General features: G+C 36.4%; 1 long non-coding RNA gene across 2 annotated transcripts; it reads left to right on the top strand.

Annotated features, from left to right (window-relative positions):
- Window positions 1-16,348: 16,348 nt before the first annotated feature.
- Window positions 16,349-62,016, top strand: LOC110358667 (uncharacterized). Of its 2 annotated transcripts, none has more exons than XR_002413303.2 (3): window positions 16,349-16,479; window positions 54,103-54,176; window positions 54,319-62,016. It is a non-coding gene; the product is annotated as an uncharacterized LOC110358667 (long non-coding RNA). The 2 variants fall into 2 exon arrangements; XR_010472924.1 differs by lacking the exon at window positions 16,349-16,479 and adding an exon at window positions 26,130-33,172.
- Window positions 62,017-72,089: the final 10,073 nt, after the last annotated feature.

The raw sequence follows: 72,089 nt of genomic DNA, 5'->3' as shown, positions 1-72,089 counted from the left end.
ACATCCCAAAGTCTTTGCTTTCTGGCCAGTCTGTAATCACTTCTAAGATCCCTGGGCGACTGGGATTTCTAATTCGAGCTCGTTGCGTGATCAATGCAATCCATTTACTCCATGTAACTTTGGTTGCATGATGTGGAGAGGGAACTGTCCCTTTGAACATCCAGCTCAGCACAGGCAGTCGAGGTGCCAGGTGGAGCTGTGCTTCAGTACCGACCACTTCTGAAGCAGCTCGAACTCCTTCATATGCTGCTAGTATCTCTTTTTCAGTTGGAGTATAGTTGGCCTCAGATCCTTTGTATCCTCGACTCCAAAAACCTAAGGGTCGACCTCAGGTTTCTCCTGGTGCTTTCTGCCAGGGGCTCCAGGTAAGTCCATTATCTCCGGCTGCGGTGTAGAGCACATTTTTAACATCTAGTCCAGTCCGAACTGGTCCAAGGGCCACCGCATGAGTTATCTCATGCTTAATTTGTTCAAAGGCTTGTCGTTGTTCAGGGCCCCACTCAAAATGGTTTTTTTTATGAGTCACTCGATAGAGAGGGCTCACAATCTGGCTGTAGTCAGGAATATGCGTTCTCCAAAAACCCACAACGCCCAAGAAAGTCTGTCTCCTTTTTATTAGTAGGTGGAGACATTGCTGCAATTTTGTTGATCACATCCATTGGGATCTAATGACGGCCAGCTTGCCATTTTATTCCTAAAAACTTGATCTCTCGTGCAGGTCCCTTGACCTTGCTTTGTTTTATGGCAAAACCAGCATCCAAAAGAATCTGAATTATTGTCTCACCTTTCTCAAAGACTTCTTTCGCTGTGTCGCCCCATACGATGATGTCACCAATATATTGCAAGTGTTCTGGAGCTTTACCTTGCTCCAGCGTGGTCTGGATCAGTCCATGGCAGATGGTAGAACTGTGTTTCCACCCCTGGGGCAAGCAATTCCACGTGTACTGGATGCCTTTCCAGGTGAAAGCAAACTGCGGCCTGCACTCTGCTGCTACAGGAATAGAGAAAAATGCATTAGCAATGTCAATTGTAGCATACCACTTAGCTGTCTTTGACTCCAGTTCAAATTGCAGTTCTAGCATGTCAGGCACAGCAGCACTCAGTGGTGGCGTAACTTCATTCAGGCCACGAGAGTCCACAGTTAGTCTCCACTCGCCACTAGACTTACGCACTGGCCAGATTGGGCTGTTAAAAGGTGAGCGAGTTTTACTGATCACACCCTGGCTTTCCAATTGACGGATCAACTTCTGGATAGGAATCAAAGAGTCTCGGTTGGTGCGATATTGCCAGCGATGCACTGTCGTGGTAGCAATTGGCACCTGCTGATCGTCAGCCATCAGAAGTCCTACAACAGAAGGGTCATCTGAAAGACCAGGCAAATCAGACAGATGTTCAATTTTCTCAGTGTCCACAGCTGCTATACCAAATGCCCACCTACACCCTTTTGGGTCCTTAAAATACACCCTCTTGAGGTAGTCTATGCCAAGGATGCATGGAGCATCTGGACCAGTCACAATGGGATGCTTTTGCATGTTTTTTCCAGTTAGGCTCATTTCAGCCTCTACAACAGTCAGTTCCTGGGATCCCGCAGTCACTCCAACAATATTGATGGATTGTGTTCCTTTATAATTAGAAGGAATTATTGTGCACTGAGCACCAGTGTCCACTAAAGCTTTGTACTCCTGGGGGTGTGTTGTACCAGGCCATCGTATTTGTACAGTCCAATAAACTCTGGTATCCCTTTCCTCCACCTGGTTGGAGGCAGGGCACCTCTAATTTCTGTTTTGCACAGTCTCTGGGTGTGAATTAGAGGTTCCTTCAAGAGCATCAGAATCTCTTCTGCTCCTTTTGTAAACTGGAGCAGCCACTTTCCTAGGAGTTTTTCCTTTTATCTCACGTACTCGTTCTTGAAGTTCTGAGGTAGGCCTTCCAGGCCACTTATTCATGTTTTCTCCCTGCTCATGTAGGAAGAACCACAGTGAACCTCTTTTTGTGGGCTGCCTCTGTCCTCTCTCTCGAGATTGGAAACGTCTTTTCCTAATAGCTGAAACATAGGTTTGTGCAGGTTGTGAATGGTATGTGTCTTCTCTGAGGTCTTTGATTTCTTGCAACAGCTTTTCAAACCGGTCATCAGATTTTTCACACAATTTCTCCACAGCAGAGACACAAGCCCGTAGAGAACCAGCAAGGCTGTCCCCAAAGTTCCGGAGTTGCTCAATCACTTCAGTAATATCTTGTACACATCTAGCTGACCAGACCATTCCTGCCAATGACTTAGCATATGCAGGGGGTGCACTTTGTACAAATCTGCGCCACAGAGGTCGTGTACAATTGATTCTATCTGGGTCTGCCCCCTCTTGGTTGTCTGATCCAAAATAGATGATCTCTCGCACAGCTAATTCTCTCAGGAACTGAATACCTCTCTCCATACTATTCCATTTCCCTAACTTGGATATACAATCTTCCTTGTAGGGAAATCTTACTTTCATAGCTGCCAGGAGTTGGGTCCAGAGAGTAGTGGCATTAGACTCTCTTGAAATTGCCCTATCAATGGTGGAATTTCTTGACAGAGATCCCAGCTGCCTGGCTTCACCACCTTCCAGTTCAATTGTTTCTGCCCCATTGTCCCAGCATCGGAGCAGCCGGGTTAAAATATTCTCGCCTTCACGACGACTAAAGTCTTTTCTCATATCTCTCAGCTCACCTGGAGAAAAGGACCGAGTGGTGGTCACTTCATCTCCTCCCTGTCCTGATGATGCACCTTTGATGTTGGCCCTGTGCCATCACCTGCTGCACGGGTAGTCTTTCTAGTGACTTTCTTACAACCGGGAACTGATGCTGATATGGGTTCACCATCATTTGGTTTATTTCCAGAGTCTGAATTACTGTCACAGTGGTTACAGCAGCAACAGTGCCCAGTGTGTGAGGAAGGGGGGGCTGCCTTGTTAGCCTTTGAGGCTGGAGAAGTAATGTTATCTGCAGCGACCTTGGCAGAGGAACTCTGCGGAGGAGCTGTAGCTTCATCCTGCAAAACCGCCGTTGGGGGGGCAGTGGCTGCAGTGGCAGCTTTTGCTGTTTTGCTCTTTCTCAAGAGGCTCGGAGTGCTTTTTTAACAAAACCAGGACAGGCAGCTTTTCCTGAAATGATGCAATACAGTTTTATAATACAAGGAAGGTAATGCATGCAGGTACTGAAAACATATGTATCAAGTTTCAGCTCAACTGTAAGTTAAGTTCACTCTAATGGGTAGGAAAGGAAATATTTCCATTGCAAAATGTAACAACAGCTGTTCATTTTTCCTTTGTATCAGGCCAAATTCACAGGCAAATCTTGACCCATATTAAAATAGTTGTTTTGTTAGGTATGCCAGGGGAGAAATAAGCACAATCTTTTTAACCCTACAAAGTATCCTGTGTTGAAATTTGTGGAAACCATGTCATATGAGGGCAAATTTTAAAATCAGTATGAGTGAAATGTAGAATTATCAATGATTATATCCACATAAATTATCCTTCAAAGATAGATAGGTAACTCTCCTAGCTTTATTGTGGATATTTCAGAAATCAGGGAGGGAAGCAGATAAAAAGCAATATGCAAGACAGGGACAAAGAGATTTTGTAAAATTATCATCCTATTATCATTAGGAATATACATATTCATCTATTTTTACACAAAGAGAAATTATCATATTCTGTTTTCACCTTGAAATTTAGTGCTAATTTTTCAGATAATTTATCTAAAATTTTGTCTGCTTTTCCTAACTATATCACCTGCTCTATTAAAGATAAGGCCTCTATTTAGGAATGTCACATATCTTTGAATACAAAATGTGCATTTTCTTTGTATTAAAAAAAAAAAAAAAGAAAATAAATGAAAAAAAAAGTTACAAGAAGTAGTACTTGTGTGGTTTAGTTTTAGGAAAAAGCAAAGGGCAGGAAAAAGCATGAGTCTGAGTGACATTTGAATTTACTTAGCATTTTCAGGATGTCTGCCATGAGTAAAAGAGAGGAGAAGCAATATCAAGCCAACAGATACACTTTTTTTTGACATAAAAATCCATCTTCACTGTGTTGTCTATTTCTTTTACTAGGGAATATTTGTTTTCGTATTCTTTGATCATGTACATAAAAATGTGGTCAGAATATTTAACTTTATAATCTCCTTTATAGTCTCTAAAAAAGTCAAAAGAATCTTTTAACCAAGAAAAAAAAAATCCGCTTTGATCTGCTTGGAATCTGTCCTGCTCTGTTCTGCTTCTATTCCTCAGTGTTGTGACAACCATCTCATTTGTTTTTAATTTAAATAAAAACCTCATTTATTCCTATTCAAATTAAATCCCATTATATTTAATTTAAATGGTGACCGAGATGGATTGACAGGACAAGAACTTACATAGCAGCTGACTGTTGACCGTTCTATTGTCCTTCTACTTCTATCATGTTTCCTAATACTTATCCACAGCCTGTCTCCACTGACATACACATAGAAAAACAAACAGACAAACAAAAAACTCAAACAAACAAACAACAACCAAAACAACCAACCAAACAAAAAAAAAAAAAAAAACAGAAAACAAAACAAACAAAAAAACAAACCTGCAAGCACAGAGAACAATGCTTCTGCTTAGAAAACTCAAATTATTAAGCCTACCAGTGAATGTTGCTATATAAAAGTTAATGGAATCACAATAATCTGTAGATCACACACCACAGACAAAATTAGTTATTTTACTTGTACTTTGGATTAAAAAAAATCAGTCATTCATTTATTACCTATGTGTATATTTATCTCCCTATCCATATATATATCTATCTGTCTTTGTGTTAATATATCTCCATATCAAATTCTCTAGGAGGCTGACAGGTAGATGAACAAGCTTTATGGCTAAGGATCCTGTACAGATGTCTGATAGTCTACATATTCCTGGAGACTGATCCCCTATCCATAAAAAAGATATAACAATACTTGCAAATTCACAAGGAAAAATATATTTCACAGACTTATTTACTATGTGTATGACAAGAGCTAAATGTATGTATACATCTTATTAGTATTGGTATCCTTTTGAGTCCTTCAACTGTAATTTAAAATTTAAAAATTTTGCACCTGAATGCAACTCAGTGCTTTAGTCATGATAGATATGGTTTGTAGAATGAGACTTAGGTGGCTTAAAAGTTCTCATAAAGGTCAGGAACAAATAAGTTTGTAAAAGAATTTTTTTAAAATTCCATTTTTCAATATTAATTAATAAAACATCTTAATTTTAAGTATCATAAATGCCTACTGAACTACACTTTTGAACATCATAACCATTGATTATTTTTAAAGAAAATATTTACATATTGTGTGTTCCCACTAGTAACTCTTCTAGTTTACTGATAAAAAAAATTGTGAAGAAGTTTGAATGCCAAACATATCCAGGAAATATTTCTGGCATTTTGCTTCCTTCAAGCATTCCTTTTTCACTAGAGAAAAAAAAATGAGTAAGGAAAGAATATGGTAGAGTTTTATAGAGTAGTAAGTGGCATAGAGACACTGAATGTGGATTTACTGTTTGTTATGTCCTCTCAGTATGAGGACATGAGGAAATGCATGAAATTAAAGTTGAAAGGGCAGTTCCAAAACAGTGAATCACTGCATAAGAATAAAGAAGCTGTAGAACACCTTACTGCAGTTTGTTGTAGTAACAACTCCATAGATTCAGGACAAATTTGTGAAAGAAGAATATTTCTATGACTGCTACGTACACATGCCTTAGTTCTGATCTTATCTCCTTCATGGTGTCAATTTGTTCGTTACGTATTCTAAAATGTAACATGGTGACAAACATTGAGAATAGATAATGGGTTTAGTAGCCAAACCATTTAAAATCTTGGAAGAATATACATTACAGATATCTAGTATTTTAATTACTGCGTATTTCCTAATATATTTCAAGAATTGTCCAGCTTGATATTTTCCTTGAATTCTAACTACTAACACACAAAAAAATGGCAAATGCCAAAATCGTTCAGTATTCTAACAAGAACAATGTTACAGTAAAAACATGCCAGGCAAGATGCTGCTGTATTTAATGAAAAAACACTGAACAGTCCACAACAGAAGAAGACTACAAACTAGTTCACTCATACAGCCAGAAGAAAATTTACTTTCTCTAATCAAAACCTGTGGTATACAGTCTCAGTTTTCAATTTCTCTATGAAAACTTCAGCATAATTATATCTAATCATCCTTGTACTTCATGCTCACTGCAGTTTGGTCTAAAAGTATTTCTCAAAGAATATTTCAAACAAAAGTTACCTTAAAATCACACACTAAATAACCACAGAATCCATGAAGGAGAAAAAGACAGATTAGCAGTCAAATCTACAATTTTTAGATTTATTGCATAATTTCTTATAATACAGAACAAATACAAGAAAAACAACATACCAATTACACTTTTAATTGCCTAGACACACTATTATGGATTGGGCCATTAAAGATTGTGGTTTTACTAAACAAAAATAGGAAGAAAACAGGACGATATTACTAGATAGAATCCAATAATCATTCCTATAAAAGCTCTTTTCCTTGCTGATGACAGAAACATTGTAAACGTGTAACACAAATTACATGCAGCGTCAGGAAGCCTCATAGCTAGAATTTTCAAATAATGATATTTCTAAAAGTACAATTAATTCTGAGAAGTACAAATTTTTAGTTTCAAAATTGGTATAGACTGTACATGTTAGAGTAAAAACTCTATTATTCACACTATAAAAGAATGTTTATTATTTGTCAACAACATTAAAGTGAAAAGTTATTTTTCTTGGTAGTTGTTTTTTTTCTTTTTTCTTTTTTGTGTTTTATGTGGGCTGAGACTATGTGATTATCCTCTATTCATCTTGTGTTAAGTGCTAACAGAACCTCTTTTATATGACTTTCATGAATGCTGGTTGCATTTCATTGATTCTGGGATCCTAGCAACAGTCCACTTTGCAATGTGAAATATATTTTTTAAAGGAAAACCTTTAATTGTGGAAAAGCATCTTAAAATGCATGTTGTTGTTGATTATAAATCAAATGTTTACTGACCCAGATAAATGTGGGGGTTTTTTTCCTTGGCAGTAATTTGATACTCTCTTCTGAACTTCTTTATTCATAGTGCCTACCTAGAGTGCGGGTTCAATTTGTCCCTCTACTCATTTTTTGGAGAGGTGAATATTTCAAACCAATATGCAAACAACTTTTCAGTCTAAATTATTAGAATTTTTTTATATTGAAGTAGTCAATACCACACAGCTAGAACACTCAGTAGTTGCTGGAGAATTTACTTCAACATCAAAATAGCAGATTGTACAAAACTGTCTTAAATTCAAGGAGTTAACTTTAGTGGGACACACTAGTTAGGCAACTGACCAAAGAATAAAAGTTTCATTCTGTCTTGACATGAATTTTTTAGATGTATGTTGGGCATAACCTTCAGTAAAGATGAAAAAAAAAGGTTTTTTCTTTTTAAAAAATAAGTGAAATCTTGTTTTGCTTTTACTGATATTTAGGAGATACTTTTTACATTTTTCATGCATCTCATGCATGAATAATGGGATTCTTTATATGCTTAGATGTTAGTTTTTTATTTAATTACATTATAGTCCATCTAATTTAAGAACGTCTTAGAAGATCAATCTTCTGCTTATGTGACAAGACCACAAGTATTAGCAACAGTATATTTACTACCTCCACATGTATTAACTCAGATTTTTGAATGCACTTTTATTTTTTCACTTCTATCTTGTTTAAAATACTATAGAGGTTTTTAAATGTTATGTTTGGAGAAATGCACTTTTACATCTACCTGCGTCCTTCATAAAATATTTCGTAAGACTCTTTATTTTGAAACCTTGGACTGTAAATCAAGAGAGAATGGTCTAAAGGGAAACAAACGAAGAAAGCAGGACCAAAGAAGATCTCATTTACTCCTTAGAAAACAATCATGCCTTAAAAAAAAACAACCAACCAAACAAACAAAAAAAAACAACCAAAACACCTTAAAACCTTAATTGCTTGTCTTATGCACATCTAAGAAAAGGCATTGTTACATGTTTTGTTAAGCGTCAATGAAATGATTTCCTAACATATTTCATTTCACATGTATATGTACACATACACATTTATACATATATATCTATATATGCATACATAGAACTATGCAACTCATATCCCTGACCCATAAGAAAAGCTAACAATAACGATGAAAAGTGTAGGCAACTCGAGATAATATCCTTTATTAGAATCTGGCAGACGAATGCAAGGACATCACACAGTGCAGAAACAGCTCCGCTGAGAGAAAGAATACTAAAAGTAGGTAATGTCTGGAAAAATAAAAGACTTCAGTATATAATGATAAAATTTCCTGCAGAAATTCAAAGAAGAGGGGGAGGGACACCTTTTGAATTGAATTAAGAAAAATTTGTGTGCTTCTCAGATCTGATAAATAAATAATGAATGAGAAATAAATAATTACTAAGAAATAATGTATTTGATCAACAGCTGCCAAATATTCAAGCAGTCCAGAAAGCCATGTAAATTATCCCCACAATGAAAGCTATGACAAAGTGATTATGTGGTGAGGAAAATAGGAAACACTAACTGGAAATGCTTCCTTGTAGTGAAGAAAGCCAAATAAAAAATAGCCAGCTAAAAATTCAGTGAGAAGAATGTATTGTCTTAGACATGGGTGGATAAGTGTTTGCATGCAGAAGAACAACAGAAAGGCAGAGATCACAGCCACAGTCAATCCATTGCAGATTCCATACTGAAAAAAAACACAGAGGTATCAGAGAAGAATTACTGGTCACCTCTCCTCCGCCCCACAAAATAAAACCCCTTTCAAACAGTAAACATTCAAAGAGTCTGTGGTTGTTAGAAAGTTTACTTCTCTGTAATAGTCCTTTATAATCAACACTGCTAAAAAACATCTTGCTAGTCAGTTAATGAATCAAATATTCATGATGTTACAGTCTCACGTTGACTTGAGCACAAGTACTGGCTTATCCAGTTCACTGGGGGTCAGGCGCTTTGTGAACATTTCCTTAACAGGAAAGCAAAGGTTTGGTAGAAAAGGGGACATATGTGATCCAGAAGAATTTTCATGCATTCTTTTCAAAATTTATATTTCTAAGTAATCTATAGGAAAAGAGATGGAAGATAGAGAGAATAGACTCCAGAACAATAAAGAAACAACCAAAAGAAAAACAAACAAACGAACAAACAAACAAAAAAACCACAACTTTCTCTATTGTTGTCTGGTGAATACTTCAGACAGTTCCTGTCTGACAAATGAATTGGCAGTCATCAAGAAATAAAGTGTCCACTCTTCAAAATAAACACAGGAAAACCCTTCTGCACAGTGGGAACACCTGTGGGTGAAGATGGGATATTTTAAGATGGTGTATATATAATTGTCTTCAAACTGTAATTAGTTGATTCAGTATAAGCCCAACTTATATATACTTATACATATTTATGCATGCTTATATACATTCTCACATATATACACATATAAAGTAGTAGAAGTAGTTACTTTTTGTGGCAGTTGCATTTCCCCCCCTGAGAACTGGTGTGGCATTTGCACATCCCCCTCTGAGAACTGAAGCCTTCAATGGGGCATTACTCTTTTGTGGGACCCGGAGCCAGTTGACAGGGTTGTTAGCAGAGGAGGGGCCCAGAGAAGCTGAGAAGCTTCTGGAATGCCCACAGCCAGATCTGATAAGACTATAAACAGGGTTCCTGCCAAAGATTCCCTTTGTGTGATCTTCTCGGAGCAGCAGGTCTGCTGAGCTGGAGTCCTCCCCTTAGACTGGAATGTCGTCTAAGGAAACTTCCCGGGACTGAAAGTGCCTCACCTCCTCATTTGGGTGAGTGATAATGTACTGAATATACCCTTGCCTAACTCAGGCAAGTGTGAGTCCTTGCCTAACCCAGACGAGTGATAGTTAACCCTGGAGTCAGAAGGCTCTAGTGTGTTTCTTGTGAGTGTGTGCATGCACACTGTGGATCCTCATTATTCTCATTTGCTGCACCCCAATAATCTCCTCAAATGACATCCGAACCTTTATCTTATGTTATTGGAGTGCTAATGAATTGTATAAGCACTGTTTTGGTCAGTTCATTGGCTGTACTTTTCTGGACAGAATAAAGTCTGTTTTGGATCTTGTTGTCCACCTAAAACTGAGTTTGGGGTCCCTTCGTGACGCTTTTATACAGTCCTAAAATTACATTTGGCCCTTTGGAGGTAACCACAAGCCTGATGTGGCCCCCAGTGAAAATGCTGTAATTCTAAATCTATTACATCTAGGGGTTTACAAAAAAAAAAAAAAAAAAAAAGTAACTTTTGAGTAAACTCAAATGAAATGTTGAAAAATTATGCAATTAAAAAGAAGGTCATTTATTTGATATTTGAAGATAGAAATTGCATCTTAAAATGAAATAATATAGGTGATATATTTGCACAGTAAGGTATCCTTTCACTCATACCTTCATTATGAGTAATTTAATTTTGTTGGTATTTCATGGGGCAGGATTATAGCAAGTCACTTCTGACATGCTTTGACTTTTCCCTAAGGTGAAGCCTGGCAATCAATGTGAGTTGGTAAATGTTAACAAGATAGTCTTCTCTGTAAAAACTGCCACCATATCAAAAACTCTAGTGAGTGTATTGTCTTCCAGACTCATATGGCAGGCACGTCAAGTGAAGATCATTGAATAAAAATTGTTTAAGTTTTATAAGAGGTCAGGTCAGGTTAACGCTCAACACAAGTACAGTATGATTGTGAGTGAAAGACTCTGGAGGACTCCTAAAGTTCATTAGCTATTCAACATTTGTTGCACAATGTGAGAGGAATAAGCAATAATTGATTCTTATGGTTTATAAAACATTTGTCAGTGAAACCAGAGAGAGTACCCTGATGCTTCTTGAGTCTGGGCATGAGCTGAAGACACATCTTGACAGTTTGAAGATGAACATTTCAGTTCTGATCTATTAAAAATCTTAGAGTTTTAAACCATAAAAAAGCTCACAGTGCCTAGAAAAAAAAAATATATATATATATATATAGTGTTTGTGAAGTAATGTTCTCACAAAAGCTCACAATGTTTTGAATGTTGTTTAGCCATAATGTTTGTCTCATGTTGGTCAACAGAGCCAACAAAAATAAAAACAAAGCAGAGCAATAGATGAACTATAGATTTACATTCTAAATATGAAGAGTTAATTTTTGTATAATTCATATCATTAATATTGATTATTAAAGCTATTTCTAGAATGAAGCACTTCAAAGTCTGTTGGAAAATGAAGCTGATTTAAAACCAAGCTTGCAGTTCTCTTTCCCCTTAAGTTTCAGTCTGATTCAGCTGACTGCCTGAATGAGTCTTCCTTATTCCCTCTGAACAAATGACCTGTATCTAATAGCAATGTTATTAGCCACAGAGCCTACTTGATACAAAGAGTAATACGTGTTCCACTTTTCTAGTCTGAACCTTTGTAGTTTTTCTTCTCTGAAATGCTCCCTTGGTCAAGCAGAAAAAGTCAAGAGCAGAATGATATTTAGTGACTTTTTGCACATGCTTGAAACCAGGAAATGTGAATAACTTTCAGTCTGTCACAGAACTAATATACCCTGGAGTCAAAGTAGTTTATCCTACTTGGAGAACATGGCAGGAATAATTACTAAGGATGAACATTAAATGAAACAGAACTGAAGCACCTGCAAAAAATATCTGAGGTTACAGGTGAATGTGGACAGCAGGAATACCTCTATAACTCAGTATCTGAGAAGTAATCAGTACAGATGGTTTAAAGGAAAGGCCATTTTGAAGCCAGTGGTCCCTGACATTTCACCATTCTAATGGTGCTTTTTAAATGTCCTCTGTTCTATGGTGATATTTCCATTTCTCTTATTTGGTGCTTTTAAACACATTTGAATTATAGTTGTCTGTTGTGTTTAGGCAGCCTCCTAACCTAGGCATAGAAAACAGGCCACTTTCGGCTCATCATACTTGCTGCTGTATTAACACAACTTGATAAACAATGCCACATACCTAAACCACCACTGCATCATTTCTGCATGTGTCATTTGTGTGTCATCATTTCTGCTCTTTTCTTTTTACACTATAATTCATTTAGGCTACTTTTTGGAACAGGCTGAAAGGCCTTACAGGAAGTTTTCTTGATGTCCCTTAACTTGCAATTGGGCAAATTTCTGTTGTTTTCACCCAACACGTTACTGAGTATTCTAAACAAGAACTGAAAAAATTGATTTCACAAAATAATTAACAACAATTAACATATTTTGGGTTCTGCAAGCAAAAAAAAAATAATCTGTGATTTTAATATTTCTTTTTTAATATATATCTAACATTGCAAGAGTACAAGCCATGAATGGAAAGAAACAAGTCACAGATGCTATTTTTTCTCATGGGAAATCAAAATATCAAATAATTATCAAAACTAAAAGCAACTCTCCAATTTCTAAACTTGAATATCATTCTTTCCTGAAAATTGTGCCTAGTTTCATGTCTGTTGACATGCAATGTGCATATGCAAGTTTTCCCTCTTGTTATTTGCATGCACAGTTACTGAAATTTCATGCATAATTACAGCACATACAAGTATAAACCAGGCATTCTTTTTCATATTCAACTGTATATCAAAAGTTTGGTAATAACATTTATATCCAGGAGGATCTAATTTCTCTGTAACTTTTTTTAAACAAATACTAGTATTTGAAGCTACATTAGTAGACCAGGTCATGTGAAGAAGGGTTGAAATTTTTAAAAAAATTAATGTACTGTAGTTTTCACAATGTTCTATACATTTAGTATCAACCTGGGAATCCATATTAGTTGTGTAATTTGCTATCTTTGTTTTCCAGTAAAATTAATCTTTGAAGTGAATTATTGTTGAGATCATTATTTTTCTCTTCTCAAAGAAAAACAGAATTAGATTCTGAAGTGGTGTAATGTTTCATTTTATACAACTAATATTACAGGGAACTTAAGAGGAATCTGTCAGAAAACCATGAGAGTTAAGTTAGAACTTGAAAGTTGTCTCAATCTTCTAAATGAATCTCACTTCTGTTATTTACAAAGCATCAGATGTATTTTTCTTTCAGCCACGCACAAGCCAGATATGCCAGCAAAGTAATCTATTTTGTTGACATTAAAAGAGAGAAATCTTACTTTTCAAAATCTGAACACAGAGATATGACAGAATTTTTTGGTGAAGGAAACAAGTTTTGATTGCTTAGGAATGACTTCTGCAGTCAACCTCAAGCTGCACAGTCTGGTGAAAGTATCTGTGAGAGCTTGAATGCTCTTGTAAAATTCATAGTATCTGGTTCAAACAAGATTAGTCCATAGAAAAAGAGTGATGATACCTGAAGTATATTAAAGCTATAAACAAAGTGAGAACTTTCTTTAAATAGCCTAATCTCCAAATAGTCTTATGGTGATTCAGTTACAAATGCCAATAAAATAAAATATCTCCCCAAGAAGGCCTTCTTCAAGGTCTTCTCATACTTAATGAATCCAGAAGATTTTGAATCTGACAGTACCACAATGCTCTCTATAAGCAGGGGGATTTTATGAAATGTTGTTATTTAACAATATATCTTGAAAGATATTATTGTATTTTTTTTAATTGCAATACGCAAGTCTCTCCTTCATTTATGTAACTTACCTTCATAGTCTAAATGTCTTATGATACCTTGCAAATTATTTTCCTTGGAAGAAAAGGGAATCAACATGAATTTCAATGTATTTGAAGTTTACGTTTTGGGTAAGACATGCGAGGACATCCTAGCTGCCATATACAAATTTCCCATCACTCAACACAGAATACCTATGTTTAAGTTCATGATTTCAGAAGTTACTGGGGAAAACTGTTCTTTTACTGGGATTGGCTTAATTTCCCTTTTGCAACATCTACTTACATAATTCACATTCAGAAAGAGTTCATCACTTTTGAGCAGTCTATACTTCCCACTTCAGCTCAGTTCAGGGAAAGAGAAAGCTCTACGACTCTGCATAACCCTTAATCAGGTAAAACAATGTTAAAGTCTAGGGGAACTTTGCCTGAAAATATTTCAGGAACTGGCTTGATAGCATTGGAAGCTAAGACAGGACAAGTTAGTTGACTGCTGCTATTTTTATGTCCACATCCTCTGTGGATGGATATAGTTAAAAGAAAATAGAAAAGAATATACAAATGTTTAAATTTTAGAATTTTGATGTGTTCTTCTTTACGTTTCTATGTTTTGGGTTTTTTTTTTTTTAACAGGATATTTTACATTTTCTCTTGTCTGAGAATCTTTCCAAGAGCACATTTATAAAAAAGCACAGCAGTCATTAATCTAGATCTATGTAGCTGCAGAAACTTTAATCTATTTGTGTATTTGTGTGTCACCCCATCACCTTGCAAATGGCTGATCCATTGATGCAGGCCTTTAAGCTGACAAATGGTAAAAACGAGGCAGAAAGTGCAAATCAAATTTAGAACAGACACCAAGTACATATAGAAATGTTTCTTTTTCAAGCCTTCCATGTAAGGCTTTCTGGACTCAATGGATTTTACATTCATGAAATTTGTATCAAGCAAGTTTTACAAACAACTGATCTCCTGTAGCATTCACAAATCTGTTTGGAATCAGAATACAAAATACAGTCTGTAACAAAATAAAAACAGAAAAGGCTTTGAAGAGTTTTGAGTGTAGAAATTTTTCCCCCATAAAAATGCTCAGTCAGTTTCTAGGCAACATAGCTCTCCTAAATCCCTTTCATGCTCTTTATAGCATCCCATCAAGTGATCCTGTTAGTAGAGACTGGTTAGAGCAGCCATTGGCATTTTAATGATTTCTGCCTGCTAGGCTTGTTTGTTATTCAAGGTTTTTGCAGGATGTCTGCTGTATAACCTAACAAGCCCCCATAGGAGTCACTATCTAAGTTGATTCCCCTGGCAACCAATATCTTTGCTATGACTAAAGAAAGTGACTTGCTGGCAACTGGCTTGCTTTTCTTTCACATCCCTGCTTGCGTTTGCATGGACACACACAAACCCTGACAGAGACCAGACAGTCTGATGCACAAGATCTTCTATTTGAACCTCTTCCTTCAGTGTCTAATGTCAGTTTATTGTCTTCACCACAGGACTCAGCTGACAGTGGTGTCTGGCTATAGCTGTAGGATAGGATGCCTAATCTACAAAGATAAAGAAATAAATTGTGCGTTAATTCATTTCATATTACAATTCACCAGCCCTGCTGACACCTGGGAAATTGCTTTGGTCACTGTAATGCCTCTTCAGAAACAAGCACAATCTGTTGTACAGCTGAAAACTTGATTTATGGCATGCAACAATTCTACCTAATGGCCTTACATAGTATATTGTACATCCTTGAAAAACAGTTAAAGGTTTATGAAGACACTTGTTGCTTATAATTATAATCCTGCTAATTTCCTCATTCCCAAAAGCAACACTAGTATTTGCCAATGAACTACAGATTAATTTGCTTTGAATTAGTCTCTACCCACCCCCACTACCCCTCACGCATACTAGATGGCACTAATTTTGCTTTAGGGACCTTAAAAGGATTTGTTGTTATCAGAGTACATTCAAATGGCCTATGCTATTATTATTTAAGAATTTGCTTTACCTTAGTTCTAATTTGATTATTCTCTAATCTTCTGAATTTGAGCTGAGAGATAATGTGCTAGAAAACAAAAATAGGCAAATTATACCGATCAGTGCAAATAAATTGTATGGGTGATATGGTAAGAGTAGATCAAAGTGTTGCCATTTTCTCTGGGGCGTGAAGCTGGTAAACTGAAACATGATGGTCTAAGTTCGGTCCATAATGGTTTAATAACAATAGCATATAAGCACCAAACACAATATAGCACATTTTCTCACATAAGGCAAATTTTATACCTGCTGATTCCATGCACCCCTGCAATGTCATTTTAAAACAAACTAATGTTAACAACAGTGATCTTCCTTTTGCTTTGAGCATAAAAAAATCTGCTTATCTTTTTCATCTAAATCTGTGTAGTATTTGACCTGACTATATGTGACTAGGATTCACTATCTAGGTTGATACAAACAAGTCTCAGAATTCCTGGTTTAAAATAACAGATTCTCACTTCCAAAGTTTATATCAGCTGCCAACCTCACAATATAATCCTTGATTCACACTGCATGAAAGCTTTCATTCTCTGCCAGCAGCTGCTTGCTGAGCTATTCCTGCCCTCTCCTCCTTTCCTTGGCAGACGATGTGTTAAAAAACTACCAACTGGGATACGTACCAGCTGCGGGTGTACTAAATGGGACAAGCAAACACTCAGAGGAATGAGGCAGGAGAGAGTTCTTCCTCTTCTATGGAGTTACTTTTTAATACCATAATGAAGACAAGGTACATACTGCTTCAATAATAAAAGCACTAGGTATGTTTACACCACCTGTCCTGATTTGACACTGACTGTTTTTAAAATCAGTTTTTGGTTTTGGGTTGGTTTTTTTTTTGCTTTGGTTGCATTAATAAAGGAAAGGTAGAATTAAAAGTGTTTAAAAAAGTAATCCAAATACATCAGCTGTGAGCCTACTGTAATCCTGAGGGAGTTCATGTACATTCTACTAAGTGAAAATAATTAAATAAAAGCATTTGTCTCAGTGATTCCTAACTCTGATTCTTATGAGGTAAACCTCTTAAAATTCAAGTCACAGCATCACTGGGGCTTTTCCTTGGGTAATTATTGGGCAAGCACTTTGAGAATTTGCCCCACAAGGGCCAGATTTTCAAAGCAATTCAGCTCTCATGAGACAAATGAAGAGGCTGGATTTCAAGTGCTCGGTATGCAGTGGAATGATCAGTACTGAGTGCTACTGAATATGAAGCCAATATACAGAGACTCCAAAAGGTGTCTTGAGAATTAAGGGGGCAGAACACTGATTGTTAGTCTCTTTGTTATAAATCTGGCATCAGGTGTCAATTTTGATGGCTTAGTTATTTGTAAATCATAAAACTGAATGATTTTATGATATTCACATTAGTCAAGAGAAAAAAGGAAAATATCATTAAAGTTCTTAGTATTCAAATATTTTAAAACGGGAGAATGTGATGGCCATAACCTGTCATTTAGATTGTTTTGAAACTTGTATGAATCAAACCTGTGAGTGTGAAGTTAGCTCAGAATATCATAAGATTTAATGTATTGTTCTCTGAAATAGTTTCAATTAACTTTTGTGCTCTGCCTTTGAAATGATCCAGACTCTACTTGTCTATAATTTTTAATTGCAAATAAAATAATTTATTATATTCAGGTCTGAAATTATACTTATCATGACAGATTTAGATTCTCTAGATCCAAGCTTTGTATCTGAAATGATCTCTTACATGGAAATAAAAGATTGTCACACACAGAAGTTGTACTGTCACACATTTAGGTTCAAATGAAAATACCTATGCAATACTATTCATTTACAGTGATATATTTTTGAAGCAAAATCCATAGCAATCATTCTTATGAACTTTTTAGGTTTTTTTGAAATTCATATAAATTATCAGAAAAATTTTTAAAAAATCATTTTGGTCAATTAATTTGAGTCTTGAATAAGCAAAGATCCAGTTGAATGGAAAGCATAGTGTAACCCACAGGTAAAGTCAAAAGAAAAATCTGAATTAACACTTTTATATGTATTGGAGACAACAAAACGTACAAATAAATGTCTCCAGTATCAGCTCTTTTGTTTAGTTTCATAACTGAATATGACATGGGTGAGATGTATATTTTAACTTTCTGAAAATATGTAGTAAAAAAATTCATTTTCAAATTTCTGATGTGTATCATAGAACATCGAAGTGATGGAAAAAACAGTTCCTAAACTAATCACACAGATTTATCTAAATACATAGTCACTGTGATGGTGGATTTTTAATGAAATAAAGGAAAAACAAAATAAACAAAAAGTTGGATCTGTGTAGAAAACTCATATTTCTCCATAACGACTATAGGGATGCTACTGACATCTCAGAATAATGTGTGAGGCATCTTTTATGTAAGCTGATTTCTCTGTCTTTGCAGCACGTGCTTCTGATGGGGTTGTTTTATCCTCAGTGAGTTTATTTTAAGTAGCTTTGCCTGCAGGGAGCATAGCCATCTTCACTGTGCAGGAGGTGAAATTTTACTATGTGCCTGAAATTTGAAAGTGTTGAGTCATCACCCTTCACTGTTTTTTATATAATAATTGCTTAGTGACAAGTGTATAGAAAGAGTTCAAAGGACAGTGTGGAAGAGATACAATTTTTCTGGATTTTCTGGATTTGCACACAATAAAACAATGAAAAAGAATTTCAAGTTCATGCAGTTAGTTGAAGGGGAAAATTCAGAAGGAACTCCACTGGATAAGTCAGTCAATTCATAGAATTCTCAGTCCCTAACGGACGAGAAATATTTCATTTTTATTATACCAAATTCTTGTGAAACTTCACATTTCTTTCATGAGATTCATGGTATTAGACACTGCCTACGAAGCATGTTTTCAGGTCTCTGAATAATACCAAGTTTCTAACTGGTATTTACACTGGCACTAATTTACACTGGAAACCTAAGTACTAATTCAGCTTTCCCTTTTATAGATGTGAACAAAGACTGTTCTATCTATAGGTAAATATTCAACTGTTTTCCTTTTTCACCCATTTTAATGTAACAATTTGGATGAGTTTTGGACTGAGAATTACTGTATTTACTCTGAAAGAAAAAGAGTGTTCTGGATACACAAGCAACAATTGTACTGATTTCTGTGTATTTACCGCTACTAATTTTTTTGTTATTCCTTAGTTCATAGTTTATGGCTGTTTTTGTTCCAAATGTCTTGTTTGGAAATCACCTTAAGCATACTCTGTTTAAAGAAAACAAACCACAAATGAACAAAGGAATCAACAGGCTTTTTGCAGGTACTCTGTATTGCACTTTTAAAGAAGTAAAATCAGAAAAGATTTTCATCAATGCATAGTGGACAACAGTACCTTATATTAGTAGGTTCTTCAAATTCTATGCTGATTTACTAGCTGGGACTTACAAACATTATAGAGAGTGGCATGATCTTGCTCAAAAGAGGCAGAGCTTCTTTTATTCTGTTTAGGGACAACAAAAGGAAATTATACCCATGTGACACCGTCATAAGCATCTTTAAAAGGGCTTTCTAGAATTTCTGGCCATGGATTTCTCTTGGGAAGAACCAAGTTGGATGTCTTTACCACAACAATTAGACATGATGAAATGTAGTAATAACAAACTATACTTCAGATTCATGGGTTATAATTAGTAAATTGTGACTCATAGGACTAAAGTGTAGCTAGTAAATGTACCAAGTGACTCAGGCACTAAAGTACCTCAGTTTTAGTTATCTTAACACTTAACAGCATCTGCAGTCCCAAAGAAAATTTTCAGGTTTCTCCATACAATATACAGAAAAGTTACAGGAGCCAAAAATCTGAATGGAGAATTATCTAAGCTGGTCTTCAAGGACTCAGGCTTAAGTCCTCTTAGAAACTCAGAAGGTTCACTCTGCCTGGACTCGCTTTGTATGTGTGAAGGGTGTCCTTAAGTTCAGTCATCCATTTAGCACAGAACAATAGAAATGAACTTCCTAATGCTCTTCTTTACCCAATATCCAGGGATTAGGATAACATCTTGAAAGGTGAGACAACTTTCTGTTTGGAAAAGAGATTCTAACACAGGATTTCTACTCCCTAAATAAGTGCTTTAAGAGCTAAGCTCTATTTAATTTGTCCTCTGAGTTTGTGAGCACTTCATACAACATTGAGCATTTTTAAACAAAGGCAGCTGAGAATCTTGTCCTACAAAATACCATGTTATGCAATGTAATCAAGTTTCCAGCGTAAGACAGTAAAGCCAAATTCCTTCTTCAGATGAATAAGGGATATCAATGATTTCTTCAAGTAAATTTCCAATATTAAATGAATGAGTTGGAAGGCATCCTTCTTTCCATATAAACTTTCTGTACTTCGTGAGGCAGAGCACAACTTCAAAACACAAGGAAGATATACAAACAAAATGTTTGCTTGACATCCAAAGAAACTTCTTAGAACTAAAATGGTAATTCTCATTATGAGAAATGTTCAATATAGATGTCTGGAGATGTTTAACAGTAAGAAATATATGCATCACTAGGTTCCAGCTGCCAGACATGAGGCTCTGTTGACTTCACAGTGTCAGAGTCAGAAACCAAACTAGGAGATAAAACCAAATCCACAAGTCATCTCCAGGCTCTAAAAGAGGTGATTTAACAGAACTTAACACTTCTATTTTACACATAAAAATTTATTAAACTACACTGTCATCTTACCATTGAAAACAAGTTGTTAGATCTTTGCAGAAAAATAGGAGAAAATGTTAGGAAAGGAAATGTAATACACAGTCTTGTTTGTTTCTGTTCTTTTGCACATACTTATTCCTAATCTAACCAAGGTATGATCTCATGTCAACGATAATGTGTTTGTGTCAGTTCCCTCTGCAGATCTGTGCTTGTTCCTAGATTTTGAGTAGACATGATAATTTAAGACTTTTATTATGTATTTCTAAGTAAAATATGGATTTTGGAGTGACTAAATATTTTTTGTCTCTTGTCTTTGGTTTCTAAAACTGCCTGAAGATTAATTTAGAAAATATAAATTGTTTGAAAAATGCATAATAAATAATGGCAAAAAATCTGTCAAGTAATTAATTCTTTAATGAGAACCAGAAGATAGATTTAGGAATGAATATTTAGTCAGTTTTACAGATTCTTTAAAAATATTATTTAACAAAGAAGATTAGTTTCCAGGGGAGTGGTAAAAAAACCCCACAACTATAGGTTCAACAAATACTGTAGATGAAACTAATAACTAAGCAAAATTATGGCTCACAATGAGGCACATCATGTTTTCAGGATGGTATATGTGCAAATCTTGTCTTCCTAAAGCAGGATATATAGTAGTAGCAGTACAATTAAATTAAAAGATTTGAGAACATAGATATTTGGATTATCAAGCCATTTAATGAGTGATATTCATAAGACAGTATTCTAAGGCATAATTAAACCAGAACCTAGGTATTGTAGGGAAGCTACTGCTTTTTTTCAAGGGGTTGGCTTATTTTCATTTTTTTTGTAAGAAATTTTCATTGTTTTAATGTTTTACATTCAACGAATAATAGATTCAAGAGAGTTATAAATAATGGACAGTTACATTTGGAGAATAAAAAAATGTGATATTAACAAAATACAAGGTACTCATTCAAAAGAAAACTGTTAAAACATAAATGCCACAGTTCAATTAAGATTGCAGTCACAGTAATGACTAGCTTTCTGGAAGAACAGTTCTGATAAGCAATCTTTTTTTTCCTAGTAACTGTTGTTTTAGGCCTAATCTAAGGCCATAGGAGGCAAGACTATTCAGGTTGTAGATACCGTTTTCCCCCCTGTGGGATTGTATAACATTCCTTTCTATGTTTACAAACAATTATGTATTTTCTAAAAATTTTATGTGTTAGAATGTGTTCTCTGCCTCTGTCTGTTAAAATCCACATGTATTAAGGCCAGTCAAGAATCTTCTGAATAATTTTCTGTCACTGCTTTTGTAAAGAGGGAAATATTAAAATCTCTAGTTCCCAGGACAAATAAACCCATTTTAACCAGACTTTCATTGCCAGCTGAATCTTTGGCCAATCTTAATTTATTAATTAAAACCAAAGAAAGAAATCTTGCAAAATGTAAATAGCTAATAAGTAAGGAGAATTTTCTTTTTCTAGAAGAGAATGCAATTATCAATGTGTATAAAGTGTTCCAAACAAGAAACAGAGCATCACAGAACACAACTTTTGGTTAGGTCACTCAACTTCAATTGAGAAAATAGAAATAGAAAGCTTTAATCTAGATTTTTCTATGTCTAACTGAGTGAGCTTATTATCTATACTTTCAAAATAATTGATAATACTTTCAAAAATTGATAATACTTTCAAGATGTGGTAATATACATTTGTGAAATAGTTCATTCTATTTAGCAGTGGTAGTTCTCAGCTAGAATATTTTGGGATGCCACATTTGTGGAAGAATACATCACACTGAAGGAAGTGAAAGGAGAACAACAGAGGGGAAGACATTTTGGAAACATGAACACTAAGACAATAAAATGAAATTTTTAATAAGAAAAGGTTTGTAGTAACTAAAATTCTATGGTGGGCTTCAGTTGCTTAAACATTGATGTCTAGAGCCAGTTTAAACAGCCCACATGCCCTGCTTAGCTTCCAGCAGCTGTCTCAAAAGGACATGCATCTCCTGTAGGTTCAGTGTCATATCTGTCAAATTTGTAAGGAAATCTGAAATGACACAGTTGTCTGTAATTTGAACACCTGAATGTATCACAGTATCACAGTATGTTTGGGATGGGAAGGCACCTCAAAAGCTCATCTAGTCCAATCCCCCTGCTGGAGCAGGAAAAATGTCTCTCCAGTTGTTCAAAAAGTACATGAAGAATACAGAAAATATGAAGTAGCTTGCAACCACATAGACTGCAATGATAAAAAAGACAAAGCTATGGAACCAGCTTAGAGTCAGTGCTTCTGGAATTCTATTTAACAGAGGTTTGTTTGTATGTTGGGTTGCTTTTCAGTTTTGGTTTTGTGTGTGTTTAATGTTTTCCTTTTTTCTTTGTTTAAAGACACCTCTAAACAAATACCTTTTAGTAGTCCCAGTGCTCTTAGTTGTTTAAGTATCCTCAATCCTAGCCAGAACAGAAAAACAATTTCAGTGGTATGTTTCTGTTTTTTCTATTCATGTTAGTCTGTGATTTCCACTTGGAAATTAATCTCATGTAGCTGACTGATTAAAGTTTAATATTATTTTCATTGCCATCTCATGACAATGATTGTTGAGCTTCCAGCAGTTCTGGTTTTAAAGTTGGAGTGAACTATTTTCTCAAGAAATTTATTCTAAAATTAGGTAGGAAATAGTATGAAGTACAGATCTGACAAGCATCATACACAGAAATGTTACCCTGATGAGGAAAAAATAATTCACATTTTAAAATATATACTGATGACTGTTTAGCAAGAGTAGGGTTTAAATAGTAAGCTTTAAGCCTAAGCCTTCTTACATATATGTCCAATTATGTTGAGAATAGAAATGATCAGGTGTTCCATAAATAAATATACTTGAAGAGAGATGAATATGAAGGGGGCGGGGAGGGGAGCAAAACAAAATAAATGGAGCTTCCTGTGGTTTGAGGTAATCGTTCCTTTTCCAGTGTTTTTCATTATTCTTATCAGGGAATATAACTGTGAATCTTACTGCAACAGCTTTTGTTCAGATGATAATTTAGTATTCATTTCAAATTGATGGCACCTGGGTACAGTTGCTGTTCAGGTAAGTTTTACTGAAATGTCGTTTATAGTTGTTCCTTTAGCATTACTCAAAACAAAAATTGTGATATAGGGAGCATTGGCTTGTTCACATTTGTAAATTAAGACAAAGTTAAATTTTAATTTCAATAATTTCACAGAATATAAACTGCCCTAGCAGTGGAAAAATCTCAGCTAAACAAAATTAAGAGATCAGTGGAAAATATGATTGAAATGCCTCAACCTTTTGTTTAGTAGCAGTGTGTACAGCTGGCACTATTTATGGGTTAGGGAATGCTGGGATAAATCTGCCCATGGCCTTCCACTGCACTTAGCTAAATGTTGACTCAGCTGAACGCCTACTCTCTCCAGACGTCTTACGTGCAAATGAGTACAGTACTTATATGTGGAGAAAGTTTTGTGGGTTTTTTCTTACTGACTTTATCATAGACAGTTATCCCACAACACGTAGAAAAATGCTCTGTCATCGATGTGTATTGCATATCTAATAACTCTGTGAAATTGTCTTGTTAATATATAAAGTTATAAAGATGCCCTAAGGAAAAGACCTGTGTGTGCTCTGGGGAACATAGGAGTGATTCCCATCTCAACAGTTTAGATGAGAGTTTTACCCAGCAAGCAGATCTCAAAAAAAAAGCCTCAGTCATCTCACCTCTGTCATCTCAGTATTTGTTCTTCAGAGAAATCTAAATTTAAAAAAAAAAAAAGCAACCTTCAAAAGATTAGGCTGGAAAACAAAATAACATCTTCAGGTCTCCGAAGTCATAAATTCTAGAGATAATAGATAATAGTTTCATGGATCATGGTAATTCGTCTCATTTTTCTCTTTTAATAGAATTTTGGTATCAACTATTTTCTTTCAGACAGTCTGATTAACGTATCTTATTACATTCACAACATTTGTTCCAAAACTTGTACTTAGCTTTGAAGATTACTTCTTCGGTTTTTGATAGCAGAAGAGCCTATGGATCCAAAAAGATTGCCTCTTTTTTAAAGCTATACCAATTGATCTAAAAAAAGATACTGTATCTTCCTACAAGCTTTCCATTATTTATATCCTTACACTGTCACAGCTGCAATCAATATAATTGACTTAATGCCTAATTTATGGTAACATTAAGTGAATGATCACAATGTCTTTTTAATGCATTTAGTTAAATTTTAAACACTGTTTTTCTGAATATATCTGCCTACAGTAGTTCTAAGACAGCTATTCCTGTTATATTAGTCAATGTTTTTAATATAACAATTTTCCAAAAACCCTTTTCAGGTAAAAAAGTGTTGATTTTATGAGTCTAAATCAATGATACACAAAAAAAAGTCAGTGATTTGCTCAAGTTTACCTAAAAAGTCTCTATGAGAAAGGCACATTGTGAGGCTCCTAAGCCCTCAATAATTCTTCTAATCTGTAGAAATATCTTTTTGCTCTTTTAGAAATGTAGATAAAAAAGAAGAACAAAAAAACATTTTATGTTCAAGAAATATACTTTCTAGTATAGTAGGTATTCTGACTCAAAACTACAGCTCATTTTAAATTCTAAATTATATCCAGATCTCACTTTAGGTTAAAATAATGTGGCACAATTGAATTACACTGCAGTTACTCCTCAAGGATACGTGGTCATCAATCTTCTACAAAAAAATATCTAAATTAGATCAAGGATTCAGTTTTTCTCACAGAAATTCAATTACTTTGGCTGACTTCATGCCAAATTTGGGAAGCAAAGCATGTGCAAATGACCCAATTTTCTCTTGTATAGAAATGTGATGTTCTTTGAAGTCTCATATTTCTCAACCAGAATTGAAAATCTTTTGAAATCTAAAACTATACTAAAGAGGTTTCCTTTTTTCAATACAACTGACTATATGTTTACCTAGTAAGTAATCACAGTAAGGCCTAAAAATTCAGAAAACATGTTTATTTAGTTTAATAAAGAAAGTAAAAAGAAAAAAATGCACTGTCCAAATTGCAAATATGAGGTTGATATTTCAAGCAAAGTTTCTGCAAAGAATGTATATCAGAGATAGCAGCTACTCCAGAATGAATAATTCTTTGACAGGATTAGCAAGCTAGCTAGGCGGGTCTATTTTTTTTTTTAACCCCTGCATTCTAGGCTCCTTATTGGCTCATAAAGCTTGATGAGGCTTGTAAATGTTTTCATATTTTAATTAATGGTCAATACATTGACAGCAAAATTCTCCATCATGACCAGCAGATGACTATGCAACCATTCAGTGTAAGAATTATGCAAGAGGTTAAAAAATAAAAATAAGTATCTGTAGGATGTACCTCTGTAGAGCTTTGCATTTCAGAACAGTCCTATGAATGTATTTATTTTAAATAATAATTAGTAGAAAAATCCCGTTCACAGCTCTTAAGTAGATAAAAATTACAAATCTGATTTTTTTCAGTGATGGTGTAGTCAGCTAATGAAATAAAGCTCTGAAATTTATTTCTTAGGTCAAGACATAACATTTCCTGAACAATTTGACCAAATGAGAAGTAATAACGATCTGATTTGCCGATTGACTGTACAATACATTACCTAGCATTTTCTATTTTGGTGAGTATTGTAGTTCAGTGGCTGATACTTTACATTAAACTAATAAGGATATCATTAACAGTTTTAAAACAGTGGTGATTAAGTAATGCTGCTGAAAGACGCAAGTTTTAAAAATAATTTTTAAAAAATCATAAACAAAACCAATCTATTAGCCCTTCCTTCCCTTCTTCCTCAGAACTCATTGCTGCAAACCTCTGGGCAGCTCATCACCACTTCTCTAAACAGAAACAAACTCACCAAGTTAAATGGTGTATGTTTTTTCTGCTTCAACATTACTGAAATACTAAGTTATCCAAACACTAGTCAGAGAAATTATCCCTCTAATGAAACATAGCTTAAGGGCATAAAACGTTAGGTCTTAATAGTGGGGATTTTTGTCTGCAACTTGAAATTGTTTATCTTCCATTTTCAGTATCTAAATTCTTTATTCCAGACAGTAAGTTACAGAACTTCATTTACAATAACAGTTATGTTGCCATGTTAATTAAGCATAGGAAGATGGTCTTTATAAGGGCATTTTGTGCTGTTTTTCCCCCTGTCTTATAGTTTTGAACCCTATCTAGAGTGGTTTAAAAAAAAAAAAAAACGAGACAGTGAAACAGTTTCCATTGCAATCAGTGAGTTCTTGAACCAGGGCCACTTATGCAAATGAAACAAAACTGAGTGAGCCATTTGCAATGCATAATTTAGCTAAAAATGTTAACCTCTCCTTCTGTTCAAGGCTTATCCACAAGCGAATCACACATTCCTTGAATATATTTCTATTTAGACATCCTTTCTGGGGAGAAAAAAGAAAAAAACAAAACAAAACAAAAAACCAAAAACATTACTCTAGGGACCTTATCATCACAATTTTTCAGGAGTATTTGGTAACATTTATTTAAAGTTGTGACTGGTAGTGAGTACAGATTTATTTTTTATTTCTATTTATAATTCAAATCACACAGTTTAAAATATTTGTAGCTAAAATCCTGTAGCATTTTATTTAAAGAGAGAGTAGGACTTGTTTTTCTTATTCTTAACATTTTCGAAAGCACATTGCATGTTGCTCTGTCTAATACAATAAAGAACTTCCAGAAGGGAAATTTTTCAAACTGCCTGTACTTTAAGAATTCCTATTCTGAAAACAGTTGGAAAGTAAGATCTAATTCTGTTTAAAATGGTATATCAGGCTTCTCTTTGTGAGAGGTCAAAATGACAGAATTGTAATCACATGGATATTTATGGGACCTTTGTGCACGGAGGAAAACTCGCTGACCATGCACAGACCTCACTGGAAGCCCATGTTAGCACACTCTAAATTTTCATATCATAGACCCAAACTCTCACCTTCGATTTCTAACAGACTTGGCAGCAGATCACATCATAAAGAAAGTGTAACTCATCTGCAAAAAAGTGTGCTAGATATACTCACTAGAAGCCCAGCTTCTTATACAGGAAACAATGTTGTTTGGATAACAAGATTTGGGAGCAGCATTTTCTCAGTTTTTTTCCCATAGATGCAGGAAACAAGAAGGGCAACTCAGTAGACAGGACTTTGGCTTATTAGAAGAGTAACGTTTTCCCATCATGATAATAGCTGCAGAAGACTAAAGAGAAACAATTATTTTTAGTAAGTTTTAAACATATTCTGCCATAGAATGTTTGTAATTAGCTGATTTTGAATAAGCAGTGTCTTAAACTTATGAATATTTAACTGTAAGGGAGAAATGCAGATATCCTAATATGTTTATTGGCATGAAAATTGTAGTGCTAATAAAGCTAATGGTTTATAAAATAGATTAAAAAAAATAATTGAAACACCAATTATAGCAACATAATTATGTAGATTGTTCTGAAGATAATTAACTAAACAACACACAATAGTGATTGGCTTTTACCCATAAGGAATAATTAAAAAAAAAGAAAACATATAAAGTTTTAATAGAAAAAATGGAACTACGTTTTAAGTACTCATTTTAGATTTAGTTCCTGTAAGGGCAGAATATTTCTGCTTCAGCTTACTCAGCATCCAGTTCTCCAAAACGGTATTCATTTGGTTTCCCCTCCATATCACAGCAAAAGGATTAAATGAGTGAAGATGTGAAGAAACTAAAGTCAAAAATATTCCAAATGAAGCTTATTTTATACTTGTTATAGTAAGCCTTTTAGTATTACTATGTTCCATGAAAGTATTTTAATCTCAAGAAATTTTTTCTACATTCCTCCTAAATTTTTTTATCTTTTAGTAATTGACTAGTTTACCCACAGAGGCATGTTGTCCTACTTTCTATGGCAGGAATGGGAAGGTTTCTTAGTAAATATTACACACCCCTTATCATCAAAGGGAGTAAAAAATTTACCTTACCTTTGTTCCTGAACTGCAACACAGATTTTAATAGCATGTACCTTGGAATACCAGAGGCCTTAAAGATTTTAAACCTTGCTTACGATTTTATCATTTTTTTTATATTGTATCTGATACTTTCTGTAATATACAAATATGTGTATTTATTCAGTCTTCCTTGCTATAGGGAATAATCCCTATCCCTTGGGAATGAACTGAGAATGATGTCCTGCCTCTAGAAAGTTAAAGGAGTTCTACATGGTAAGCCACAGCAGGGCTTTCCCTTTAAATGGTTGATGATTCTCTCAGAGAATCTACTTTACTTCTGTAAGAAAACAGGTATGATCAGCCAACTCTTACAGATTCAAAATTGTAGAACAACAGAATTCAGACTGAATGGGAATAAAAATAAGCAGAGTGGAGTGTGGAAGTGTCCTATACACACATCATTTTGAGGAAAAAAAAAATCTCAATTTGTCCTGAGGACCGAATGTTAAATGAATTTGAACTTCTATATAAAGGCAAGTTTCAAAGATTATTTCTACTGATGATAAGAAACTGAACAATCTAATTCAGTTCCTGCATCCTGTATTAACTTAATGACTTGATTGTTGAAAGTTTTAACTCGATTGTCTGTGATTTAGTTCAATTCCACACCTGAGCTTGATTTTCTGATTACAATATCTAATTTCTTGGATTAATAATTGATAATGGTTTGGATTTATAGTGACTGGCTTGCTTTCTCTATTTGTTTGTTTTATAGTGTTTTCTAAAACGTGTAAAAATATGTAAAACCAGATTAAATAAGAAATTAGTAAATTATACTGCCAGTCTTAAAAAGTTACTTAAATATATTCTTTTGCTTAATAAAGCAATCGATTCTCTCCCTGAAAACCACAAACTGATTCCCAAGCAGAAAGACAGGAGTGAAAAGAATGTCATGGTTTCGCCAGGTTATCTGTGCCACTAGGCTGCATGTTTCTTTGTACTCGTTATGTGATGCCACTTCCACTTCCTGCATAGATTAGTGAATTTTGAGATAAGAATACTCTATGCACATATGAACTTGAGCAGGGTGGTCATAAAAGATGTGAAAACCAAGACCTTATAATTAAATTCCCATGAACAGAAAAAACACTATTTTAAAATAGTTGTAAGTTGTAAACACAGTAGCATCAGGAACACAGTAGAAATAATACTTAAATCAGAGTTAATATTTTAAAAATTATTTGCCAGTTGCAATTTGCATTCAAATAATGTAAAAAGTAGAAACAAAATTATTCATTTTTTCTGCTCTATTCTGTTAGAATACTTCACAGAATAACAGAATCACAGAATGTTAGGCATTGGAAGGGACCTCAAAAGATCATCTAGTCCAATCCTCCTGCCAGAGCAGGAACACCTAGATGAGGTTACACAGGAAGGTGTCCAGGTGGGATTTGAATGTCTCCAGAGAACGAGACTCCACAACCTCCCTGGGCAGCCTGTTCCAGTGTTCTGTCACCCTTACTGAGAAGAAGTTTCTTCTCAAATTTAAGTGGAACCTTTTGTGTTCCAGTTTGAACCCATTACCCCTTGTCCTATCATTGGTTGTCACCGAGAAGAGCCTGGCTCCATCCTCATGACACTCACCCTTTACATATTTGTAAACATTAATAAGGTCACCCCTCAGTCTCCTCTTCTTCAAGCTAAAGAGACCCAGCTCCCTCAGCCTTTCCTCATAAGGGAGATGCTCCACTCCCTTAATCATCTTCGTTACTTCACTAATATTCAAATAGCACATAAGTTTACCTTCAGATTTTTCCAGAAATTCTTCTTTTTTGATGTATAATCTTGTACGGCAGTAAGAAATGTCAGGGCTAAAAACATAGTTTAAAGCTTTATGCTTGAATTGTCTATTTATTCTTTTGAGCAGAGATTGAATGTAAGGGTTGATACTTTTAGTCAGTGATGTTGACAAAACTGACACATAAATGAAAAACTTACAGCTGAGATTCTCTGTACATTTGAAAAGATATAAGGGAATTGTTTGCAAAGTTTTATTGAAATCACTGTTTCAATTTATCTTTGTTAGCACAGCTACAGAAAACTGAAATACATTTTTCCTGTATAAATTAAACTAATTATAACAGAATTAGACAAGGAGGGGAAAAAAGAATAGCATACTTTATTCTAAAGGAAAAATGTTTTAGTAGAAAAATATTTACATATTTTTACTTCAACTTCTATAACAAATGGTTTGGGTCCATTTCTTTAAGAATGCCTAAAACTTGCAAGAATCAACAATGTCAAATAATTTCCTTTCTCCCTTTGGTCAGAAGGGTAATTTCCATACATTAATGAAATTTAACCCAAACACTTCTTCTTAACTAATGACAGGGTAAATTATCATTGCTAACTGCTTTATTCTCTTTTCCTATAAGATGCATGATGAAAAAGTTCAGAGCAGTCTGAACTGTGTTTACTGAACAAGGGGCTAAGGTCATATACAATGGTAAGCTCTAATTCTTAAACCACCAAAATATTTATCTTATGCATAAAGGTAAACATGCAATAGGCCTCCAAAGTTAATTGAAATCAAATGCTTCTATCCATAAGTCCCCATCAAAATGTCTCATTGGAAAATATCAGGAAATAAAGTCTTATCTTGATTGCAATTATATTTTCATATGCATATTTTATATTGGCTTTCATAAGACCCCAAAAGTTCCTGTGGCTAAACAGTTGGTGACCAACATCAAAAATACCATGAAACAGAAATGTCGTAACAATAATGATACAATGTTTAAGTACAGCAAAACAGCTGAAATTAAAAAAAAAAAAAAAAAATCTTGGAGAGATTATACAAGTTTTTTGAGAAATGGGGAACAAATTGTCTCTGCTCCTTTGAAGTCTAACTGCAAAAATATTTATGTAGCTTCCTTTCATGATGACACAAACTAAATGATACAGGAAACCAAAATAACCAGAATGTACCAGTACATATTAAACTATTCCATTATTCAGCTGAAGCTCCTAATACACCTAGAAGTTTAAGATAACTACAGGTAAAGTATGCACTGCAGCAGTGAATTAAATGTCTTTTTTCAAAAAAGAACAGTCTGAGCCAGTCAGAATTTCACAACTCATTACTCCCTGTTGTCCATCACCTGATAACACCTTGTCGCCACATTGAAATATTTGTACTCCCAAAGAAAAAAAAAATTCATGCCTTGTCTCCAGAAATGAGTCTAAATTATTTAATTATCTGAAATTTGCTAATTTAAGATCCATTTAGTATTTAAATCGTTCCATTGTTTTTCAGCAAATTGAGATACGTGTGTTCACACGAAAATCATGCCATGGGTTATTTGGCACAGAATGAGCCAATAGAATGACCCTACCTGGCAAGAAAGCCAAAAGAACATGAGCAAATATAATCACTATTAAAAAAAAAAAAAAATCTCAATATGAAGAATATAATGATCCATTTTACCCTGCTAAAGTCAAACTATATAAAAAGTATGTGCATTAAAGACAGTCAAAATGTATATTGTTTGGGTATTTTGTGAATAGTCAAACATTTTAAAAATCTCTATTCACAGTGCTAATGGAACAATTCACTAAACACATTTGATTGTTTTGCAATACAAAAGAACAACTTATATTTCATTGTTTAATTTTGAAACCATTCAACACAATTTTTTAAATTAAGTTGGTCTGTTCGTGTAAATAAAAAGTATATGCTAAATCCTATCATCCTTTACAGCTAGCCAATTGCATGCTTAATATTTTCCCTCAAGCATTTTTTAGTTCTTTTTCTATCTAGTCTGGCCTCACAAGATTGTGCTTCATGACAAAAGCTCCAAATGCAAGTAAAAATACAGCACCTTCAACAGAGGAAGCTGCAGCATTCAAACGGAAATAGAAAGGGGAAGATGTAGGTCTTTTATTTAAAAGTTCTAAATTCTAAATGGGGTGAGAAGCTTCCATTGGGTGGAGGCAGAAGAATTTTTGTTTTTTTTTTTTTAAATTACCATTTGAAAATTATTTTCTCAAATTGTTTTGGACAAATGGAGGGAAAATGAAAACACAAAAGCCTGAAAACAAAGTAAAACATTCAGTAAATGTTTAAAACCGCAAAACAAGTAATAATAAAAAAGGATATTAAAAAAATCATTTCTCCACATTCCTTCAGTCATGCAATCTGTGTTGGCTAAATCACTGATAGCACAGAGAATGATTTTAAGAAAATGTGTATGTGTTTATCTTTTTTATCTTACTTTAGATATATCAGAAGCAAAAATACATTTTTTTTCCTTCTCTATGCTATGATTTCCACAATAGCTACTGTTTGGAAAAAAAAAAAAAAAAAGAAAAAAAATAAGGTTTGATATGAAATCACCACTGAAAAAGCTTTTGGTAAGAGTACTAAAAGCCCTCTGTACCTAGAAGACTCGCTCTCCCTCTCTCTCTGTGAGCTGCTGAAACAATCACAATCACCGGAAATCCAGCTCCTTTGTAATCAAAGGGAGTTACCCCACAGGCTTTCCCAAGGCCAAGGGTTCACTGTATAAATTAAGTCAAGTCTTTATTAAACCCTTCAGAAATTTCAACTTTTCTGCATGCTTTTGTGATCCTGAAAAGTCCCAAAATGTGCACAGCATGAATTCAGCTTGCTTTATTAGAAAGACCTTGTGTCTGTTTACTTTACAAAACGTCAGATACATCTGAATTTTCTTTCAGGTATTTGCTTCTTCTGAATACTACTGTCTCCTACTGGTTGTGTTAAACTTTTCTTCAGAAGACACTTACCAGTGAATAACAAGTATTTGAATATCAGCTTGATGTGAGTTTTATATTTTTCAGACATGCTTTCTATAATATTTTTAGTGTGTTCATCAAGACAGCAGTGCTCAATTGCAGGGGATCAGTCATTATTATGCTCACAAACTAATGCTGCATAAATGTATAAAAGATTTATTCCAGGGCTGATACATCCAGTTGGGAGTCTGAAGAAACAAAATTTCTCCTGCTGTGAGACATGGAGCAGGAAAACTTAGACACTGTACATTATTTGAAATGCCTTGCTGTGCTTGTTGTCCACCCAGCTTGCCTGAGCTTTTTGAGTGCTTTGCTACTATGTGTGTATTTCTTACATCCACAAATAATGCAGAGGCAGGAAAAAATACTTCTTTCAACTTTTGTACATTGATAGGCTTAACTCTTTAAATTAAGACACTTTCTCATGTCACTTGTCACCACATTCTACACCAGTCTATCCCAGACTGCAGCAAAGAGTAAACTTTCTAACTAGTCCTTCCCCTCAGAGCTTTTTCACATTTATAAGCAGGTATTAAAATTATTTAAAATTATTTTTAGGTTTATCTCAGTGTCTGTATGAAATTACTATTGAAACGTATTAGACCCTTATTTCCACTTCAAATATGTCTATTCAATAAGACACAATGTAATGTAGTGTAAAAGCACGAAGTTTTAGAAACTGTATTTGTTAATGCTATGAAAATTATGTTTCTAAAGATGATATCTGAGTGTCATCTAGCTCATGCATCATTGTTAAATATATAACTCATGTTTCAACTCTCTCCAAATGTCTATTATTATGTACAAAAATGTTGATCCAACTCAGTATTAGCGGATTGGATTTTTTCCTAATGCTCCTGCAGAAATAGGATTTTCATTATATTTTTGATAAATCTAGGTAGAGTTTTCTAAAGCTGCATCACAACACAATATTCCTTTGTACTTAAAGATCACTTAGAAAATGTCTTGCTAACATATGTATAATTATACTAGAAATTTGCTTTTAAGTGCAATACTTGTTAAAAATTAAATACACATTTTAATAGATTTTTCATTCAAAGTTAAATTATTTTTTTAGGAAGACTCTCTCTGTGGCAGTTGGTGTCATTGATAACAAACCAAAAAGCTACTTTGAACAAAATGATCCTAGTTTTCATCTAAAATAGAGTTCATGTCCAGCACATTTTGGAGGCTGGACACATTATCCTCAGAGTTATTTAAAATGTAAACTGTTGAATTTATGACTTGTTACTCAACAAACTGTTACTTGAACCTTAGTCTTCCCCATTACCAATAGCAATATTGCGTCTTTTATTTTTCTGTTCTTTCCTACAGGGTTTTAGCTAGCTAATGGAATTACAGCATAACACCACCCACAACTTTGACAATGCAGCGAGGAATCTAGTCTGATTGAGTAGAGATTTATCCTTTAAACCATGTGAACCCTATTACCTTGTTTTCGTTGACATTAGGCAAAATATGTTCCTGGGCAAAACTAATGCAAGCAGTTAAGAATTCACTTTTCATCAGTGTTCTCTTTCAGTTTACATTCACTGATATAAGCCATTGTGCTAGAGGTATCACTTTCATCTTCTCCAAAATTTTTGGCTGGAACATCATCATCTTTATTAACACTGGAAACTTGATTTTAAAATGAGGTATGAAAAGGACTAAATAACTTTGCAGGACAATTTTTTTATTTAAAATAATTTTTCAGGACAATTTGTATTGTTGTCCAATGCATTAAAACTTTAATAAAACTTGAGAAACATCTTTATCATGGGCAGAAAAAGCTCCTATTTTAGGTCTCCTTTTGCACATCATACTTGAAGTTCCTAGTAACTTTGACAATGTTATCAGAGAATTTTTTGATGGGATGAAATATTCCCCTAGCAGAAAAGGCTACATTTTGAGATGATGAATCCTATGAAAAGTGTTAACAGGTTATAAAAGTCTGACAGATCTAATACATCAACAGATTCAGTACAGCAGAGGGAGTGCCTGACGGACATACAAAATTCAGGGAACCCTTTGTCAACATTGTGTCCTTCTCCCAACATCTTCTGTCAGATTAACATTTTCTTGTTTCTCTCCAAGATTAGCTCAAGAGCCTGCAAAACCAAAATTTACCAAAATTCCTAAGAAAAACTCTGCCAAAATCAGCCTTCACTTTCAAGAGCAGACACCTGTGATCTCAAGGAGACACCTTGACGAGTACTGGGCAAGGAAATTTCCATAACTTAATCTGCAAAACTGTGAACCAATATTTAGGGAATGAGTCACATTCTGAATTTGTTTATTGTTCCTAATTATTGACAAGTTGTTTTTCTGTATGTTGACTGTTAGTTACGTGCTTATTCTGAGACAGCACAGTAGGTGGATAGCTTTTCTGTGACATGGTGACCACACATTGAGTTTTTTGTGATAAATATAAACAGAAAGCCACCATCAACACAGGACAAGCTCATACCAAAAAAAAAAAAAAAAAAAGCTAATTACTTTATTAGTTGTAATAGCTGAAATGTAGTTACAGAAGAAAAGACAAGGTTGGGCATCAGGGAAGCAGAAAGACAGAAGACTCCTAACTGTTCAGAATTGATGGAGGCAATTTAGAAAGAAAAAGCACATGACAGTCTGTTTGCCATGTGAACTAGACTCCAGTTTACCGGCTTCAATTGGTAATTTAGGATGAACTTAGGAGGCTGTGTCAAAACTGAACTTATTCTTTTTTCCTGGAGAAAAAAAAAAAAGATTTCATTAAGAATTAAAATCTCTCATTTGAATTCCATAGAACATAATTAAATATTTGAGGCTTTATGTTTAATTGTTCTAAATTGCAAAAACCCGGCAAGGCAAGTGATGCATCAGTGAAGAATTAAGATACAGGGTGTTTCAAAAAGATAGACCCAGTTTCAGAGATATAGTGACTTCAAATTGGGTCCATCTTTTTGAGATACCTTGTATTTCTTTTCAAAGAGCAGAGTGCAAGCAACTGACCACGAGACATACTGTCTTAAAGATATATTTTTTCACTTGAAATTCAAGGTTTTTTCCAGAGAAAGTTTTAGCGATAAAGAGGCATGTAGGAGTTCTAGTCTGCGTTCTCTCTCAAATGACATTGAAACTGCTCTCAGGCTATTTTGCTTCAATCCCAAACTATGATAACTGTAATTCCACTGTAACTTATATGTGTTTTGTTTTAGTTAATATGTTTTCAAAGACTGCAAAAAGAATATTTAAAAACATCAGGAATATAGAAAAAATTACTTTTCAAATGTGGATCATCCTTACTCTTGTGAGAGGATTGTGAAGAGAAATAAAAGAGTTAAGCTATTTATACTTTTTCATAAATTACCAAAAGGAGAAGCTTCCAAAGGGATGAGAATATTAAAATATACAATTTCTTTTTAAGCTAGCTTTTATTTCTGTTTTCTCCTAATGTCTACATTGTGTCCTATTCATGATAATGGCACTTAAAACTAAACAAGAGCTATTTTCTACAGCTTTTATGCTACCATAACAAAGTAGCATGCACATCCCCTCTGATTCATTTGGGATTTTGCATATGAATAAAAAAGGTCACTACTGTTTTGTCAAACATTGAGGTACTGAACACTGAGAATATTTTCATTTTAAGTTATTTTTCATCTTGAACTTGTCTTAATTGACTGGATCCTCAGCTGTTACACAACTATATATAGAACAATTCAAGCTAGCAGAAACACAGATTGTTTGTAATCCAATAGTGTGGAAAACTGGAGCAAAGATACTTATTGACGCCCTTATTTTACATTTAGTGAAAATGAAATAACAAAACAAAATCTAGACCACCCAAACAGAGCTGACAACCGAAAAATTTCAAAGCTGTTCTATGAAGAGTTTGTTTCTAAACATTTTCCCTACTAACTTTGCCTATCATTCTATTGCCAAGTTTTCAGCTATGACCTTATTTACTTCATTAGCCTTCAAAAGTCATGTGTATGAATGTATTCAGGTGCGAAAGTGTCATGAAATCTGATCAGGTCCAACTGGTTTAAAAATAGGATAAAGAAATGGGTGTGATAAAGACTGCTAGAAGCAAACTTTCCTTTTATATTTCCACACACATCTGTTCTCTCCTCTTCTCCATAGCTTTGTGATTTAGTTCAATTCTGATCTTATACTAAAAATAACAAACAATTGGAGTTTAGTCTGTGTTAGTATGAGGGGTTTTCATTCTGCCATGGGGCAAATTCTGCTCAGTGTCAAGAGCCTAACTAAAGGCAGAGAATGGACTAATTTTATGTTCCAGTTCCGTGAAAAAACTCAAAGTTGTTCAGCAGTGAGTATCTTTGCTACTCAGATATCCCATTAATTAAAGAACTGTGCTCTACTCTTTTCCTCTAGGACCCCTAACTTCATAAATTTTGGTTCTTTGGGAAAATTAGAGTGGGTTCAAAGTGATCTCAAATTCATTTCTCCTTAATCGGTTAGCTCATTAAGCAACTTTAACCACCTTATGTAACAGCTTTTATGTTAAATAAATTATAATAAGGAATCAATAGTAAAGCTAGCCTGATCAGGGAGAGGATCAAAGCTTTATATACAGATTATTGGCTGAATGTCCTTGGAGTGTGATCCTTATGAAATTAAGGGCAGATTCTTAATAGTCTACAAAGTGATTTTTATATTACAAGTATAGAGATACGTGATCAGTCTTGAGTGGGTATGGGTTTTCAAACAAATGCAAGTACAGGTCGAAACTTAAATATTTATATGTTCTTCACACCTCAAGCTAATTAAATCCTATTCCTTGGCATTTTCAACTTTTAAATGAATTTGTAAACAATAGCATAAACAAAACAGTACTAAACTTTTTTTTTCCTTAAATAACTTTTGATATTATGTATTTCCTTAACCATTTACTTTTTCTAACATATGGTTAAATTATAACAAGTGTCCAATTTTCCTGCAGTACATAAAATAAGGTTTCTTTTCTGGGAAATCAAACAATGTTTGAACTGCTATTTAATATTAATGAATGTCATAAATATGCAGATTCACCATTTTTTGTGTGTAAGAAGGTGGAAAAAACAGGAGGAAAGAAGTTAAAGTTCTTTTGTAGAAAAAATCATCCAGAACATGAACAATCTTTACTTAAGGTTCTACTCTACTCTAGAGTGCATCTTTCTTAAATGACATTATGGGTTTCAGCTTTTATTATACCAAGTGATTTGCAGATAATATCTGTTTTGTATACAAGTGGAAAGACAGTTTATTCTAACTGCCAGCTTAACTCAACTTATGACCTAAAAGCCAAGAAGGTTTGGTTTGGTTTAGTTTGATTTGGTTTGGATTGGTTTGGTTCAGTTTGATTCAGTTTGCTTTGATTTGTTTTAGTTTGATTTTGTGTGGTTTGGTTTTATTTTGCTTTGTTTTGCTTGGTTGCATTTTGTTTGGTTTTTAGTTTGTGTGTTTTGTTTTAATTCTGACCCAGGTATCACCAGTAATAAAGTTTCTGTAAACTGAATTTGGCTTTCAAAGTGGTCAACGATGTGCGAGACAGAATAGAATAAGCCATTCTTCCCTAGTCTTCTTTAAATCAAGCATTCTTACTAGAAGAGAGAGATTCTGAATGGCTAGGAGTGTCTTCAGAAGGGAACTGACCCTGGAGGGTTCCAAGAAATGTTAAGCCTTCACAACTCCCAGCCTTAGTCACCCTTGCTTCTTTGCACCGCTTGATATTATTCCTTTCTGTTCTCAAAATGAGAAAAGAGTTCATGGGAATTGTTTCTTGGCTGTACCCAAGTAATCAAGCTTCAGAAACAAATGAAAACAACAGAACAACAGAACAGCTTACTTTCTCTGGAAGTTTATATTTTATTGCTCTTTCACAGTAAATTCTTGTCTCATCATTTGCTATTTTCAATTATCTAGTGGGAAAGGCTATCTCCTGCTCAGACTCTCTGGTATGCACAGAGGCTGGACCACAACTGTCACTCTCTTTTCCTGCTGTTATAAAATCTTGTCTTACTAATGGTTATGATGAAAAAGACATTTTAATTCTGAGTCCAATTGTTTTCCATTTTTGGCTGATTCAAACACATATTCCAAGGTCAACACGCTTAATCATTCTTTCATGTGGTTGACATGTTGACAGTTTTAGATTTAGAATCAGAAGCTTAAGTAACAATCTCTTAACTGGGCACCTTCTATGTTTCCTTAAGTTGCTGGTCCATTATTTAGTTACTGAGAAGTAAAAGTTATGTTTAGAGATCTCTGCTGTTCCAAGCCCTGCTCCAAAGATGGTTCGTTACTAACATATATACAAAAAGCCTCATTTGCATGCATGATGCCAGGAAATCAGGCAAGAGCTTTTCAAATATTATGGTAAAGAAGATGCTTTTTAATACATGTGAGAACACTGTTTCCAAGTGACTAATCTAGCTTGTCCAGATCAGTGCTATTCAACTTTTAAATTATCTTCTTGCCATAATAATAGTCAGCCCTGAGGCTGATTTGCAATCTTAATTAAACTATTGTGAAGTCAGTTCACAATAATGAATTAATTTTCTGTGGTGGTGGTGTCCCAAAATTCAGAGAAAGATCCATTCCACAACTGGCATGAACTCAGCAGATGTGTGTAGATGGTCATCATGGTTGAGCTGACAACTAAATAATATTTTAGCCGCATTTACCCAGTCAGGCTTAGTTGCTGCTGCTCTAAATCCAATAATGTAAAAATGATTTTATTCTGTCTCTGAACTGAATTTTTGAAGATTCAGACAGCAGATATTAACGGATCTTTTAAAAATTTCTCAACAATATCTGCCTTGTACAGAAGATTCTGTACACCAATGCGCGCAGCGTGGGAAATAAGCAGGAGGAGTTAGAATCCTATGTTTGGTCGGGAGATTATGATCTGGTGGCAATTACGGAAACATGGTGGGACAGTTCACATGACTGGAATGTGGTCATGGATGGCTATGCCCTTTTCAGGAAAGACAGGCCAGCCAGGCGTGGTGGTGGAGTTGCTCTCTATGTGAGAGAGCAACTACAATGTACTAAATTCTGCCCAGGAGTGGATGACGAGCGAGTTGAGAGTGTATGGGTCAGGATCAAGGGACAGGCTGGCAGGGGTGACACTGTTGTGGGCGTCTGTTACAGGCCACCAGATCGCTGAGGAAGTTGATGAGGCCTTCTATGGGCAGTTGAGAGTGGCCTCACAGTCACAGGCCCTGGTTGTTGTGGGGGATTTTAACTTTCCTGAAGTTTGCTGGAAGGACCAGCCAGCCAGCCAGCCACAGTCCAAGAGGTTCCTCCAGGGCATTGATGATAACTTCCTCATGCAGATGGTGGAGGAGCCAACTAGGAGAGGTGCACTGCTGGATCTCATCCTCACTAACAAGGAGGGTCTGGTCGAAGCAGTAAAGGTTGAGGGCTGCCTGGGTTGCAGTGACCACGAGATGATGGAGTTCAGCATCTTGGGTGGCAGGAACAGAACAGCAGGTAGAATTGCAACCCTGGACTTTAGCAGGGCTGACTTTGGCCTTTTCAAGCAATTGCTGGAGGAAATCCCATGGGCAAGACTGCTTGAAGGAAAAGGGGCCCAAGATAGCTGGATTGCATTCAGAGATTGCTTCTTCCACGCTCAGGATCAGACCAACCCCACACGAAGAAAGTCAAGGAAGGGAGCCAGGAGGCCTGCGTGGTTGAATAGGGATCTGTTGGGTATGCTCAAGCAGAAGAGGAGAGTTTACAGGTCGTGGAAGCAGGGGTTGGCCACTTGGGAAGAATATAAGGCTGCTGTTAGAGGATGTAGGAAGGCAGCTAGGATAGCCAAGGCCTCCTTAGAATTACAGCTGGCGAGAGGGGTCAAGGACAGCAAAAAGAACTTTTTCAAATACATAGCAGATGAAACTAATACCAGAGGCAATGTAGTCCCACTGATGAACAGGGTGGGTGCCCTGGTGGCAGAAGATACAGAGAAGGCAGAATTACTGAATGCCTTCTTTGTCTCTGTCTACTCTGCTGGAGGCTGTCCTGGGGAGCCCTGTACCCCTGAGACCCCGGATGAAGCCAGGTCAATGGGGGAGTTTGCTTCAGTCGATGAGGACTGGGTTAGGGAGCAATTAAATAGTCTGGACATCCATAAATCCATGGGTCCAGATGGGATGCATCCGCGGGTGCTGAGGGAGCTGGCTGAAGTCATTGCTGGACCGCTCTCCATCATCTTTGCCAAGTCTTGGGAAACAGGGGAGGTGCCCGAGGATTGGAGGAAAGCAAATGTCACTCCAGTCTTCAAAAAGGGCAAGAAGGAGGACCCTGGTAATTATAGACCAGTCAGCCTCACCTCTGTCCCTGGGAAAATAATGGAACAGCTTATCCTTGGTGCCATCTCAAGGCGTATCAAGGATAAGAGGGTTATTAGGGGCAGTCAGCATGGCTTTACCAAGGGTAAGTCGTGCTTGACCAACCTCATAGCCTTTTATGAGAATGTAACAAGGTGGATGGATGGTGGCAGAGCAGTGGATGTGGTCTACCTTGACTTCAGTAAAGCCTTTGACACAGTCTCCCACAGCATCCTCACAGTTAAGTTGAGGAGGTGTGGTGTAGACAATAGAGTAGTGAGGTGGGTTGCAAACTGGCTTAAGGAGAGAAGCCAGAGAGTGGTAGTCAATGGTGCGGAGTCTAGTTGGAGGCCAGTATCTAGTGGAGTGCCTCAAGGGTCAGTATTGGGGCCAATATTATTCAATATATTCATTAACGATTTAGACGAGGGAATTGAGTGTACTATCAGCAAGTTTGCTGATGACACTAAGCTGGGAGGTGTGGCTGACACACCAGAAGGCTGTGCTGCCATCCAGCGGGACCTGGACAGGCTGGAGAGTTGGGCGGGGAATAACCTAATGAAATATAACAAGGGAAAGTCTAGAGTCCTGCATCTGGGCAGGAACAACCCCAGGTTCCAGTATAGGTTGGGAAATTACATATTAGAGAGCAGTGTAGGGGAAAGGGACCTGGCGGTCCTGGTGGACAACAGGATGACCATGAGCCAGCACTGTGCCCTTGTGGCTAGGAAGGCCAATGGCATTCTGGGGTGTATTAGAAGGGGGTTGGCTAGTAGATCGAGAGAGGTCCTCCTTCCCCTCTACTCCACCCTGGTGAGACCACATCTGGAATATTGTGTCCAGTTCTGGGCCCCTCAGTTCAAGAAGGACAGGGAACTGCTGGAGAGGGTCCAGCGTAGGGCAACGAAGATGATTAAGGGAGTGGAACACCTCCCTTATGAAGAAAGGCTGAGGGAGCTGGGTCTCTTTAGTTTGGAGAAGAGGAGACTAAGGGGGGACATCATTAATGTTTATAAATATATAAAGGGTGAGTGCCATGAGGATGGAGCCAGGCTCTTCTCGGTGGCAAACAATGATAGGACAAGGGGTAATGGGATTAAGCTGGAACACAAGAGGTTCCGCTTAAATTTGGGAAAAAACTTCTTCTCAGTGAGGGTGACAGAGCACTGGAACAGGCTGCCTAGGGAGGTTGTGGAGTCTCCTTCTCTGGAGACATTCAAAACCCGCCTGGACATGTTCCTGTGCGACCTCACCTAGGCATTCCTGCTCCAGCAGGGGGATTGGACTAGATGATCTTTTGAGGTCCCTTCCAATCCCTAACATACTGTGATACTGTGATACTGTGAGACTTCAGAGCAAATATAAAATCTGCGAGGGTTGAAGAGCATATCAAAACTTAAAATGTGGAGGTTATTCTGTGTCATTTTGGTTTAAAAACTGGGAAAACAGACTATATCACCCAGACAGTTTAGGTGTGCCATTTCTAAAATGATCCAGTAAATATCAAGAGAGCTCCTAAGTACCAAACCTAGGCGTTCCTGCTCCAGCAGGGGGATTGGACTAGATGGTCTTTTGAGGTCCCTTCCAATCCCAAACATACTGTGATACTGTGATACTGTGAAGATTCACATTGGAGCTAAACAAGTTTTTAGACCTGCATATCTTTATAAAGCATGCAGGTATGCACATTATTGTTGTAGAGTTTGGAAGTTATTTCTTTTTTGGTTCTTCAAGTTTCATTGTACTGATTAAATCTCAGTAACAGCAGAAAAATAATATCTAAGTACAATACCTACTACTGTGAAAATATCGGTTTACAGATCAACAGCTGTAAAGAGAGAGAAATGGTTGACAGATCAAAACTATCTTCTCACACATATAACTCAGCAAGAAACAAACCTTTTTGAGTTGCTGTTAATTAGAAATGTAGGTCATAAGAATATTTCCCAAATACTGCCACCAGCAAAATGTGTTATGTATCGTTGCTTCTCTTTTCATGTTTATAGCTTATTTTTCCACTTACCCTCAGTTTTAAATTTGTTGCAGAACAAAGGTTTGATAAGGGAAACAGAACACAATAAATATTGCATTTTTTTTGTCCTAGTCTGGAGTTGATTACCTTCTCCCTAGAGAGAGGGCAAAAATCAAGTCCTGTGAACCTGTGAGATATGATCTTCTGTTACAATGCAGTTGTACTCAGTGCTTTATCTCTCTGTCACCAGGGAGAAGTACTGCTATGCCACTATACATAGTCACGTTTCCTTCATGTACCTTGTCTTGGTCCAGGGTAGGTCAGGATCTCACTTTCATCCACAATGTTTGGGTTCGATGCACCACACTGATCCATAGTGAGGAACTATATATTTTTATTTACTTCAAGCCTTGCACCATTTAATTTTCATAGGAAATGTTTTTTGTTTCTGTTTTTTTTCCATCTGCACCCTTTTGATAATTTGTTATTTTATATACATTTCTGGTTTGTCTTTTCTCCTTCCAGATTAAAATATCCAAGTCTTTTCATGCTCTTATTAGTTTTTTCCATTCCTTTTAGGATTCTTATTTCCTCTCAATTTCCTATATTTCTCCCTTTATTTATTTGTTACAGTGATCAGCAAATTCCTTTAGTATTTTACAAATTATTTACAACTATTTAGTAGTCCCTATATTTCCAATTTAAAAGGCTCTTCACCTTTTTTGTAATACAATGAGCAGATTATATTTCAGAAACTGCGTAACTGATTTATTAACCATTTATATTTAGATATTTTTCATTATAGTCCTTGTAAAACTGCCATCAAATAGCTGAAGAGCAGATCTCCTGTGTGAATAGATAGAATGTGAAGAGATCAAATACAGCCTATGACTAACATTACAGCCAAATGGTAATTTTCAGTGGGACAGGCTACTCAGAGCTGGAGACATTTTTGAAAACAAGACTGTGTGACTTAAGTAATTTAAAAGTTTATCAAACTAAGGATTTTAAAATTCTTAGATTATAAGAATAATAGGCCTCTTGAGCAATTTATTACAATAAATTTCATAGCTGTATAAATTCTATGTAAATAATTTAAATGCAGAATGAAAGGAACACATTGAACAGTATGTTCATAAGGGACAAATTATCAAAGCTAGGTGTTTATATTAGACTTCCTAATGCTGTTTGGATATCAAGGGTAAGGGGAGGCAATTCAAGAAAATACATAGGTGTCTAAGCCATTTCCAGGGATTTTAGAAAGTATTCGAAAGCCATCTAGCGTCTTTCAAGTTCAAAGTGATATCTTATTCATTTAACCATCTTCAGAAATTTTACCCTTAAATGAATGGTCTGTTAGGCAAAGATGTGTCTCCTTTTAATGAAACTGAAAACACGGGAATAGGATTCAAATTTTAAGCAGTGATTTAAAAGATTAAATGTTAAACAATGAACAATTCAACCAGCTTTAGCCACAGAATAACCTTTCATACCTCTTCTTTCCTTCTCCTTTTTGTTCCTCCCATATTTCTCCAAAAAATCGTAAGCGTCTTCAAAAAAATTAAATGGGGCAGTAGATGTTCAGACGTGTTATTAATGTGCCTGTCACAGTAGTTTCTTATCCCCTGGGAAACTGTTCACTTAAGGCCAACTGGACTTTGTCTACGGATGGAGCTTTGCAAGCTAAAAATATTTCCCTTCTCAATAAAAAAAAAAAATTCATTGAGGGCACTGTAGATGACTAATGAGTGACTTGAAAAAAATGAGTGCAATGTTTAGACTTATAAGATTATTTATTGACTGAACTTTTACCATATCTATTTTTGATTGACCTTTTCTGAAATATAAGAATTACTCTATGTCTGTCACCATATTTATGAGGTTTTGGTGCTGGTGATTAATGGCTAAAGAAAGCAGATATACCAACAAATATTTATTCTCGTTTCTTATTATTTTTTAAAGGGGAAATAAGTCACTGCTACAAATATTACATCTAAATTAACGACAGTCTGCAGACTCGGAGTTACTTGCGAGATTCAGTCTTGATTGTTCTCTCACAAGCTCATTGTCTGTGAATTTGTTTTTAAACAGAAAATCACACAATTTCTATGAAAAATATCTTGTGCTTAAAATTTTGATTTTATAATTATGTTGGTTAAATTTCTATAATGATTTTATTTAGACCACAATCTGATTTATTTAGCAAAACAATTCATAATAAACCCTTCACAAGAAAGAAAATTGGGATAGTTAGAAGTGGCATGAAGATTTGAGAAGTAAAGCAAAACAAAACCACAACTTTGTTTCCTTCTCTTGATAGAAGCAAGAAAAGCAGTTTCAATTTTTATTATAATCTCCCTGAAATAAAACTTATCTGATAATTGAGCAGCAGGCAAAGACTTTATATTTAAATGGGGGTAGATGACACTGAGCACAAATTGGTATTATGTGTTTCTGATAAGACATAACTAATGAAGCAGTCTAATACTCATGAAGCAAAACTAGTGACAAAAGATTGCAACTGGCAAGATCAAAAAGCTGGTGCCTCTATATGCATGTGTTTAGAGAAAGAAAAAAAGACATTAAAAAGCTTATTTTAATATTTTTGCAGAAGAAAATATTTATTGAACAAATCTGCTTACTGTATATGAAATTCTAGGAGGAACCTAGTGAAAATGAGTAAACAATGCAAGACATTTTCATGTTATAATGCTGAGGCAACAATCTCATGTAAAATCAGTTAGATTTTACGAATACTGAGATGGTAAATAGGCAGAAATAAAAAACATACTGTTTTCTGTGAGATTATCCAACTTTTAATGTATAATTCACCTCCTCGAATCCTGTGCCACCTTTCATTTTTTTTGTTTAGATCAGTGTTTTTCACACATAAGTACTGTCTTTCTGCTTCTAGAAACCATGATTTTATATTTGACATTTTTCTCAATTATTTGGTTCTTGATGGCAAATAGTTTCCTCTTCCCTTCCCTCTCCCTCTCTCTCTCTTCATTTTCATCTCTTCCTCCTCTCCCTTCTCCTCTTCTGTCAATGTGTGGGCTTCTATTCTTGCAAAATTGGGATGATTTGATTTAGTCACGTCTACAATGAAAGAGAATTCATGTGAGCAGTTAGTGTCTCAGCTGACATGCAACAGCTTTTCAACCTCCAGCAACTTGTGTGTCTGAGTCTTTATATTTCTTTATAAGCTTTTTTCAAACGTTTTAAAAGTCTCACTGAAGCTATCTGGGCAATTTACATATCTGAGTTTCAACAAGAGCTGTATTTCTCAGAAGGGCATAGATACCAGATAAGCTCCTTCTCAGTCTCAGAACTACCTTTTGTCTACCACATTGCTCTCTGTCTGCCCCTCTTTCCATGCTGTTTCACTTGTCTTCCTTTCTTAGAGGACATCTGCAAGTCTACATAGCTATCATAATCACTGCTGGGCCTCAAAAAACTCAAAATGTAATGCCCAGAATAGGCAACTCTTCCCTACTGGTAGGAGTGCTGTGTTGCATTTGTCTGCTGAAGTGTGCAGGTGCCTGCATGCCACCATGAGCCACCTGAAACTTTTCTATGTAAGAATAGTATTCAATTCCTACGCAGCAAGAACATGAGCCCTGGTCTCGCAAATGCTAACTGATCTTCTAAGGTGAAGGACTCTCAGAGGCAGAGCTGTCCTTTTTTGTATGAAAGAATATCAGTGTGCAAGAGAGGAGATAAAAAAAAAAAACAAAACAAAACACAACAACTAACTCTGTAGATTCCTCTTCAAGGCACTTATCAGGTATATATAACATAAGTATCCTTGGAGATTGTAGTCCAGGAAAACCTGGAATAGTTATGCAGAAGTGATACAATTTTCAGTAGAGTAACTAGAAAAAAACATATCTCAGGATGCCACATGATGTCTGGGTTCCATCCATATACAGGCAAATGAAATTCAAGTTTTGACTCCAAATCTCTTCCACGTGACAAGTAAATATTGTTCCTTGTGAATGGTAAAGTTTGGGATTGCTCTTATTTTTCATGGATAGAGGGAGACTGATAATATCTTAATGTAAGAAAATTCAAACCTAAAAAGGAGGGATCTTTGTGGAAGACAGGAAAGTAACCACCTCTGCTTAGGGCCGGGCCCAGAGAGTGCTGGTGAATGGGGCTGCCTCTAGCTGGCGGCCAGTCACTAGTGGTGTTCCCCAGGGGTCAATGTTGGGTCCAGTCCTGTTTAACATCTTTATTGACGATTTAGATGAGGGGATTGAGACCAAGTTGGGAGGGAGTGTCGACCTGCTGGAGGGCAGGAGGGCTCTGCGGAGGGATCTGGACAGAATGGAAAAATGGGCTGATTCCAGTGGGATGAAGTTCAATAAGGCCAAGTGTCGGGTGCTGCACTTTGGTCACAACAACCCCCTGCAGCGCTACAGGCTGGGCGCAGAGTGGCTGGTATCCTGTTCTGTATCAAAAATAGTGTAGTCAGCAGGACAAGGGAAGTGATCCTTCCCCTGTACTCTGCATTGGTGAGGCCACACCTGGAGTATTGTGTTCAGTTCTGGGCCCCTCAGTTCAGGAGAGACTGGAGCGGGTCCAGAGAAGGGCAACACGACTGGTGAAGGGACTTGAACATAAGACCTATGGGGAGAGGCTGAGGGAGTTGGGGTTGTTTAGTCTAGAGAAGAGGAGGCTTAGAGGTGACCTCATCACCCTCTATAACTACCTGAAAGGAAGTTATAGCTAGGTGGGGATTGGTCTCTTCTCCCAGGCAGTTAGCAATAGGAGCAGTAGGACAAGGGGGCATGGGCTTAAATTCTGCCAGGGGAAATTTAGGCTGGATATTAGAAAGAAATTCTTTACATAGAGAGTGGTCAGGCATTGGAATGACCTGCCCAGGGAGGTAGTGGACTCGCCATCCCTGGAGGTTTTTAAACTGAGATTGGACATGGCACTTAGTGCCGTGATCTAGTAAACGGACTAGAGTTGGACCAAGGGTTGGACTCGATGATCTCTGAGGTCTTTTCCAACTCAGTCGATTCTGTGATTCTGTGATTCTGTGAACAGAAGTTTAGGAACATGAGTTGTACTTTTTTTTTCTGCTTTACACCCTGAACATCTGTGACTATTCTCACAGCCTCTTAGCTCTTACCATGAGATCTTCTTCTGTGTGAGAAGTTTGGTTTGCCAGATGTCTCCTTAAATTAGAATATGCAGTGCTGATTTTACCCTGCCTTACTACTTTTTTTTTTTAGGAAATCATCCAAACAAACATAGATATCATGTCTGCTTAACAGTGCCTGAGGTACTATACGTTAGAAGAACCACTAAGTTGCTCATCTATGCTCTTCTAGTACTCAGTAAATGCAATGTAGTTAAACATAGCTAGTTTGGAAAGCAAGGAAGGGTAAGCAGTGTTCTGCACCTGATGTTGGCCAAAAGGGACTCTTGGGGACTGTCACTATGGCTCAGCTCACACACAGTAGTGTACTGTGAGAACTTCATTGTATGCACATCCTTAAAATGCTTCCTAAATTCACTCAGAAAGATTCTGGAAGAATTATCTGTGTCAATATCTCTGTATTACTTTCCTGCCTCCTCAATATTTCCACAATTATAACCAGATTTCTTTCTCAGTTCAGTACTGGCCTTATCAATCTTACTCTCCTCCACAGCTAGAAGACATGATTTGGATTCTCTTCCTGTTGTCAAACATGTCAGAGTACATGCCTGTCTGATCAGTAATATCAACTCATGTCTTATCTTTCTGCAATTGGATATACTCAGTTGTGAGGATGTGAATTGTGTTATAGATATCCTGTATAACCCTGTGAAGATTTATGTACACTGCTGAATATCTGACTACAGGAGTTTCCACTGGAGGACAAGATGGCAAGAGTAGGATATTTTGTTATCTATGGCTGTGACGATATGTCCTAACTTCACACATCAGGAACAAAGCAGTTTTTCTACTCTGAGAGAAGTTACTTACAGGGATGATGAAGATGGAATATCACAAAGGTAAAAATTGTGTTTGATCAGAATGAAGCATCCCTAACCTCTTCGTAAGACAGGCTGTAGTTTGGCAATTACATAGAGCTTCATGCCATCCTGCATGATTCTTAATGCCAGGTGGTTTCAGCAGTTTTTGCCTCTGCCTAGTTTCCAGAACTTCTGTAAAATTCTTAGCATAGTTGTGTAATATATTTCTGTTGTGATTCTCGACATTTTTCTTGATCAGACATAGACCTGGATTAGAAAGCAGTAAATAAAATGCTTACTTGTATTATTTCTCTTAGGCGTCAGACTGTCTCCTGCACACTGTTTTATTTCCCCTACTCTGCTCCTTTTTTTTTTCTGTGGTGAAAGACTTTCAGAGTGGCTCTACTTTGCTGTGGGTCTTTAGGGATTGCTGTCACAGGGATTTTTAACATGTGGTTTGAGGCTCTCATTCCCATAACTAGAGCCGGCAGAGGAGGTTTCATCCTGAAGTACTTTAATGATAAAACAATGTCTCCTTAGCAAGCAAAGGACATCTCAGAAGGGCAATAGAAATCAAAAAATAGTGGCCTGTTGCATAGGTTACATTGTATTTTAGGTCCATTCCTGCTTGCTTTCACCCTGTCATATACTGGGGGAGGGGTGTATTCATTTTGTTTTAAGAGGAATTCTAGTATTATAGAATAAAAACGTTTCCTGTGATAAGAAAGATTTGTGAAACTAATGCATGAGAAAGAACACAAGATGAATAAAGAGGATTTTATTTCCACAAAAAGCCCTTAAACCACAATTTTTATGTAGTTGCACAATGAATTAAAAAAAAAAAAAAGCCTCAAAAAGCCTTAGATGCAGCAGAGATAGCTCCAGAGTCTCTATCACACTAGCAACAGTGAGCTTTCAGAAAGCTGCTTTATTTTTTTTTTCTTTCTGTAACACTTTTTAGTCTTCTGGAAAAAAAAAAAAAAAAAAAAAAAAAAAAAAAGGAAAACAAGCAAACAAGCTCCGCTAGCCTTGGAAAAGCTATTTAGCTTGTATATAGTGTAAATGTCTTCCCCAGCCAGTTACTGCTGTTTTATAACACTGCAGCATATGGGATCAAAGACTAGAACTGCCACCTCCTGTTTACAATGGGCTGGAGCAGTCACAGAAATGTCAGTGCTGCTTTCTGCCTTGATGTGATTGGGAACAAGACTGACAATGGTACGACAGGTTAATTTCTTTTCTTTTTTTTATTTTTTTTTGTCTTTCACCTGCAATGTCAATGTAAGTATAGCTAAAATTCTGAACCCAGAAGAGAAAGTGTCTTTTTGTATCCTTTCAAATATTCTTGAATATACCTGCAATACCAGTCACAAATATGCATGCAATACTATTGTTTCAGAGATAATTTCAAAGGGAAAGGCAGGAAAAGAAAACCTAAAAATAATCCTTAAATGTGTCCTATATATTTATTATATGTTATGCTGAGGTAAGAACTGCTGTTAGTCTGCACAAACAGTATGTCTCAAGATTTAACACTTAAAAATGATGCTTTTATAACTGCCAGTACCAAATTCATGTGAGAGCAGTCAGTGATTTTCATTTTGCAGTGACATTATGGTGTTTAAAATATTGATTGGCTGATAAGAATACTTCCTTTTAAAGGTGAAGTTACATTCAAAGTAACCAAAGGGTGTAATTTTGGGGCTCTGGTATGGCATTTGGTATCTGGCAGGCTCATTTCTACCTTACACTTCTAAGTTTTCTTTCTAGCTTTGAGAAAGTGTTTTTATTGATTATATTCACCAAATAGAGAAGCAGACTAGAGATACAACAGACTGCAATATTCTCACTGGACTCAAATACAAACTTTAAGATTCCCTTCACTGACTGCGACTGTTAATGCAGGTACCATAGCAGGAAGATGTACACACACTTTTAAAGGCAGCTTTTCAAGAGGAGAAAGAAACACAAGAAAAAAAAATGTGGGCACTCATCATGTTCTGATAACACCAACTAAGATGAGATATCTGTGCCTTTCTTCCGTGTCGCTTCCGTATATACCTTAAACAAATGATGTCATTTCTTTTCCTGTATGCGCCTTGTGCAAGAGCGAGGAATTACGTCATTGCCCACATTCAGGGCTTCTAGTTGCTTATCTAAGGGGGGCACTCTGTCACATGTGAAAATAGGACAAAGATGAAGCTGACCTGCTGCTCTTTCTCTTAGTAGCCTTGGAGATCAGAGAGCAAGATGCACTCTGCATTGTAAGATGAAAGATCTTGTGAGGATATTTGGCATCTATAATATACAATCTAAAAGGCCCAAACCTTTTGCTTACATATTTTCTGATTTTCTTATTGAAAGGATGATGCACAAGGATCAGTTTGTGGGCTCAGTGGTGACATAAGGACTATTGCCTGGAGACTTCTGAGGTGTTTGCAGCCTGTACAAGTACACTTCATGGTCTTCCACCTCCAAATAGAACTGCTTATATTTTCAGTTTTGGAAGTTTCTGATCCAATGATGATGGTGATTGTGTCTCCATTTCCACCCTAGGTCCTGCATATCAAGTGTGTAAAACGTAGTGGGCTTAAACTTTGATAAGACTGTTTCCTTGTGTCCCACAACACTATGTAAAGTAAAGGAATGTGAGCTATTTTGTACATTGTACGGTTTGGTACATTAAAAAAAAAAAAAGTATTTTCAATACACCGATAAGTACAGCTTTTGTAGGAATTTCACAAAGTGCATGGGAAGAAGTTTTTCCTTCTTTGAAGTGAGGCCCTGAGCCATAAAAGTAGTACAGCTTGTGCATTATTTTAGCAATCAGATATTAGAAATTAATTCATATGAAGGCTAATATTAATGTATAAGTTTACAAATGATGTTGGATCAAAAGCTTGTTTTGAATTTCAATTCTTTATTTCTGTACTTTTGTGTAAGAAAGCATACCTTATATTTCTGTAGAATATTTGAGAATGAAAAGTATACCTATTTTTTCTTAAACATTTTTATCTTTCTGCATTGAGAGATCAGTAAGTTACTGAAATATCACTGATTTTTTCTAAATTCCTTTTCAAAAATGAAGAGACACAGGATTTTACATTTTAGGTCTGTTAATGCAATCAAGCGTCATGTCAGTAGAGAAATGCAATCAAGAAATGATGTCAGTAGAGACTAACTCAAGAAAAAATCTGGTACTTGATGGCTCGAAACATGAGTGGGACTCTGAGATGTAGATCACACTGAAGTCCTGGAGTTCCCAGCCCAGTACAGTTAAACTATCATAAGAAAATAGAATTATTAGAATAACTACTACTGTGTTATAACTGTATCTTCTAATTAATTACCTTTTCTCACAGACATTCAGGCTCACACATTGTATGTATTAAGATTCAGGTAGTGTTTTTTAGTCATCTTCTTCAAACCATGGTGTCCTTGTGTGTATTTGCTCAAAAGGGAAGCCAAGAGGAACCGTTTACTTCCTCTATATTTGCCAAAAGTTGTTAGTAAGTCAGTGGTACAAAGAACAGTTTCTTCAAATCTTGTATATCAGGCCTACTTCAAACAATATTCTAGTGTCTTTCTTGACGCTACTTCTTGCCTTGTGTATTGATTTTAAATATCTTCACCTAGTTCTTTTCTATGTGTAACTGTTTAAAAGAGTCCCATATAGAAAACAACACAATCTGATGGTTATAGGAGTCCTCCAGAACATCTTTCTCTGCATCAGGTCCTGATTTAGAAAAAAATATTTATCTTGATAATGACTCATCTTTCATTACAATTTGAGAGCATTTTGCCATGCAACTGAAAAGAACTAGTTTCCAGGCTAAGCAAGTGTGATTATATTCTGCCATTTCTTCGTTCTTTTCTTCTAGCTGTAATCTGTAAGCCCTATTTTAATAACGATATCACAGAGTGGAAAAAATCCCACAGAAATGCCTGTTCTATGAAAAACATTCTTTAAAAAAATAAATTAATTAATTTATATATTTTTCCTTAGGCAATAGTCAGAGATTCAGCATAGATTATCGCTGAGTAAGAAGGAAAATGTCTCCAGGTGCATGTAAATCTATTTTGCGTCATTTCTTTATACTCTTTGAAAGTAACCAGTTAATCTCAGACATGGTCAGGTACGGTATTTTTTTGTACCTAACTACTCAGTTTCACAATTACTACAGTTAAAGAAAAACAAACAAACAAAACAAACAACAACAACTAACTTTCTACCTCAGTTGCTTTCCTTTTTCATAAATGCAAGCAGAGAAGTTAAGAATTTGTTAACTGTTTCACCTGTGATTTGGATTCCATTTTTCATCTCAAAGGACAGAGTTGTGGGGATGATGACTTTAGAATCCCTTCCCTCTGTTGATATTTATAAGTCACAGGGGGTGGAGGTTAAGCTCTGACTCTGTTTTCAAAGGCTTTTCTCATCAGCCATGGGCAGGAGCTGAGCTCCTGAGGGACCTTGGGTTCATAGCTGTATTAGCAATGAGTAATGCCTTGAAACTGCATCTAGTTCTGCTGCACCTCTGATGTTTATGTGGTATTGGTTTTAGTATCTTGATTAAAACTTGGTAGTTAACATAAAGTAACTCTCTTGTCACTATATATTTTCACATTTTTACTATTTTTTCACCTCTTCTCCTTATGATTAGAGTAATAAATGCACTTCTACAGGTTTTTCCTTGCCATTTTATGCTCCTGACTCCATCAATAAAATCTGCTGCAGCAATGCTAAAGCAATGTCTCAGGTAGGTAAATAAGCTGGATGACCTTATTAAACAGATGTTTTGCAATATTTAAAAGTATGAAATATATTTTAGACAAAACATGCAATTGATCAGTTTTGTGGTTTACACTCCTTTTTTCTTCTTTCTTTCTTTTTTAATTCAGTAAAAGCCAAGCAAGAACTGCTCATTCCTTTACCTGAAGATAAGTGTGGAATGAACCGGCCTGGGCAAATTTACTCTCAACAGAACATAATCATGATTATAATTACACATAGATTTATTTAAGATTACCTCTATTCATTCTTGGCATTTTCTTAAAGCTTTACAGACCTGTTAGCTTTTTCCCTTCCCTTTTTTTTTTTCCCCACAGTGTAAAGTGATGATCAGGTTCAGTGTCTAATGAGGCAGCCATTCTGAACACGTAGAGACAAAGAAGAGGTTTCCCTGGCAACGAGGACCATGCCAAAGCTCTCAGAACAGTTATTTCTCCTGTATTCAGGTTCTTTTTCTGTTTAGGATGCCTGTTATTATGGGTTCAGAGGCAATGCCTGGCAAGCTTTTCTGAGATTACATATACTTGATAAAATACAGCTAAGGCTATGTTTTATGAGTAAACTGAAAAGTGGCGAGCTGATGTATATTTTTTCAGTTTTATATATTTCTTTATGGAAGCTTAAAGCAATGATTAATACAAGATCATTATGTATGTCTAAGGCTATTAAATATACTACCCATATCTCTTTAGAGCTTAATCAGTCTCAGCAAAATTTGTGGGTGTTCACTGAATTCTGAGCCATATTTCTGCTGTCACTAGAATAAGCACAGATCTAGGTTTTAACTTTGAAATACATATTAATTTAAGCTCATATGGATGTGAGCAAAGATTTATAGTTATATATAATATAACCTGGGTTTAAATCTCAATTCAAATGTAGAGAAAGATTACACCAATAAAATATTGAAATATTAGACAATTTTTACTGTTTGAAAATAAGAAGTAATTACAATAACATTAAGTCATTTAATTAATTTAAATCTTTGTTTGCCAGGAACAATGTGAAATCTATGAACTTGCTATGATAAAGACTTGTAAAGTCAGTTTAACAGATGAGCTCTTCCACATGCTTACTATTTCTTTGATCTGAAAAGTGTTCTCAAAGTACACCTGCTCATATACATTAAACATATAGTTGCAGTTTTAATTTCCTATAAAACAGAAGCATTAATTTCATGACCAAGATATTCACTGGGATGCAGAATAAAATAGTTCGCATTGGAAGGGAACTACGAAGATCACTTAGTCCAACTGAAAAAAAACAAAAAAATATTTCCACCTTCTTCTTCAAGAGAATTCAAATCAACTGTCTGTCTTTCTTTCTTTTCTTTCTTTCTCTCTTTCTCTCTTTCTTTTCCTCCCTTCCCTTCCCTTCCCTTCCCTTCCCTTCCCTTCCCTTCCCTTCCCTTCCCTTCCCTTCCCTTCCCTTCCCTTCCCTTCCCTTCCCTTCCCTTCCCTTCCCTTCCCTTCCCTTCCCTTCCCTTCCCTTCCCTTCCCTTCCCTTCCCTTCCCTTCCCTTCCCTTCCCTTCCCTTCCCCTCTCCCCACTTCCTTCCTACCTCCTACCTACTTGGACATCAAGTTTATGAATATTTTGAGAAAACAATATTGTTTGCCAACAAGTACAGCAAACAGTAAACTTTTACTGCAGTCATCATCTTATCTGTCAGAAGCTGAACTTTTAAATCATTAATCCAGATCATTTTTTGAAAGAAAGATCCTAGCCCTTTAAAGTTCTTCATGCGAAAATTCAAGCATTAGGATCCCAAGAGGACAAAACCTCCCTACAGCCTTGAGTAAAGAATCTAAAAGGCAGAATTTAATATTTCTCTCTTCATTATTCACTATTGATGATCTGTAGGAAGCTACATAAAGAGTGTTTATGCATACTGAGTACAGTCCTGCATATTTAGGAAGAACTCCAGGCAGGTACTTCCACTGGGATCATAAACAGATGGCATACTAACTCCCTCTGTCTGTGAGATAGGATGCAAAGTTTTCTGATTAGACTGGAATGATTAGAAGGCTAGAAAACAGGCTCTGCACAGTTCCTTGGATCAGGTTCTGATACACTAACTAAATCACTTGTCACAAGTTCAGCTGGGATTGGTAGGGCTGGGAAGATATTACTTGATTCTCCTTCATATCCTACCATAAATTCAATTCCACTGTTACATATAAAATCAAGCTAGTTTCAAAATAGTAAGAAACTAAGGAAGAAAAATAAAAATGAGAAATAGGAGTAAAATAAATTTAAAAGTGGAATCTTGCTTTGAAGTAGTAAGGATGATAGTCTCCTTTTTTTTTTTTCTGCTGTGAAGGCTGCAAAGGAATCTCATTTTAGCTTTGTAAGACCACAGTGATTGCTTCAGACACAAAATTAATCAGATCTCTTGTTGGATTATGTGGGTGGTATTTCCAATCTTCCCTAGTGTGAAAATTCACAGCCTGCAGCTGTGGCATGCAAACTCAAATATTTTTCTCTTTCGTTTCGCCTTTAAAAAGAAGGACTTGCATTCATTTGCTGTTTTTAAGAAAAAGGAAAGAAGAAAAGGAAAAAAAAAAGTTGAAGGCCCATTAAATATTAGTAGTTTGAAGCAGAGCAGTTGTAAAACAAAACAGTATAAACGTGAAGTGAATTAATTTGTCTTGACAACAGCATATTTTTAGTACAGTTACAATCTAGTATTGGAAAATTAACAATAAGTTATATAATTTTTCAGGTGTATAAAAGTAAGATAAGGAGTAAGATAATGGTTGTAAACAACCATTTTGCAGTGCTAAGAGTCATAAAAAAAGACTTTTTTTCTGATATTTGCTTACTTGTTCTTAAAGAATTAATTTTTCTCTTTATACAGAAAAATTGTTTGGTGTTATTAATACCTATTGAAACATATTTATTGGATTCTGTGTGTAATTCAAACAAATCAGATAAAACATAAACTTGGTATTCTATATCATTAAAATCACTCTGCAAATTCCCAGATGAACTTCACTTCCAAGTACACTTTTGTTAGTCTAGGAATCTCTACTCCCAGGGGGAGAGGAAGGAAAAAAAAAAAAAATATTTGCTATTACAACATAAAGTTGATCTTCCATGTCGTGTCAAAGCTGCTCTAAAGTTTTTCCACATACCCTGTAAATTATTTTCTTTCCCTAATGTCTTGTTGTATTGTTTGGCAGTACGAAGACTAGGAAAACACTATTAACACTTAAGCTAATTAAGGTTTTCAGAAAACATTGGTTTCATTGTTCTCATTAACAGATTTTTTTAAAAATGCAATTCAGATATATGAAAAAGAAGATTGCCTTTAAATCTCAAGAAATGAATGTAAGTGTTCATATTCTGGTACATTAACAGTTTGTTCCAGTACATTGGTATTTTATGTAGAAATCTTACTCTGCAATTAATATGCCTGATGCAAATTGAAAAACCCATAATCCATCCTTCTCTGTTGGAATGTAAGTGCATATTATTATTGAGAAGCTACAGGATACCAGAAGCATTTTTTAAAGCTGAATGCTCATTACCTTAAATCTGCATATAAAATGGTTGGCTTTCAGACAAGGTAATATATACCCAAATATATCATGATACATATGAAAATGTAACAAATAACAATAATAATCATTCCAGTGTGTTTCACGTCCACAGAGATACTTATGTCTTCTAGCATTAGAAATTAAAAATAGCTAAAAACCAAATACAGATTGATAATGAAATGCCTAACTGTTCTAGCTAACAAGAGATATCTGGGTGCTCACTTCCATTATACTTGAAAATCAGGTGATCATTGTTGTCTTGCTAGGAATTTCCCAAACCCACTGACGAGAAAAAAAAATATTTTTGCACACATAATAGCAATTAATATTTTTGTAAATATAAATAAAATATGTCACCATCACTTACTACTTCATGCAGATAATTTTAGCTCAGGTTTTTGCTTGGGTGGGTATTTCCTTTCCCTGATTAGATGCGGAATGTTTATTACGAAGGAGCAGGGTGCTATGGCTGTTCAGTACAGAACTCTTCTACAAGTAACAGCAAGCAATGTTTGCACATTTTAGTGGTTTGTCATTGTATTGATCTTCTGAATCGAGTCCTCTTAAAGGGCTTATCAGAGTGAAAATAAATGAATATCATTGGAGATGTCGTTTCCTGACACAGTTTTCAGAATACTTTGTCTTTCATGCTGACATTGAAAGAAAACAGTTCTCAGGAGCCTTTTTAACATTGGACACAGATCTTAACATAAAGTTGCGTTCTGATTCAGGTAAAAAGAAAATGTCACTAAAAAGTTCAAGTTCTATCTGAAATTGATAGTCACAGATTCTGGAAGACTATAGAAATCATTCTTTATTTCCAAAACAAAAACCACCTAGAGGTCTTTTGTATTATTGGGCTTTTTTTTTTTTGCCTTCTCTTTTTTCTTTCTTTGCAAGTATGCATGCACCTGGTAGCCTGTTTTTCCTGAGGGTCTGGGAAGATCCCCTCAACAAGGGTATTTTCTACAACCATGACATAATTTCACAACAGGATGAGGCACAGGTGTATACCCTCAATTTCTGGAGAGATTATGGTTTCTATTGAAAGAAAAAGAAGGTATGTTGGCTAGAAGAGATGCAGAGTGTTCTGCAGCAAGTCCTCAGTTTAGATGTCATGAAACCAGTACAATGAAATGTGCCAAAACTGCCCCACACAGGAGTCATAATTTATGTTAACCTTTATCTGAAGATCTCAAAGCACTTTGCAAACAGGAACAATCCTGGTTGGAAATGTGTTTGTGGGAAAAACTTTTATAAACTTGAAGAATAACTAGGACAGGAACAAGAATCTCTTAAAAATGTTCACAGATGCTTTTTTCCAGACATATCTAGGATCTTCATATTTACTATAAAATCCCTAGCAAACTGTCAGAGGATGACCAGCAATGGCAAAGCTTTTCCACAACCTCTGTCTCACATGGTAGGAATTCTCATTCACCTTTTAAATACATCATCCCTTTTGGGGGAGCAGGAGGGGTGGAGCAGTCTTAGTCTGCACATAAGAAGGATATAATGCAAGAGTCTAAATGTTGTATTTGGCCATAGCACTGAGTGGCATGATGAGCAGACTCTCATTATACTCTAATAAACTCTAAGGAGTTTAGACAAATACTTTGCCTTTATAACATGTATTTTTTCCTTATGAGGTCCACAAATTCCTTTGGAAAAAATGCCTCTATGAGAAATATATTAACTGTCAACTAATGGCATTCTGCTCTGACACCAACCTAGCCTTCCTGCTCACAGTTGTTCTCTGAGCAAGGAATGTGTTGCTACTCTGGCAATTTTTCCATTAAGAATGATGACAACACCTCATTGTAACTCTTTCAGAATATTACTATTTCATGCAGGTCATCAAAAGATAAACTTAGAATGAATAAAACCAGCAAACTGTATTCTGCAAAGATTACAAGAAGACTGGTTCAAAAAGGTGATTAAAAACCTAGATTGGGTCTTGCTTGTAGAATTTTTTTTTTCCCTACATGCTTCATTAGCATAGTATTATAGTTTAAAAGCTTACTTTTAAACAGAGGGTCTTCAAAGCTTTCTTAGTCTCACAAAGTCTGTTCTCTTGATTCTTTGTCAAGAAAGAAAATGCCATTGAATTGTGTATCCAAGAAGAAACAAATCCACAGCTAAATATCCACTTTTGTCACTCAACAATGCTAGTTCACAAGTAGCATTAACTTTTCTATTTAAGTTTTCACCTCTTTAGCATTTACTCTTTCTCTCCTACGTAACAGTGTTGCTGATGAATTTGACTTAACCTCTAAACTCTCATCTTCCCTTTCTTTCATGAGCTCATTAAATACTCCTTTCTGTCAAGAAAAGAGTAAAATTACATTAAAAGAAACACTTTCTCCTGTTATAGTTAGGCAGGAGTTAATGGCTTGTACTTTACCTGTAATATGTGAAAACAGATGAAAAGGGGAAAAAAAAATCCCAGAAAATCCCATTTACTTAATCCCATTAACTTTTATAGGAAAATATTCTAATGAGAAAACATTTTTGTTTTCCTAGTTATCATAGTATCATCAAACTACCAATCCTTGACATCTTCATCTCTCTGTAGCAGCAATGATAGGGTAAGTCATTGACGCTTTTTTTTCCCTTGCATCTTTCCTCTTTCCTTGTTCAAGCTGCTGAAGTATTCATTGCTGAGGCAAATGAACCTGAAAAGCTTTATGGACATAGGGCATGGTGTAATGATTGACATCAGTGCTCATCACACACTCATTTCCATGAAATATACACTTCAGCAGAGTGAGAGAATATACTCTTCCTGTGTTTTCCTTGATGTTGAAGTAGCAAGTTTACATGATATATTAAATGAAAAATCTCCATTAAAAGATCCCAAATAATATAACGTAATTTAAACTGTTAGCAATCAGACAGAGAATATTACAAATTTCTGTGAATCCTCACAATTCAAGCGATGTCTATGATATCCTTATGCATTCCTAAAGGCTTCTGGCTAGAAGTTATCAATAAAAGATGCCACCCCAATAGTAGCATTTTGTGTTATCAAAATTTATCCATAGAATCTCAGTGGACACACAGGACAGCAACTTCCTGCAGCTGTCCAATATTGTATTGGAGTGTTGGATACTGCAGCTGTGGGAGATTCCCACCTCACCTATCACAAACCCTGAAAACTTCTTTAAAGCCAAACAAAGGTTTAGTAAAAGGAAATAATTAATGTGTAGCAATAAATTTATTTAATTTAGAGACACCATCTTTCTGCCTGCACTTTAGAACTCCAAGAGATTTTGCCTTCTGATGTATGCAGCAAAAGTAGTCGGGATACTGCACAGCTCATGGAATCAAAGGCCTCCTTCAGAGGATCACTCTCTGAACAGTACCCTCTTTCTGAGGACACCTGCAGCTTTCTGAAACTAAAGCATTCCTGAAATCGTATTTAGACTTCACTCTATCCTTCTTCAGGAGGAAGCTTATAATCTTCTTCCTTCAACAAAATATGTAATGCCTGACTTAAAAAGTACTACTGTCATTTGGATATTACAAAGCTATCTTGAGCCTGGTCTGTATACAGAATACGCAAACCACTGCTCCACTGCTCCCCTATAAACAAGCAGTTCATCCTTCCCTGCCTGATTTCTTCATACCCTGAAATCAACTTTTCTTATAAACATGCGCAATGATAATGTTATCTTACAGGTGTAATTGAAAATAATGAATCTTGTTCATGCCTAGCTCTCAGTCAAAATGAGACATCACAAGAACAAAACAACCCTGAGGTGATAATGGCTGGGAGGTGAAGCTGAAGGCTTTGAAGGATACTGTTGGAGTAATCAAGTAGGAGATTCTAAAATTCTTGTCCTGGTTTTGGCTGGGATAGATAATTTTCTTTCTAGTAGCTGTGTTCTGGATTTAGTATGAGAAGAATGTTGATAACTCACTGATGTTTTGGTTGATGCTGGGTAGTCAAGGATTTCTCCACCTTCCATACTCTACCAGGTGCACAAGAAGCTGGAACAAAGCCAGGATAACTGACCCAAGCTGGCCAAAGGGGTATTCCTTGCCATATGACATCGCGCCCAGTATATAAACTGGAGTTGGCCATGGTGCGAATACCACTGCTTAGGAACAGATGGGCTATTGGTGCTGCAAGCAGTGAGCAATTAACGTCACTTGGTTTGTGTTTTCTACTCCTCCTCCTCCTCCTCCTCTTCCTACTACTACTACTATTATTATTATTACTATTATTATTATTATTGCTGTTCCATTAAACTGTTCTTATCTCAACGCATGAGTAGTTTGTTTGTTTGTTTGTTTTTCTGATTCTCTTCCCTATCCTACTTGGTGGCGGGGACAGGAAAACAAGCAAGGGACTACGCGGTCCTAGTTGCCAGCTGGGGTTAAAGCATGACAATTCTCCATAAATTGTCAAATATCACAACTATTTAAGCAATTACTTTAAAACTCACAAAATTGACTTCTATAACAATTAGTTTCTTATTCTGTGAGAGCTGGAATCACATCCAGCTTTATGTATCTATGGAGATGAATGTACGGAGATGGTCCATTATAACCTATTCCTGTATTTCAAGTTATGTAGATGTATAAACACATTGTTTTAATGGCTAATGCAAATCTAAGCCCAAAATTCCCTTTACTCTGACTGCCATTTCCTGCTGCTGCCCATCTAGCACCACTATTCTGTGATTCCTCCTGGCACATGTGTCCTATTGAGAAGTACTGTAACCCTGAGTTTACAATAGAAAAGTTCAACTCCAGCATCCTCATGACTGAGCAATGTCTAACAGGAACAATTTTCCCCCTGATTTGGTTTAAATTTAGAAAAATGCAAATCAAATTGGGAAGAAATTTTAGGTTTTAAGTTCCTTATTCCCATCCCTTGAATGACTCTATTGAATAGCCCATTCTTGTAGGGCTCCATAATTTGATGTAGCATGGAGTACCACCATTGCTTAGTGTCCAGCAGCAACTGCAGTCCCCCTGAGAGATATCAGTCTGTTAATGGACAGAGCAACTGAAGAAATGAGGTGATCTGCACACTGTAGAGCAGAGAGACACATACTTATGGCTGAACATCCACTCTGGTGGCAACAGGCTGATAACGCCCAAAGTGGCTGCAATAGCTGACAGAATGGCGCCCGTGAAATTTTCTTCTTAATAAATATATTCACAAAGAATGAGCCTACAAACTAGCAGTACTGAAAGCAAAAATGAGGACAAAATTTGTAAAACTGAGATACAATTTTAAATTAGATTTTTATGTGCCAAGTGGTTTGCTTTGAAAATAACTGCAATCTACTTGCAACTATATATACATATGGACTCTTCTTCATAGCAGTTTTCTTCTCTCCTCTTCACTCCCTACCAGGCTGCTGATTTTCTCTCTCTCTTTTCTTTTTTTTTTTTTTTTTTTTTCAGAAATAGTCCTTCACTCTCTCACTGCACTCATTCCACTTTGTTCCTCTTTCACCATCACACTTCAAAGGCTTCCTGGAGTCAGACAAAGTTCTTTCAACAAGGTAGCACTTTCCTTCACAGAAGGGCAAAATTCTTCTATATATAAGGCAAGAACAGTCTAGGTATCCTTACAATCCTTTTTTTTTTTTCTCTTTAATATATCTTATACCCATTACTGCTGGAAACATCTGACACAAATGCAGTGAACTACAGTTGTTAAGGGAGACCATATGATTTATTCTCCCCACAGGGACTCTCAGTCCCAGACTAGAATAGAATCCAGATCTATTTATCTATTGAAGGTTTTCATATCAATGTACCGAAGTGAAATCCTCTGCTTTATTATAAAGAAAATCCCTTGCTTGATAAAGTAATATTTCAGAGTATTTATTTTAATAATTAATTATTTTTAAAACCCTGTATAACTTCAGACTGTTTTTGAGGGGATGGACTTGAGGTATTTTTACTTAACTGTGCAGAGAAAGCCATCTTAGAGTCTCTGAATACTGAATTTATGTGACTTTTTTAAAAGATTGAATTTGAGACATTTTAAAGACTGGAAGGATAATTATTAATTTAAAAAAAAAAAAAAAAAGCCAAGAAAAATAAGAGAAATATAAATACTACTTCTCTAAACAAAGAACTATTACACAGATACCCACAGACTTCCAGTAGGTAAATGTTAGTTTCTCCAGTGTTTCTGAGTGCACACATCTTTTCTTTCCTTCAAATTAATTTTACAGCAGACTGCAATGCCTAAAAACTCCCCGAGGACCTGAGCTAACTGAAAAAGGAGAGCTGTTGAAGTGTTGTATACAAGACGAATACTTTTCGCTACTCAGATACAAGCATCTCAGAGACACTTCCCAATCATCTCAGTTATTGCTGTGTGTTCTTTTTCTTGGAGGATGGGCTGGTCTGAACTACTCTTTAACTCACTCTTTAAACTGCTGTGCAAAATCTACTGCTCAGCCAAACTATGATTTTTTACTATTAGCTTTACCTTTAAATTTTCTGTGTTTGCAAATAGATTGTTGGCCAAAGTGTCCTTATGTTTCCTATCTGAACTATTTAGATTATTGTAATGTAATCCAAATAATCTTAAACGTTGGTTTTATGCTGTTCAGTGTGGATTCTTTGTGAGTTTTTTGGCAAGTGTGTTTAAGGAGTTTCTGTTAGTTTCCTTGAGCTGTGAGAGCATTGCGATGTTCCTTTAATTGTGCAGTATCTCACAGGTGATACATCAAGGGATTATGACTGTGAAAGGCCCACTGAACTAAAATAAGCACAGTCCTCTGACTAAACAAAGCTGAAGGGAGCTAATTTCTCAGGCATATCCTAAAATCTGGGATTCTTATAAGAACAGTAAATCCAGACCTGCTCTGATGTACAGACTCAATGTATTGGAAGGCCTCATAGTGGATAAGGTTATTCTTCCAGCTATTTTTTCATGCTACCATCTCCCTGACAACTAGCAGCCTTTCCATTTTATGTGGATTAAGTGTGTGCCAGCTGCTGTTTTGTCTCAGATCCCCATTACATACACTCTGCTTTATTAACAAGACCATATTACTCGTAATAGTCAAAAAAAAGACAAAAAATATTCAGCTGTGTAGTTACTTATGATTATTTGTATATTGATAACATCAAATCCCTATTTACCCTGATTTTACAGAATTCTGAATGTTTCCTTGCTAACAGCATGGCAGTTATCAATGAACGCAGAAAGATAAAGGAATATACGTTTGCAGCCTCTTATTTCTGAGTTTCACTTATTTACATTAAACACACAGTAAACATACTTCATAATTCACAAAAGGCTAAGCCAAAGTCATCAATATGAGTGAAAAAAATCCATGTTTTGAAGCCGATCCTCTCTCTGATCTCTAAGGTGGATATGTAGAAGATCATTATGTATTCTTCACCACAGGTCAGTTGCTTAGCTACCAGAGAAGTAGAGAAATACTAATTGAAAGAATTCAGTATTCCTGGCAACGTCTGCTGCAGGACACTGGTCTTGGAAACAGTCAGATATAAATGTTGCAGGAGGAAGGATGAAAGAAAAATCCGCATAACATCATCTTGCTGAAAATAACAAATGTCTTTCTTCAGAATCATGATGTATGTATTCTCATCAGTAAAACATTATTGATTCTGATGTTGAGTCATCAAATGATCCTGTGATGAATTTAGTAGTTGTAGAGATTAGTTATTCCCATCAAGTTAATATACTGTGGCTATATTTTAAATGTAATTATTGTTGCAACTACTGGAGTAGTTTCCTATATATATAGTTCCAATACAGTTCCAAGTGTTTCATTATCTTCAGGAATCTCTTGTTGATAGGTTTAGCTATTAAAAAGGAAAAGAAAAGGAAAAAAAAAAAAAAAAAAAAAACCAAACAAACAACTGGCCAGAATATTATCCTCTCATGAGATCCCTAACTGCAAAAATTCTTGCATTTGGTTCACATGTAAACCTGAAACTGTAATGAAAACAGGCACTCATGGTTTTTATAGCTCAGAGAAGAATTCAACGATACAGCATTATTAGTTTTTTCTTTTCACAGTATTCTCCAATGTAGGTGATCTTTTTATTGTTTGGGTTTTTTTGGTTTTTTTCATTTTTTGCAATCAATATTTTATAGCTTTGTTTTCTGCCAGTGTTAATGTCTTGAATATAAAAGTAAACGCCACCTTGTTGGGATAAATGAGATGCTTTTTTTAATCTATTGTTCTCCTATCAGCCTTTTCAATTGAGACATTTTCAACCTTTACCAGGTTAAAAAAATAAACTTGGTCTAGAACTACATTTTACTGCAGTCATTGCATATAAAAAACTAGGAAAGCAGTTTTATTGAGAAACTTCAGCTAAATTGCTTGGATGGAGAAGTGTCTCCCAGATTACATTCAGTAAGTCTATATTTCCATAGGTACCTAGTTTTTAAAGTTAGGAGAGCTCATAATGTCAACTTTGTTTATGTACCATTTCATAGATTTGACACAACATAAGTGAATGAAAGATATAAGTTTTCCATATTTATCCTATTTCCAGACAATTTAAGGACAAGGAATTACTGGAGGGAGTCCAGCAGTGGGCTACAAATATGATTAGGGGCCTAGAGCATCTTTCTTATGAGGAGAGACTGAGAGAGCTGGATCTGTTCAGCCTGGAGAAGGCTGGAGGGGGATCTTATCAATGCAGGCATACACTGAAGCATAGGAGGTTCCATATAAACATGAGGAGAAACTTCTTTACTTTGAGGATGACAGACCGCTGGAACAGGCTTGTCCAGAGAGATTGTGGAGTCTCCTCTGGAGACACTCAAAACCTGCCTGGACACATTCCTGTGCCATCTGCTCTAGCTGAACCTGCTTTAGCAGGTGGGTTTGATGAGATAATCTCCAGAGGTCCCTTCCAACCCCAACTTTTCTGTGATTCTGTGTAATTTAAAACCAAAGACAAACCTTCAGAGTTTCTGGACCTATTTAAAATATGTTATTTAGTTATTATAGAGCACTTGATGCTTTTATAGTAAAAAAAAAAAAAAAAAAACAAACACAAAGTCTCTTCTTCCAGGATTATCTCTTCACAAACCAGGAATTCAAATTCACATACTGGGATTTCAAATTCCCTTAACTGAAAGGAGAGTCCCGAATTTGAGTAAACTTAACTGACAGACTGCTCCTTGTTAATTTAACATGTTTTTATGTACCCATTCTTTCATATCCTAGCTGTATTAATGAATCAAGCATGATATTGCATGTCTCTAGCTATATAACTTGCAACTCTGAAAGAAAAAAGAGAACAAAATAAAAACAAAAAAACACACCCACCCCCTAACAAAAACAAACAAACAATCACTACTTTTTGCCTAAGTTGTACAGTTGTCCATTACAGAGTATGCCAAGGATTGTCCTTTTGATGCCTTTGTAAAATGTCCCTAAACATTTTCCCTAGGGAAAGTAACCAGTGCAGATTGCTAGAGACAACTTCAGCTGATACAGTTGCACATCGTAAATAAGACATTCAGTTGAATATCCATATATTTATGACTGCATCACCTGGCAGTCAGGAAGAGTTCAGCAAGACAGCTTCCATTGCCCTTCATAGAACTGCTGTGTGATCCACAGGGAACACTGCACAAAATACCACCCAGAGCATAGAGACATGTTTAGAATACCATGGCCTCCTTAATTCTAGCCCATTAATTCAATATAGATTTTTATTTCCTGAGATAAATGAATTTTTCTCCTTCTGTAAAACAGTTATTCTGCAAACACTAAAGCATCACTTGGTAGTCTCAGCTAACATCTGACATTCTAAAGCCTAGGGAACACTGGCAGTGTCACTGCTTCTTTGCCATCCCTTGGGACTTTCCACAGATGATTCTATTATATTTAAGCTCTACAGTTTTCTTGGTTTTCCTTTCTCTAATTTTCTATTTCAAATCTAAATGTATTGTTACATGTTGCAGTCATAGCTGGAAATGTTAACACTAATTCTCATTATAGGGAAATTTTATTTCATACTCCATCCACCTTATGCTTAGTACACGTTCAGAAGTCCTTGGCTGGCCTGAAGGGCTCAGCTTCCTAGAGGAAGGGGTGCCAAACTTCTTTTCACCAGGGGCCACACCACCTTCATGGTTGCCTTCAAAGGGTTGAACATAATTTAGGATTTGGTCCATGGGCCTTGTGTTTGCCACTCAGTTATGTGCATTATACTCCTTTATCACCAGCACTGGCTCATAAAAGACATACAAATTGTTCCACCAAGGATGGCATGGTATGACACCTAAGTAAAAGACCAAAATGTCCTTTAGGAATAATAATAGTCAGGCCCTCTCACACAGGCTCACTTTTCCTTCAAATCTCCTTCCCCATTGGGCAGAGCTGGTCGTATCCATGGAAAACAATGTAGAATTCATGAGCGAGACTCTGTCTGCTGGTTACAAAATATATTTTTACAGGTACTTTTTTCAAATAACTTGTAATTGCCAAAGTTCATGTGTCTGGCTAATTTATTAAAAAATTAAATGAAATGTTTGCCCAGTTGAGAGTACCCCTTTGAACATCCCCCAACACAACCTTTTCCTCCTACGTGTAATTCTTGTCTGTCTTGTCTTTCAATGCCTCAAGGCAGTTACTAGCGCCCCCCATCAGTCTCACTGCTCTCCTGTGGAACTGCTCCACCATTTTGCTCCTGCAGCGCAACCTGTGTCACACCTGCTGCACGGTGACCAGCGCTGGCAGGAGCCTGAGGGTGAGGAGCTCGGCACTGTTGCCGTGTGGAAACGAAGGGCCAGGCCAGATAAAACAAGATGGCAGGCCAGGTCAAGCCTGTGGCTCGGGCATTTGACACCTGAGCTCTAGAACAGGAAGTGAATAAGAAAGTGATGGTTCATCTCTGTACTGCTGCCTGCATCCTGCCACTTTCCTGCCAGCTCCCCAATACTGTGATGGCCACTGCACCTCCGTAGTCTCTCTTCCACTACTGTCATAGTCACTATCCATGGTCAAGAAGCTGTGCCTTGAAGGTCAGAACTGTTTGCTATGCCAGACAGAAAAAGAAGGCAGAAGTTCTTAATAAATCCTCATCTAAGATCAAATTTACCACCTCTTTGTACAGACTTTTGAAGTTCTCTTGCACCTCTAACAATAGTAAAATTTACTTATGTGTATGTTATCCCCTTCCCAGCAACTTTTGGACAAAATGTGTGCTCTTTCCTCTGACAAGTGATTTTCTTCCCTTGTCATCTTTTTTGGAATGCCCTTAAATCCATACAGACAATTCAGGGGTCAATGAATCTTTGGTCCATTCTCAGGTATTCTTATTTGATATAAATAGCTTCTAATACAGAAGACTTAAGTGTTTTGGCAAATATTGTTCTAAGATTAGGAAATAAGCAGGTGGTGATTGAAAGAAAAATACTTTTCCTCTCAGCAGATAGTAAGCAGGTTTCAAAAAACACCTAATAAAATTGCATATTTCAAATCAGAAGGTATGGATAATCTACAAAAAATTATTGGAAAAGGCTGAGATCATGAAGTCTCTGGATCATCAATATTCAATTTCAACAAGTCTGAAGGTTCCAAAAGACTGATAAGAAACTGCCATTGTGCCTCTGTTTTAATAGGATAAAAACAACGGCCCAAATAACTATAAATTTTTCAGTTAGACCATTTTCATAGATTAAATAGCAGAAATGCTGATGCGAGATTCAAAGAGAGATTTAAATAAAGCTAAATGAATTAATGACAATTAACAACTTAAGCAAATAGAGTTATTTTTGGTTGGTTGGACGTATGAACAAGGTTAGACTGAATGTGATAAGGAAGGTTATATACAGTATCTGTATATGGCACTGGACTACCGTGTCTTCCTCTGTATTTCACAATTCAAGCCATACAATGGCCATACAAATAACAGCTGGTTTTACAAGACACCAGTCTGAACAGTGATACCTGGGAAAGGTTTATCTCACAAGGGCAAAAGGATGCTGGGACAGGAATTAGCAGGGCTCATTTGGAGAGCTTTAAACTAGACTCGAAGGGGGATGGGGTTGTGGTTGGGCTTGCACTCTAGAGTGGGGCAGCACTCTAGAGTTCATGAAGACTGGGAGGCCTCCCATAACCCTGGGGTGAAATCAGTGTGCTCAGCTCGCTCTCTGAAATGCCTGTACACCAATGCACGCAGCATGGGGAATAAGCAGGAGGAGTTAGAAACCTGTGTTCGGGCAGGAGATTGTGACCTGGTGGCAATTACAGAGACATGGTGGGACAGCTCACATGACTGGAATGTGGTCATGGATGGCTATGTCCTTTTCAGGAAAGAAAGGCCAGCCAGGCGTGGTGGTGGAATTGCTCTTTATGTGAGAGAGCAACTACAATGTATTGAGTACTGTCCAGGCATGGATGAGGAGCAAGTTGAGAGTCTATGGGTAAGTATTAAGGGGCAGACTGGCAGGAGTGATACTGTTGTGGGTGTCTATTACAGGCCACCAGATCACGGTGAGGAATTTGATGAGGCCTTCTACAGCCAGCTGAGAGCAGCCCCACAGTCACAGGCCCTGGTTGTTGTGCGGGATTTTGACTTCCCTGATGTTTCCCTCAGCCAGCCAGCCACAGCCTAGGAGGTTCCTCCAGTGTATTGGTGATAACTTTCTAATGCAAATGGTGGAGGAGCCGACTAGGAGAGGTGCACTGCTGGACCTCATCCTCACTAACAAGGAGGGTCTGGTTGAAGCAGTAAAGGTTGAGGGCTGCCTTGGTTACAGCGACCATGAAATGGTGGAGTTCAGGATCTTGTGTGCAGGAACATAATAGCAAGCAGAATTGCAACACTGGACTTCAGCAGGGTGAACTTAGGCCTTTTCAAACAATTGCTAGGGAAAATCCCATGGGCAAGGCTGCTTGAAGGTAAAGGGGCCCAAGATAGTTCATTAGTGTTCAGAGACTGCTTCTACCAGGCCCAAGATCAGAGTATCCTAACACGTAGGAAGCCAAGGAAGGGAGCCAGGAGACCTGTGTGGTTAAACAGGGAACTGCTGGGTAAGCTCAAGTGGAAGAGGAGAGTTTATAGATCATGGAAGGAGGGGCTGGTCACTTGGGAAGAATATAAGGCTGTTGTCAGAGGGTGTAGAGAGGCAACTAGGAAAGCTAAGGCCTCCTTAGCATTAAATCTGGTGAGAGGGGTCAACAAGGACGACAGAAAGAGCTTTTTCAAATACATGGCAGATGAAACTAACACTAGAGGCAATGTAGGCCCACTGACGAATGCGTTGGGTGCCCTGGTGACAGAAAATGCAGAGAAGGCAGAGTTACTGAATGCCTTCTTTGTCTCTGCCTACTCTGCCAGAGGCTGTCCTGAGGAGCCCCATACCCCTGAGGCCCCAGAGAAGGTCAGAACAATGGAGGAGTCTGCCTTAGTTGATGAGGACCGGGTTAGGGAGCAATTAGGCAATCTGGACATCCATAAATCCATGGGTCCAGATGGAATGCACCTGTGGGTGCTGAGGGAGCTGGCTGAAGTAATTGCTAGGCCACTCTCCATCAATCTTGCTAAGTAGTGGGGAACGAGAGAGGTGCCTGAGGACTGGAGGAAAGTAAATGACACTCCAATCTTCAAAAAGGGCAAGAAGAAGGACCTGGGTAACTATAGATCGGTCAGCCTCACCTCCGTTCCTGGGAAAGTGATGGAACAACTTAACATTGGTGCTGTCTCAAGGCATATCAAGGATAAAAGGGTCGTTAGGAGGGTCAACATGCCTTCACAAAGGGGAAGTTGTGCTTGACCAACCTCATCGCCTTTTACAAGGAAATAACAAGGTGGATAGATGGTGGCAGAGCGGTGGATATGGTCTACCTTGACTTCGGTAAAGCATTTGACACAGTCTCCCACAGCATCCTTACAGCTAAACTGAGGGAGTGTGGTCTGGATGAACAGGTAGTGAGGTGGACTGCAAACTGGCTGAAGGGAAGAAGCCAGAGAGTCATGATCAATGGTGCGGAGTCTAGTTGGAGGCCTGTATTTAGTGGAGTGCCTCAAGGGTCAGTACTGGAGCCAGTTTTATTCAATATATTTATCAATGATTTGGATGAGGGAATAGAGTGTACTATCAGCATGTTTGCTGATGACACCAAGCTGGGAGGAGTGGCTGACACACCAGAAGGCTGTGCTGCCATCCAGTGAGACCTGGACAGGCTGGAGAGTTGGGTGGGGAAAAATTTAATGAAATATAACAAGGGAAAGTGTAGAGTCCTGCATCTGGGCAGGAACAACCCCAGGTTCCAGTATAAGTTGGGGAATGACCTATTATAGAGCAGTGTAGGGGAAAGGGACCTGGGGGTTCTGGTGGGCAGCAGGATGACCATG

Source organism: Columba livia, chromosome 5 (assembly GCF_036013475.1).
Source record: "Columba livia isolate bColLiv1 breed racing homer chromosome 5, bColLiv1.pat.W.v2, whole genome shotgun sequence".
Lineage (NCBI taxonomy): Eukaryota > Metazoa > Chordata > Aves > Columbiformes > Columbidae > Columba > Columba livia.
This window is presented reverse-complemented; position numbering and strand designations above follow the sequence as displayed.